This window comes from Heloderma suspectum, chromosome 10, assembly GCF_057233095.1.
Source record: "Heloderma suspectum isolate Gila_16-S chromosome 10, 16-S_ref, whole genome shotgun sequence".
Classification (NCBI taxonomy): Eukaryota; Metazoa; Chordata; class Lepidosauria; order Squamata; family Helodermatidae; genus Heloderma; species Heloderma suspectum.
Window position 1 is genome coordinate 18,279,458 of NC_139467.1, and position 71,914 is coordinate 18,351,371.

Genomic DNA, 71,914 nt, shown 5'->3' on the forward strand with positions numbered 1-71,914 from the left:
CAATATCAAGTTTATTATGGCCCACCTGGGGAAGGATTCAACCAAATTCCATTTCTTCAGACTCCACAGGCCATCTTCATCACAACTCTCCAGCCCACCAATGACCCTGATTACCTGGCCTACTCCATCTTTACCATGCTGTGCTGTTTCCCACTCCTGGGTGTTGCTGCCTTGATTTATTCTATACAGGTAAGCCTGTGTGTGTGTGTGTGTGTGTGTGTGTGTGTAGAGGGGGGGGGAGAGAAAGAGAGGGAGAGGGAGAGAGGTAGTGCTGGCATAGTATAGGTGGAAAGGGAACTGATCCCCACTATCTTTTGTGATAGTCCCCTTTGCAAATGTTTATAGAAGACTCAATTATTCAAGCTAAAATTGTGAGGAGAGTCAGGACATCTGGATTTCATTAAGGGCCCTTCCCCCCACCCCACCCCATAATTCAATGGCTTGTGTGATATGCTAGGGGGGCAGAGCACTGTTATGGGAAGGGGGGCAATAAATGTAAAAGAACAAGAGGACACAAAGTAGGTGGTGGTTGCAGGGACAGTAGGATGGGGGATTTGTTAGGCTGCACATTAGTCATAGGAAATAACTTCATATGACCATGTTAGGACTCTTGCAGGAAAAACAAGGAAGAGTCTGGTGGTAGCTTAACAGATGAATAGATTTACTGAGACAGCCATTTTCATGGACTAGAACCACCGGTAGAGTTTTATCTGGGCTACAGCATGCCACCATTGAAGTGTGGAATGCTATCGGATATTATTTTGCCTAGGTTTTGCTCAGAGTCCCAACTCATAGTCTGACCTATGAATGTCTTCCTCACATTTCCCCTGTTGGTAGAGGTGCTCTGGTGGGTGACTTCCTTTAAGAAATCAAGAAGAGCCCTGCTGGATCAGACCAAGGGTCCATCCAATTCACCATTCTGTTCACAGAATGGCCAACCAGCTGCCCAAGGGAAAACCACAGACAGGACATAAGTGCAACAGCAGCTTTCCGTCCATGTTCCCCAGTAACTGGTGTATATAGGCAGACTGCCTCTGATACTCAAGTTAGCACATAGCCATCAGGACTAGTAGCCACTGACAGCTTTCTCCTCCAGGAATTTGTCCAGTCCCCTTTTAAAACCACCCAAATTGGTGGCCATCATGGCATCCTGTGGAAGTTGAATTCCATAGTTTAACTGTGCGCTGTGTGAGGAAGTACTTCCTTTTATCTGTCCTGAATCAGCTTCGTGGGATGACCCTGTCCTCTAGTATTATGAGTGAGGGAGAAAAATGTCTCCCTATCCACTTTCTCCACAACATGCATAATTATGTACACCTCTATCATGTCTCCCCCTACTTGTCTTTTTTCTAAGCTAAACAGTCCCAGCTGTTGCAACCTTTCCTCATAGGGGAGATGCTCCAGCCCCTTGATAGTTTTCATTGCTTTTTTCTGCCCTTTTTTCCAACTCTATAATATCTTTGTTAGGTGTGGTGACCAGAACTGTACATAGTATTCCAAGTGCGGTCGCACCATAGATTTGTATAAGGGCGGTATGATCTTGGCAGTTTTATTTTCAATTTCTTTCCTAATTACAACATGAAATTTGCCTTTTTCACAACACTGGGTCAATATTTTCATTGAGCTGTCCACCACAACCCCAAGGTCTCTTTCTTGGCCAGTCACTGCTAGATTAAATCCCATCAGTTTATACTTGAAGTTGGGATTTATTTATTTATTTATTGCCCCAATGTGTATCCCTTTGACCATCTGTTGCTGCCTTGTCTCTGAGACATCCCTGTCACAAACAATAATCCCTGACTACTACTCTATTTTTTAAATTAAAAAGAAAACATGAAAACATGAGTTGCTCTGTACGTGTTTTGCTCTCAGAACCTCCAAAATCAGTACCAAAATCTGCCATCAAATATGTGTTGAGTGCCAACTCTCTATGACTCAGGAGGCTCTCTAATATTAATAATAATAATCCAATAATATTAATCCAAAGTCTGCTCAAGCAGTGTCACAACCATCACTCCCTGTTTGCCAGAGAGGGGCCATAGCTCAGTGGTAGAGCCCTTGCTTTGCATGCAGAAGGTCCCAGGTTCAATCCCCAGTGTTTCCAGCTAAGGCTGGAAAAACTTCTGCCTGAAACCTTGGGGAGCTGCTGCCAATCAGCATTGACAATACAGAGCAAGATGGAGCAAATGGTCTGACTCAGTATAATGCAACTTCCTATGTTCCTATATTTCTATTCCATATTCTCCTGGCTGGCCCAGGAGCACCTTTGATCTTAATAAATCTAGACACAGTAGGTAGAGTCAAGGATAAGGCATCATGAGAGACCTCTGCAAGGACGTTACTGCAAGTGGGAGGGTGGATGAACTGGTTGACCATTTCCCAAGTGGTAACTTACTGCAGCACTTGATCACATTATCCCTTGGCAAGATGATCATCTGGAACATTCTGTCAAGCAGTGAGGAGTATTGTACCGCTTCTGTCATGACTCCAGAATCCAGCAGTGACCTGGACATGGAATCAGAGGCTGAAGAACCAGTGGTGCCAACAGAGGAGGCCCTGGCCTAATCACCACTGTGGAACCAGACAGCTCAAGATACAGGAGACCCCCAAGCCTGGATCAATATCTGTGGACCTTGAGCCAAGCTCCAGCACTGGGCCAGCACACCCTTCTTCAAGAGCGCCACATTCCATGGAGCCAATGCACCAATGCCAGCATCGTGCCCGGCTCAAGCTCTTGGAGAGATGGAGATGTGCTAGGTTCTAGGTCAGAGGCATGTTCCTTTAAAGATTCCATTTTGCGGGACTGCATGAAGTCTGGGAGGGGGCCTCTGGACTGACTGGAGCAAGTTGTTCACTAGGAGTTCCAGCTGCCTTGCTGCCTTGCACTGAGCCTTGTGGGCTCCTGCTCCAGCCAGAACGTGACACCTTCCTTGCATCTTTGGATCAGGGGCTGGTTCTATACTTGGCACAATGTTGCAGGTGACAAAACATGCTGGCCACTTGGAGAGGAGTGAGAGAGCCCTTACTTAGCCCTGGTTTACCTGACATGCCTTGAACAGCCCCGCTCCTCCAAACAGAGATGTAATTTTGAATAGAGCCTACATACATCAAACCAGTAGGCTAAAATATATGTACACTTGCCTTTCTCTCTTTATACGTTTTATTTACCTTTTTTTTCCTTCCCCACCCCCATCCAGCTTTCCACTTCTCCCTCTCTCTTTCTCCTTTTAACACAATGTAAACAACACATGTGACAAGGGCAGAGGGGAGATTATAACAACCACAGCAAAGTGGGTTGGAAAGTGTGAAGTACTTTATGGAGAGTCCCTGTTCTGCATCCCTGGACTGGACAATATGGTAATTGCTTATGGACAGAGAGTCAAATCATTGTCTGCAAAAACTCAGAGCCTCAACCAAATGGATGGTTTGAGCCTCAATCAGAGCATGCAGTCCAAAGCCTGCCTATTGCTAGGCTCTTCTAAGTTCCAGTCCCAGGCCACATGGTTACTGGTAAGTGTCTGATAGCCTGAAACAAAAGGATCTTTTGTTAGACAATACAAGGCATCCCCATCTTCTGCATCCCAGGCATGTTTTCCAGTTGCGTTTTTTCCACTAATCCATCACTAAACTCTCTTTCTTCACAGACCCAAAAAGCCAACAATGCTGGGAACGGCACAGTTGCTCGGCAACACTCCAGGCATGCACTCATCTTGTCTCACACAGCCCTTGGGGTGGGGATAGTGGTCTTGGTTATGTATATCATCTTTGAGATTTATGCTCATCACTAGAAAAGTTTCCAGCCACCAAACAGCCCCTGAGGATGCTCTGCGCAAGGTTCATATTGAAAAAGATCTCCCCACCGACGTGCAAGTCAGGGACATCCTGGTCTGACATCATGCTCTTTGAATCATTCCATAAAGGCATGTGCTGCAGGCTAGTTCACACTTGTATGCACAGCACGTAATTTCTGTACACTTGGCTTGATGACCAGGAAAAGAATGTGTGAACCACAAAGCTTTGCAATTGAGGTGACATCAGGTGATCTGAACGTTCTTGCAAGTGATAGATTTGCAAGGACCCAACTCTATGATACACAAATATCCTGAACCCAAACAATAGAACAGGGACGAGCAAACATTGGCCCATTTGATGGTGGGGCAATGCTCATATCTAATGGCCCAATGATAAAATATCATGATTGCCCTTAAACTCATAAGATGAGCTTAGATCATCTCCTTCCAGGTGCATTTCTCCCCTGTCCATTCTCTTGCCCAGTTTTCCTTCCTATTCTATCATCCTTCCTTTCGCCTTCTCCTCTTCCTCTTGTTCTTCTAGATTGCTCCCTCTTCTGCCTTTCCTGCCTTGGCTCCCTTGGTCTGCTACCCATACTCTCCAACATTTTACAGATGAACAGGGGCCATTCTTGTAACACTCCTGTTCTCAGAGCACGAAATAGTTGCCCAAGCCATGCCAACTCCATTATACATTGCTGTATATGTGGTCTGCTCTACTCCTTTAGTCTGCAATAGCCTGTCCTGCAAATTTGCAGTGCTAGGACAGTGGTTGTACTTTCAGCGAAAAGATACGATAGGAAGACATCATTGTCCCACAGTTGTGATCAATGGTTCAAAATGAGTTTCATCTCCATTATGTAAAACTGGCAGGCTGTGCACTCCATGGTAGGGCATTTAAATGTTCATGCATGTAAGTTCTTATGTATGTGCTTTGGAGAAAGAGTAATCAATCCCTCCACACAAGGATGTCACATCTAGAGACCCTAGGGAGGCAGATGAAGAACGATAATGCCAGCAACTCACGCTAATCAAATGTTAATAAGGGATGCCCAAACAACAAAAATAAGGATTCTGGTGTACCAGGGACCAGAAAACTGGGCCTGTGTTATCATTAAAGAGGGTCTGTTAAAATGTATGTGTTTCTTTTCAGGCATTTGCCCATTTTTCATAGGCCATTCTGCCTGCCCTGATTCTCTCTAGGATCAGAGCAGTTCAACTAATCACCTGTCTCATCCTTCTGTGATCATTGAGGCACCTTGAACAGGCACCATCAACAGTTTCATTGCCATGACAAAATTATTTATTGCTTTTCAGTATAGGTACTATAAATCATAAACATTTCTCTCTCTCCTTCTCTTTCTCTTTCTCTCTCTCTCACTCTTTCTTGATTCTAACTACTACTTAAGAACAGCCAAATTATGATTCCAGTTCTGAATATGCACTGATGTTTAAATGAACACAACAAAATATTAGGGCTGAATCATTAATGTATGATTCATGAGCAACATAAAAGTAGAGACATTCCTTGGATTTTCACCAGGGCTGTCCTCTGAACAATTTTAGTGGCCTTGTTAAAAATGAATGCTAAGAGAGGTGAGCCCCCAGCTGGTTTGGGATGAGGAATTTATTGGAATGAACTCAAAGAAGAGGATATAAATTGCCCTTGAAGATAGCCACATGTCAATAGGCATTATTATTCATGCCAGTAAATTCCATATTCGGCACCAGCTTGGAATGCACCCTCTCATTGCTTTCCTTTTAATGTTTTGGTGCTATTTTCTTTCTCTGCCAACTGCCAGAAAGGAACAACTTGCTTCCATCATTGACTAAGTGAGGCTGCCCACCTCCATTCCCTCCTCTTAGAGGACCTCAGTGGGCTCTGCCATCTACGAGGTGGAGGCCAAAAGACAAAAACTGGGAAAACCTAGGATGAGGGGAGAAAGTACTGCATGAGTAATCTTGGCACCATGTGGACATCATATTATTTCTCTTCTTGAAGTTATCCCCTGAAATGTGATTGCATTATGAGAATCTATTGTAAGCAGCTTTGAGAGCCCCTTGGGGGAATAAAGTGGGATATACATATTCTAAATAAATATATATTATATGTTCATGGTGATATGTGTTTTCTGTATGATTTATTTGGGTTTCCACACCAGAAAATGAAAGCAGGATAAATGTTTTAGGAAAGTAAATGAAGAAATAAATCTGGTACCCCATTTCTTACTATGGTGAAGATGTAAGAAAAACAGCCTCAAGGTAGGGAAGAAATTTGTTTGGTAATTTCGCACTGTCGAACCAATACAAGAACCAATCAACTAGCTGTCCTTCAAAATTCACACTTCTCCAAATTTCGCAATGGAGCTCTCCAATCAAAAAAAGTATATAAAATGTGTATATTAGGGGAAGTAGACATGAAAATGTGTATTTTCATGAAAATAATGTTAAAATGCATTATATTAAGAAAATTGCCTGCAGAAAAAAGTACTGTGTACAAAAGTGCAATTATTAGGATGTGTACAAATTTTCATGCAAATGTAAAAAGAAATTCTCAAAGTTTGTGACAAATCAGAGTTGAGACTGGAAAAATTCTCAAAGTTCTGGGTAAGCCAAACTTATTGACTGATTGATTGATTGATTGATTGTATTTTTATCCCGCTCCTCAGCCAAAAAAGGCTCCCGGAGCAGCTTACAATCAATGAGCAAAGAAGACAGTCCCTGCCTGCAGGCTTACAATCTAAAAAAGACACAGCACACAAGGAAAAGGCAATGGAGAGGGGAGAAAAAAGAATTAGGTAGACTGTCAGCAGGGCTGGTGGGATGGCCCTGTTCCCCCCTCTCATCTCCCAAGGGAGGGGCAGTCCAACTGGAGCAGGCCCTGATGTTCCCTTTGCCTGCTGCCTCGCTCCTTCTTCATAAGACTGGAAAACTGAGAAACGGAGAAAAACCAAAAATGACCAATGACTCCATCCCTACATATTAATGTTTCCATTGGCCAAGGTCTCATATATTACACAGAATGTGTTCAGCAGACCAACCCATTTGTGTGTGGGGGGGGTTTCATTTAATTTCACTTTCACCCCCATGGCCTCTCAAAACCGGATTGGGTGTTCTTTAGGGGTGGACGAAAGTCCCTTACCTGTTGTCAAAGGACGTTCGCGGTGGGGGGGAGGCGCTTCGCTGCTCCCCCCGCGAAGTTCAGGCCGGGGGGGGAGGCTTCCCACCTCGCCCCAGCCGAAATTCAGGCCGGGGAGGAGGCTTCCCGCCTCGCCCGGCCGCGAACGCGAAAGTTTTTTTTTTAAAAAAAAAACGCCCCCTGATAGGCTACGTGACGATTCACGTAGCCTATCACGGCTAGATCTGCAAAGTCAGCCGTGATAGGCTACATCAATCATCATGTAGCCTATCACGGGTGACTTTAAAAAAAAAAGCGCGTACGCTAATGGCGGCCCCCATAGGGAGCTGCCATTCGCATTCCTTATTTAGTCGCTGTAGTCTACGTAAATGTTTACGTAGACTACGGCGAAAATAAGGGCAACGCAAATAGCTGACTTTGCAAATCTAGCCATGATAGGCTACGTGAATCGTCACGTAGCCAATCAGGGGGCGTTTTTTTTGTTTGTTTGTTTGCAATGGCGGCGGCGGCAGCCGGTCGAAAGACCGGCTGCCGCTCCCGCCCCGCTCGAACACCCGCCGAACCGCCGGCCGGACCCGCCACCAGGAGGGACACTTGGTGAAGGTAAGTCCCGTCCCGGGGGGGGTGCGGGGGGCGGGGGGGGTTCGGAGGATTTCTCCCCGAAACTTGTTCGGGGGGCCGAACACGTTGGCGCTCGGCCCCCCGAAGTTTCGGGGAGAAATTCTCCGCCATCCCTAGTGTTTTTGCTGTGCGCACATAATTCATCATCTAAGAGCTGCCAGCTCAAGTCTTTCATTGATCCAAACGAGGGCAGCAATCTTTAATCAATTAATCAGGTCATTTGATCAGTGAAACATCTTTCAATGGACTAAAAATGCCCCCAATTTATTTTTAGTATGAAAACATAACAAGCACTGTGAATAGGTTTTAAGTACCCCCATTCTCCTTCAGTCTCCCCTTTGTTATATGGCACATGAATGAATAATGAGAAAGAATGTGCCATCATAAGACCTTAATTAATTAACATTAATTAATTACGTGTTCCCAACATGGTCTTATTCCTTATGCATTAAACTGCTTCCATGTCTGTGGGTTCTGTTTGTATTTGAACACTGTTCATTTTGTGTATACGTATAGGACTCCATCCCAAAAATGTTTTCCACTAAGCATGCTGTGTTGTTGGTTCTATTTGTTGCTCCTCAGAGTGCACTACATTAGCTACAATGCCAGCTCCAGGTTTTGGACGACCCTTGGGCAAAAGACCCTCAATGGCCCTGCTCCTTCGGTGAGTCTACTTTCTACCCACCGTTGTCACCAACTGCTATTGTCCTGCCACCATCCTCTTTGTCATCATTGCTACCACTTGCTTGCTTGAGAGCCAGTGAGCAAGTAGGCCGTGGCGCCTACTCCTTCTCACCACTACCACCACCGTGGTCTGGGCCAGAACGAGAGCGAGGTGACGAAACAGTTTGCAAAGGTGAACAGGAGAGGCACGTCCAGGGGGCTCTTGTCAGTGGGCCTATGCTGGAGTATGGGCCCTCAGCAAGTGCCCAACCATGCCTACCCTTGACACCGCCCTTGATTGGATGTTCTATCAGCGATGTGTGCAGTGTTGCTAAAACTGTATTGCAGCTCGAATAATGTGTTCTTCCAGATCCCGGAACTCCTCCATCCACTCTAAGATTTTAAATTCACCCTCTAAATGGAACCCTTGCATTTCATATTTACCCAACGTAGGAGTGCAAGTTTAGCTGTGCTTTTATTTCCCCACCGTGGACACTTCACCCAGGCCCTGCTTTAAACAAGTCCCTAAAGACTTTTTCCCACAGGGGGAAACCCTGCTTCTGAGTTTTCTGCCCAACTTCTTGAATTGAACAGGACAGTCACTTTGTGAGTAAAAGCACACAAAGGTTGTTTAAAAGGCATTAAGACAAAAGTAAAGAATAGCTACCATGGTACTCTGTGACAAAGCTTAGAACAGCAAAAACAAGACATACGTTAACCATTGCAGCTTTCTGTTAGTAGAGGTAATGCCCTGGCAGGAGCAAACTCCCCCTACCTTACATTCCCTTATATACCCTATTCGATGTATCAGACTTGGGGATCATGTGCTCTGAAATCTGATTGGCTTCTGTACCTATGATATCCCAGCTGAGCTGTACTAAAAAGGACACTGTATGGCCATTGAAATGTGTCGTTTCATTCCAAATGCCAATAGGAAAACACTGGAAGGTTTTGGGGATCATCTTCGAATCAAAATACCTAAAAGAAGAGATAAACATATATTTTTCCTGAATCAAAATACCTACAAATGGAGTAATTTTAGGGAACAACTCCTAGGATCCCCAAGACAGCAGTTTGTCAAAGGATCATTTCAATATACAGAGAAATCAGAATGCAATAAACAGATGGAGACTGCAGCCTTACATAATTTTCAGTAAGCGCCAGCTTCAAAAGGCGTAGGCATGTGTGTGGGGGGGGATTCCTAAACTGCCTAGGATTATTTCCATGCTTACACATCACCCCCCACCCCCCAGCTACCTCCCCTTGCAACTGGCCTGGACTTCTGAATAGCCATACAAATACATTGGAATGGTACCAGAAACCCCACAGGAAACAGAGGGAGCCCCAAACTGCTCCTGTGTAACAGGTAGGACCCCCAGACATCCAAATACTCCTGATGTGATGCATGCTACATAGGAATGGTACTGCCATAATATTCAGTTGTCCCTCAGTATAGCCATAAGAATACATTGGACTGAGATGAGCAGCCCCACAGAAAAGATCAGGAGCCCCAAAATTGTTCACATGTGATACAGTTAGTACCCCCGACCATCCCAAGATGGGATGCATGCTCCATGGGAATAGCCCCAACATCTTCATGGCCATAATATTTATGTGTCATTCTGAATGGCCATAGAAATGCATTGGACTGAGCTGACCAGCCCCGCAGGAAAAAGAAGAGCCCCCAAACCACTCACAAGTGCCACAGGGGGGTTCCCAAATATTGCAAAAGTCACTATTTGATGGATGCTCCACCAGAGTGTCTCCTACATCCACATGGCCTCAATATTAAGATGCCCTTCAGAACGGCCAAAGGATTGCATAGGACTGAGATGAGCAGCGCACAGGAAACAGCAGGAGTCCCAAAACTGCTCAAGTCCCCAGGAGTCACTATTTGAGACATGCTCCATAGGAATGTCCCCTCCTTCTGCATGGCCATAATATTAGGTGTCCTTCGGAATGGCCATAGGAATGCAGTGGATTGAGACAAGCAGCCCTACAGAAAACAGCAGGAGCCCCAAAATGTATGTATGTATCTATGTATTTTTATTCCTATACCACCCAATAGCCAAAGCTCTCTGGGCGGTTCACAAAAATTAAAACCACAAAGCGCAGCATAAAACAATATCAAATATGAATGCTTAAAACCACATATAACAGTACAACTAGAATAAAACCTAGCAGCAATGCAGAGATTTAAAATACAGATTTGAAACAACAGAGCTAAAAGACTAGGGAGCTAAAATGCTAAAATACTGGGAGAATAAAAGGGTCTTCACCTGGCACTAGAAGGAGTACAACCTAGGCATCAGGCGAACCTCTCTAGGGAGTTCATTCCACAGCTGGGGTGCCACAGCAGAAAAGGCCCCCTTCCTGGTAGCCACCCACCTCACTTCCTTTGGCAGGGGCTCATGGAGTGCTGAAGAGAGATAGAGTTAGAATCCCAAGCATGGAGTGCTGAAGAGTGATAGAGTTAGGACCCCAAGCATGGAGTGCTGAAGAGAGGTAGAGTTAGGACCCCAAGCATGGAGTGCTGAAGAGAGATAGAGTTAGGACCCCAAGCATGGAGTGCTGAACAGTGATAGAGTTAGACCCCAAGCATGGAGTGCTGAAGAGTGATAGAGTTAGGACCCCAAGCATGGAGTGCTGAAGAGAGATAGAGTTAGAACCCCAAGCATGGAGTGCTGAAGAGAGATAGAGTTAGAACCCCAAGCATGGAGTGCTGAAGAGAGATAGAGTTAGAACCCCAAGCATGGAGTGCTGAAGAGTGATAGAGTTAGGACCCCAAGCATGGAGTGCTGAAGAGTGATAGAGTTAGAACCCCAAGCATGGAGTGCTGAAGAGAGATAGAGTTAGGACCCCAAGCATGGAGTGCTGAAGAGTGATAGAGTTAGGACCCCAAGCATGGAGTGCTGAAGAGTGATAGAGTTAGGACCCCAAGCATGGAGTGCTGAAGAGTGATAGAGTTAGGACCCCAAGCATGGAGTGCTGAAGAGTGATAGAGTTAGGACCCCAAGCATGGAGTGCAGAAGAGAGATAGAGTTAGAACCCCAAGCATGGAGTGCAGAAGAGAGATAGAGTTAGGACCCCAAGCATGGAGTGCAGAAGAGAGATAGAGTTAGGACCCCAAGCATGGAGTGCAGAAGAGAGATAGAGTTAGGACCCCAAGCATGGAGTGCAGAAGAGAGATAGAGTTAGGACCCCAAGCATGGAGTGCAGAAGAGAGATAGAGTTAGGACCCCAAGCATGGAGTGCTGAAGAGAGATAGAGTTAGGACCCGAAGCATGGAGTGCAGAAGAGAGGTAGAGTTAGGACCCCAAGCATGGAGTGCTGAAGAGAGATAGAGTTAGGACCCCAAGCATGGAGTGCAGAAGAGAGATAGAGTTAGAACCCCAAGCATGGAGTGCTGAAGAGAGATAGAGTTAGGACCCCAAGCATGGAGTGCAGAAGAGAGATAGAGTTAGAACCCCAAGCATGGAGTGCAGAAGAGAGATAGAGTTAGAACCCCAAGCATGGAGTGCAGAAGAGAGATAGAGTTAGGACCCCAAGCATGGAGTGCAGAAGAGAGATAGAGTTAGAACCCCAAGCATGGAGTGCTGAAGAGAGATAGAGTTAGGACCCCAAGCAGCCTAAGAGTCTCTATTGGATGCATGTTCCATAGTAATGCCCCCGCCCAGTGCATTGGAGTGAGATGAGCAGCCCCACAGGAAAGAGTAGGAGTCCCAATACTACTCACAGCTGAGACTTGGAATACCCCCCCAAAGGCCCAAAGAAACCCAATGCCATTCTCTCTCCCTAGAACCAACCCCTCCTTGTGCATGTCCATAATATTAAGATGTCCTTCCATATGGCAATAGGAATATATTCGGCTGAGACAAGCAGCCCCACAAAAAGGAGTAGGAGCCCCAAAACCAATCATGGGTGACAGACAGAGTACCTCAAAAGGCCCCAAGAATCCTGATGCTACTCCATCTCCAAAGCAATGTCCCCATCCTTGCGCATGGCAATCACATTCAGATGTCCTTTGGAATGGCCATAGGAATGCATTGGACTGAAACAGCAGCCCCAGAGGGAAAAAGAGGAGCCCCAAAACTTTTCACAGGCAATAAGGTGAATACCCCCAAACTCCCGAAGAGTTTGAAGCATGCTCCTTAAGGATGGTCTGTCCTTCCGCATGGCCATAGGAACGCATTGGACTGAGACATTCGAGTATGCATCGAACAGAAACTCTGAGGATGCTTGGAATCATAGAATCATAGAATAGTAGGGTTGGAAGGGGCCTACAAGGCCACCGAGTCCAACCCCCTGCTCAATGCAGGAGTCCAAGTCAGAGCATCCCTGACAGATGGCTGTCCAGCCTCGTCTTGAAGGCCTCCAGTGTGGGAGAGCCCACCGCCTCCTCAGGTAATTGGTTCCATTGTCGTATTGCTCTTACAGTCAGGAAGCTTGGAATAGTAACTGCCATTGTGAGCAGTTTGGGGGCTCCTGTTGGGCTGCTCGTCTCAGTCCAATGCATTCCTATGGCCATTCCGAAGGACATCCAGATATTATGGCCATGCGCAAGGAGGGGCCATTGCTATGGAGCAGGGATGGCATCAAGGCTCTTGGGGCCTTTGGAGGTACTCCCTCTGTTGCCTGTGAGCAGTAGTGGGTCTCCTGCTCCTTCCTGCGGGGCTGTTTATCTCAATCCAATGCATTCCTACGGCCATTCCGAAGGACACCTGAATATTATGGCCATGCACAAGAAGGGGCCATTCCTGTGGAGCATGCATCACATCTGGGCTCTTGGGATGTTTGGGGGGTATTAACTGTATCACATGTGAGCACTCTTGGGGCTCCTGCTCTTTTCTGTGGGGCTGCTCATCTCAATCCAATGCATTCCTATTGCCATCCCAAAGGACACTGGAATTTTATGGCCATGCTGCTAAAGAAGGGGCCATTTCTATGAAGCAATGGGAATGGCACCTCCTTTGGCATGGCCTTAATATTGCATCACATCAGGAGCACTCAGATGTTTGGGGATTAGGGATGTACGAATCCCTTACCTCTGGGTCCGGCGGGGGGGGGGGCTGCATTTAGGGTAATCTACCAGCTTACCTAATCTACCAGGGCTGCGGTGGCTTAGTGGTTAAGACGCTGAACTGCAGACTGGAAGGTCGGCAGGTCAGCAGTTCGAGACCCGAGTGCTGCGTGACGGAGTGAGCTCCCATCTTCAGTCCCAGCTCCTGCCAACCTAGCAGTTCGAAAGCAAGAAATTGCAAGTAGATAAATAGGTACCGCCTCGGTGGGAAAGGTAACAGCGTTCCATGCACCTCGGTGTTCAGTCATGCCAGCCACATGACCACGGAAGCGTCTTCGGACAGCGCTGGCTCTTTGGCTTAGAAATGGGGATGAGCACCGCACCCTAGAGTCGGACACGACTGGTTGGGGACACCTTTACCTTTACCTTTACCAGCTTTACAGCCACAAATGGTGCCCACTATGCCATTTGCATCCAGTGACTCACTTACCCTACCCCAGCGATACGGCACGGTGATGGCAGCTGGCCATATAGCCAGCAGAGCAGAGCCGGCGGCTGGCTCTGCAGGATTGCCACAACAAAGGAACCGACCCGCACAGATTCCGGGGGGAGGCAGAGCAGAGATGAGTGCTCCATTCTGCCACGGGCCCCAATGGGGCCGGATTCTTGGAATCCGGTCTCGTTGAGGTCCGTGGCAGAATTCTCCCCCATCCCCATTGGGGATACTACCTCTGTCATGCTTCAGCAGTTTGAGGGTTCCCTCTGTTTCCTGTGGGGATCCTGGTATCATTCTAATGTATTCCTATGGCCATTCAGAAGTCCAGGCCAGTTGTAATGGGAGATTGCTGGGGGAAGGTGTGAGGGAAGCATGTGTAAGCATGAAAATAATCCCAGGCAGTTTTGGGGAAACCTCCCCCTCACCCACATGTCTAATCCTTTTAGAACTGGTGCTTATAGAACATTATGCAAGACTGCAGTCACCTTCTGTTTATTCCATTCTGACTTTTCTCTGTATTTGGAGATAAAACTGCTGTGTTGGGGGTCATAAGAGCTGTTCCCTAAAACCACTCCATTAGTAAGTATTTTGATTCAGAGTTGTTTCCTATGAAAAATAAATGTATATCTCTTTTAGATATTTTGATTTGACAATGATCCCTAAAATCATCCAGCGCTTTTCTACAGCCATTCGGAATGAATCAATCCATTTCAATGGCCATACAGTATCCTTCTGTTTAGTTCAGTGCTTCCGGCCTATTCCCGTCTACCCACACCTTTCAATGAAGTCATTTGTTTGTCCCAAAGTTTCAGTAAGCTCACTCCCCCCACGAGGATGTCCTTTTGACTTCTAGGCCACAACCCTGCGTCATTTCTCCTCTTTGCAACTATTTCCTAACTACCAAGTCAACAAATGTCTAGTTCTTATCATTGCCTAGATTCCTCTTCCTATGACCTTCCATGGCTTCTTGACCAAATGCTTCCTATAGCTGTGCTGTGAGGCTTTATGAAATGCCTTCCAAGCTATACTATGATCATATGCAAGCAATATCATTAACAGGCTGATTAAAATGTGTTTAGTAGACAATGTATGCTTGAATATAAGCTTTTATGTCTCTCTATTTTCCTTCAAACACTTGCATCTGAAACAAAGAGGGTATGCTTTTTCCCCTTTAAGAAATACCTCTTTGCTCTTATGCAAAGTTTAACTGGATGATTAGTTAAACTTTGTTTCTGGAGCAGATGATAAAGCAATCCATCTGTAAGCGCCTTGAAAACAATGCAGTGATTACTCGAAGCCAACATGGATTTGTCAAGAACAAGTCCTGCCAGACAAATCTGATCTCATTTTTTGATCAAGTCACCTCCCTTGTGGACCGTGAGAATGCTGTAGACATAATATACCTCGACTTCAGCAAAGCTTTCAACAAAGTGCCCCATGATATCCTGATGAGCAAACTAGCTCAAAGTGGGCTAGATGAAACAATGATCCGGTGGATCCACAGTTGGCTACAGAATCGGAGTCAAAGAGTGCTTATCAATGGGACCTTCTCAAACGGGGGAGAGGTAACGAGTGGGGTACCGCAGGGCTCAGTCCTGGGTCCAGTGCTCTTCCACATTTTTATTAATGACTTGGAGGAGGAGGTGCAGGGAATGCTGATCAGATTTGCAGATGACACACAATTGGGCGGGATAGCTAATACTTTGGAAGACAGAAACAAAATTCAAAGTGATCTGGATAGACTGGAGCGCTGGGCAGAAAACAACAGAATGACATTTAATAGGGATAAATGCCAAGTTCTGCACCTAGGAAAAAAAAACCAAATGCACAGTTACAAGATGGGGGATACGTGGCTCAACAACACTACAAGTGAGAAGGATCTTGGAACTGTTGTCCATCACAAGCTGAATATGAGCCAAAAATGTGATGAGGCTGCAAAAAAGGCCAATGCTCTTTTGGGCTGCATTAATAGAAGCATTGCTTCCAAATCCTGGGAAGTATTAGTTCCCCTCTACTCAGCACTGGTTAGGCCTCCTCTGGAGTACTGTGTCCAGTTCTGGGCACCACACTTTAAGAAGGATGCAGACAAACTGGAGAGGGTTCAGAGGAGGGCAACAAAGATGATCAGGGGATTGGAAACAAAGCCCTATGAAGACAAAGAACTGGGCGTGTTTAGCCTTGAGAAGAGAAGACTGAGGGGAGATAGGATAGCACTGTTCAAGTACTTGAAAGGTTGTCACAGAGAGGAAGGCTAGGATCTCTTCTCGGTCATCCCGGAGTGCAGGACACGGAATAATGGGCTCAAGTTACAGGAAGCCAGATTCTGGCTGAACATCAGGAAAAACTTCCTGACTGTTAGAACAATATGACAATGGAACCCATGACCTAGGGAGGTGGTGGGCTCTCCCACACTGGAGGCGTTCAAGACGAGGCTGGACAGCCGTCTGTCAGGGATGCTCTGACTTGGATTCCTGCATTGAGTAGGGGGGTGGACTCGATGGCCTTGTAGGCCCCTTCCAACCCTACTATTCTATGATTTTATGATTAATCAATTATATCTCATATCATGCATCATTTCATTAGAAGTTCATGGAGAAAAAACTCTACAAAAGAAGTACAACCAATATATTCGATGGTGTCTGTATGTTTCCCCCACAGGGCAAATAGCAACTCCAAAAGGGCAATTCAGAGCAGGGAATGGTGCAGAGCAGAGAGGGTTAATGCCTTACCCTAATGCTCTGACCCAGATCTGAATTGGGAAGCCCACTGGTTGCTATTAATGTGAGGGGGGGTCAAGCATGGGACATCCAATTATATGTAGTTCTTCCAAGGTCATGTCTATAAATCTGCCCCTAAGACTTCACATGAAAAGCCAGTGAGGGAACAATCAGATATAAAATGAGGGTTAACAAACGAATGTTGTAAGCAGTGGTTTAGTGTTACATTTTGAAGTGCAGGCTCTCATCGGTTGGCTTCACACATCACACTAAACCATGCTCAGTGGTTGAGTGTGAGTTGTTGTTGAACTGGCAGTGGTTGTTGTAACATGGCTTATCGTGTTGTCTGAATGCAGCATCTTTTCTGCAGGGTGGGTGGCTAGCCATGCAGCATGGCTGATTTTTCTCTAATGAGCCACCTTGACAACCCGTAGTTTGTTGCTGGGTTGTTCAGGGTGGTTAACAAGCCACACTGCTCAGTTAAGAAGCCACCCTACGAAAAACACACTGCATTCAGACAACACACTAACCCACCCTGTGGGAAATGCGCTGTGTTCAGACAACACAACAACTCACAGTTCAGCAACAACCCACGGTTCAACAATTACTTACACTCAACCCCTGAGTGTGGGTTAGTGTGTTGTGTGAACCCAGCCATCATGAGAGTCCCCATAGCCACACCCTCAAGGAGATTCCAAAAATGTAGGCAGCTGGATTGATCTATATCAACAAGTCCCTTCTAGCAGTTTTCATCTCCACCAGGAGTGGATGTTTTGTAAAGCTAATGGGTCAATATTGCCCATCCCAGACAAAGCCACCCCAAAATTATTTACATTACAATGTTTACATTGCTCTCATGCCCTGCTTGTGGTTGACAGCTGATTGGCCGCTGTGTGAAAAGAATGCTTCTTATGTTCTTAGTTTGTTGCAAACTTGTTGCCCACACCGCAGCATGATCAGTCAATGTTTACCACTCCACCTACTTCTTTCCCCCAGACACAATCTTGTCTCTTCATTAAGAAGATATAAACCTCCAGTCTCAGAGGCAGTGAGCCTATGTACACCAGTTGCTGGGGAACATGAGTGGGACGGTGCTGTTGCACTCGTGTCCTGCTTGTGTGGTTCCTACAGGCAGCTGGTCAGCCACTGTGTGAACAGATTGCTGGACTAGATGGACCCTTGGTCTGATCCAGCAGGGCTCTTCTGATATTTTTATGTTCTTAACGGATGAGCTCACAGAAATGTATGTTTGTGGGGAACATCCATTCCCCCTGCCCCAGTCCTGTGAGAACTGCAGCTAAGCTCAGAGGGAACAGGGAAGCCTGGGGGGACTGGCTGGAAGATGCTGTCATTTTCCCTGCAAATCAAAAAGTTCCAGTGCTTCAGCCGTGCAAGCTATGGCTCCACCACACCATGCTTTAAGTAGAAAAAGAGTTCTGATAGGTCCTGTTTTCTTGATCCTGTAGCATTAGCCCCCCCCCCCCACACACACACACACACACGTATCCCAGATACCATGATTGCCAAATAAATACATACAAATCCAGGGTGCACTGATCAGTGGGTTGATGACCCTGGATGGATGGTACTGCAGTGAATTGGGGGGGGGGGGATAGTAAAAGGTCTGATGAGATCAAAGGGCTTTCCAGCCCAGAATGTTCTTCCCAAAAGTGGCCAGTCAGAAATTTGGCAAACAAGATAGGACAGGAATAGCCCTCTCCCAATGTTGCCCACACTGCAACTGGCTTTTTATAGTATCCTGCCTGTGATCATGGAGGTTTCATTTAGTCATTGCAGCTAATTGCACTTGACAAGGCTTATCCTCCAAGACTCCCAAAGACTAGTAACAACAAATATTAACCTCAAATGTCACCTCTTTCTTTTGGGAGACAGACACCATTTGGAGCACGGCCAGCCCAAGATGTTTTGCTGCCTGAGGCAAAGGGCAAGCTGTTGCCATCTGCTGCCCCTCCCCCCCCCAACACTAAATTCCACCCAGGGTGGCTACTTATGGATCACCCAAAAAGGGGACAAAGGAGGACACAGATTTGCATGCGCTAATTTATATGTACAGATATAAATGTACTACCAAGCCAGGTTTAAGGTATTAGTACTAGTGTACAAAGCCCTAAACAACTTGGGACCAGGACACTTGAGAAAGTGCCTCCTTCCTTACTAACTTGCCTGGTCACTGAGGTCATCAGTGGCCCGGTTGGAGTCCACCAGGAAAAGAGCCTTCAGTGTGGTGGCCCCCATCCTGTGGAACTCTATGCCTTGCAGCTCAGGCAGGCGCCAACGTTGTGTTCCTTCTGGCACCTGAAGACATTGTTATTTTGAAAGGCCTTCCTTGAGTGACCAGCCGCCGTTTATTAAATTCGCCCTTATTGGAACGTGCCTTTTTAAAAATGTTTTAACTGTTTTAACATGGTGTTTTATTCTCTTATCTTTGCTATTCACCACTCCGTAATCTTTTGATGTGGAAAGGAAAGGTTCCTGTTGAGCAAGCACCGAGTCATTACTGACCCCTAGAGAGATGCCATTTTTCCTCGGCATTTTCCTGGCAGACTGTATAGTGGGGTGGTTTGCCATTGCCTTCCCCAGTCGTGACTACCTTTCCCCCAGCAAGCTGGGTACTCATTTTACCGACCTCGGAAGGATGGAGGGCTGAGTCAACCTGAGCCGGCTACCTGAAAACCAGTTTCCACTGGGATCGAACTCAGGTTGTGGGGAGAGTTTCGATTGCATTACTACCGCCTACCACTCTGCGCCACACAAGGCTCTTTGATGTGGAGTAGTATATAAATATTGTAAATAAAAATTTAAATACATAAATAAATTTAGAAATACAGTACATCTCACCATAGTGTGGAAGAGTATGATCAGGTGAGTTATATGCCCGCGTGCTGTCTAGGTGCTAACTGTTGATCAGCAAAAGTTCTTCTAGTTCAGTTTTTTAAAACTGAAAATGAACAGGACAGCTCTTCAAATAGAGGGTGCCTTCAAATACAGTAAAAGGCCAAATTCCCAGGAATCCAACCTCTGGATTCCATAGCAGACCAGCACACCCTTACCTGGTGTGCCTGCCATAGTTCGCAGGGTGGCTTTCCTGTCATGTCTAAAAGGCATGATAGGATAATGGTGGCCACCATTATCCTATCACAGGATAATTATGGCCATAAATTGCATAGTTTACAGTATTTGCAGCTGTAAAGCACTTCCTTCTATGAAAATTGCATCATAAAACACTGCCCCATGAAATCCACAGGGCTCTAAGCAGCCCGAATTTCCCCACAGCAGACCCCTCCCCCCCGGACCAGATGTTGGGGGATTCACCCATCCCTAATATGGGTGCTGAATTTCAGCACTGTGCTGAATTTTTCAATTTATTTATTTTCGACCATTCGTTGTGAAGGAGGACTGAAAAGAAATTGCCCCTGAAAACTTTGGGAAGGGGTGGGAATTTTGGAGAAATTTCTCAGGGTACAGTACTTCACTTACTATAAGGAGATAGCTGAGGGGGAGGTGTGCTCTTTCTTTCACCGCGCAGCTTCCTTTCCTGCAGAGTGTCTGAAAGCTGAGAGAGGTGTTTTGGGGTTTGCTTTGATGTTATTAAAAGACCTTTTAACAACAGCAACAAGGAGAAAAATAAGAACTCCTTGCTCAGCTTTCAGGCATTCAGCAGGCAGCAGTGCTGGAAAGCCACAAGGAAGGAAGTCCTGGTTAAGTCCTCTCAGGGGCTTTCCAAGAAGCTCAAGCATCCAGAGAGGCTGCAAGGACAGGGGGAAATGGTAAAGAAAGAGCACACACAACCCTCTGTCACCTCCTCACAGTAAGGTAAGCACTGAAGCCCAGCACCCTGAGAAATTTCTCCAAAATCCTCAATATCCCAATAAAAGAGGCAGAAAAATGACTACCTCTTTCACAGGGAAATGAAAAGGTTGCGAAAGGGCAGATGGGGTTTCAGCACAACACATAGATAGATAGATAGATAGATAGATAGATAGATAGATAGATAGATAGACAGACAGACAGACAGACAGACAGACAGAATCTGCCTTCCTTCTTCTTTAAAATATGACTGCAAGATGGCAAGACATACCTTTGTGTCCTTCAAAGCTGCTTTACCAAGAGGTGGACTATGTATCCATCAAGCCCAATATTGTCTACTCCAGGCATGCAGAATGTCTTTCAGACCCAGAGCCAAATGCCATTTTGGAGAAGCTCTCAAGGCCCACATTCCAGTGGTGGGTGGAGTGAAAGGCAAAAGCAGGCAGAATTGAAGGCAAAAGACATGGAGCCAAATGGCCAATAATACCAGCATTCTTTAGCTTAAAGCTCTTACTGGCAGCAACTACATCTTCAGAGAAGCATTTCAACCTTTAAGAATGCAGAGAAAACTGCACAAAAGCTGGGAAACCAGGAAAATGATTCATGGGAGGGGGAAGTGGGTGGGGCCAAGGAAGAGGGCGTGGCCATCTGGGGAACCACAGAGGGCTTGACTAGGGTCCCAGGAGGGGCCAATGTGGCCGCCAGCCATCCCTCTTCTATTCTGACTGATAGCTGCTCTCCAGGGTGTCAGGTAGAGGTAGGGATGTTAGAGAAATCCGCCGCAGATTCAAATGAGGCCGGATTCTTTGGAATCCAGCCTCAAGAATCCATGGCAGATCGGCCCCACTTACCTCCTCTCCTGGAGGATTCTGTGTGGGACAGCATGGCTGCTTGTTGCAATGGGAGCCCTTCACCTCCACACCAATGGCCATTTTTTAAAAAAAAAATGGCGATTGGCAGGATGTCCCCATAGACTTATATGCAAAATAGAGCCGTGAATCTTGTGTATAAGTCTATGTGTCCATAGGCTTATATGCAAGATTCACGGCTCTGTTTTGCTTATAAGTCTATGTGGACATCCTGCCGATCGCCTTTAAAAAAAAAATGGTGATCGGCATGGAGGTGAAGGGCTCCGGTTGATTCAGGTAAGCAGCCCACGGCTCTGTGGAATCCTCACGGAGCGGAGCCGCTCCGCAAGGATTCCGGGGGGGGGGGAATGGATCGCCTCCCCCCCCCATGGATTCCCCACTGAAATGGACTGTGGGGAATCTGTACACCCCTCGGTAGAGGTCCTTCCCATCACCTGGCACCTGGAGATGCCAAAGATTGTCCTGAAACATTTGACACATGGAACAAGTGCTACAACCTCTTCAGACTTACTGGGGCAACAAATTTATTTTGTACTCAGTTATGTGAATGATTTTTCCCAGTTGAGTTCATTAGTGAGATGGGGGGGGGCTTTCCCTGTAGCAAAGGGCTCCGCTTACCAGCCGAACTCACCTGAAGAAATTAGAATGGATTACAAAGCAGTCCACATTTAAGCATCTTGATAACAAGGCAGTGATTTGTAGACGCTAGCAATGAATTTGTCCAGAATAAATCCTGCCAGACTAATCTTACCTAGGTTTGGTTCCTCCTTTGGAAGTTTTATATTATTTGCATTTATTTAGAAATACATAAATTGAGCATAGGTGGTGGAGCCAGGCAGTGTGGTGTAATGGTTAGTGTATTGGACTGGGACTCAGGAGATCCATGTTCTAGACCCCACTTGGCCATGAAGCTCACTGGGTGATTTTGGGCCAGTCACTGACTCTCAACCTAACCTACCTCACAGGGTTGTTGTGAAGATGGGATGGAGGGGAGAAGGATCCCGTGCGCCCCCTTGGAGGAAAAATGGTGGGATCTAAATGTAATAATAAATACAATAAATACTCCAACAGACAGCCAAAGTCAAGTGCTTCCTCATCGGATCTCTAGCAGGGCAGCTATGGAATGGTAGAGGGTAGTGTGTGTGTGTGTGTGTGTGTGTGTGCATGTGTGTGTGTGTGTGTGTGCGCGCACGTCCGTCCCCTCAGCAAGGATGAGGAAAGTGAAACCCTTTCTGGAGTTCCACCACACAGTACAAATCTGTCAGTCTGGGTTATTCATTGCCTAATTCTTCATTCTACCCAGTTATTCTTCTGAGCTGTGAGACACAGTGAACTTGTACCATCCAACTGTTAGAGCAATAGCTACGAGTCCCTTAAGAAGAGACGCTGAGTGGCCTCCATTGCAAAAGCAAGCATCCAGCCAAAAGAAGATTCAGAGTGGTTGGCCAGAGACCACTGAAGAAGGAAGGCTAAGGGACTAAAGGTGCAAGCAAGGAGAGAAAGCAGGACGCCCTGAAGCTAAGCAGGGTGGTCAAAGACGAACGCGGAGAACTGAGAAAGGAGGGGAAACCCTACTTGCCGAACTGCAAAGAGGAAAGCGACGAGGAGAGCAGACCTGCACTATGAGCAACCCAAAATATGCAAAGATCAAAGACATTGGGCCTGCCACTCAGAATCTGCCCCCCTATGAAGATCCTGATCCGCTGAAAACTTCTGCTGGACCAGCACGCCCCATGGGCTATGGGGCACCTCCCCTTATGCCCCCCGAGTACCAGCCTTATTATAGCCCACCTGGAGCAGGATCCAACCAAGGACCAGTCCTTCAGCCTCCACAGACCATCGTCATCACACGTGTCCAGCCCACCAAAGAACCTGATCACTTGGCCTACTCCATCTTTACCATGCTTTGCTGCTGCCTACCCCTGGGCATTGCTGCTTTGGTTTACTCTGTACAGGTGAGCCTTTGTGTGTGTGTGTGTGTGTGTGTGTGTGTGTGTGTGTGTGTGTGTGTTTTGGGGGGAAGACTGATACAGTGCTAGAATATCAGGGAGTAGAGGGGCCTGGCCACATTGCCTTTTCTGAGGGCCCCCTTAGTGACTGTTTTTAGAAGACTTCAGAGTGTGGAATGATAACAGCTAAAACTAGAGTGGGGGGAATCAGGGCTTCTGGATTTCACTAAGGGCCCTTTCGCCTCATGATTCAAGCCCTGGGGTGGTGGGCTACTGGTGGGGAAGGGGACTCAGCACGTTGATATATGGTGGCCACTTAAGCATCACCAAAAGAGAGGACACACATTGCCATAACATCTGCACATGTTAATTTCTATGTGTAAATGCAACTTTAGAACTAGTAACTATAATTGCAATAGAAATACCATACATCTCACCATAGTGGGGAAAACTGATCCGGTGAGCTGTGTGTCTGCTGTTCACGTGCTAACTAACTGTGGATGTGCAACTTCAAGGACACAGCTGCTCTCCTTTCTTAGGGTCCCTTGACTTTAAACCAGAGTTGGTCTGGACAGCCCATCAGATAGAGGGCACCTTCGAATAAGAGGACTGTGCCCTGACAACTCTTCAAATAGAAGACTGTCCTCTGTAAAGTAGATCACCTGGCCACCCTACAAGCGTTACAGGGAAATGGAGCAAATAAAGGGGGAAAGGATGATTGAGCATGAAGCACCCGGTGTTTGTAGAGAGAGCAGGATACTAGCTATAGGGTACTGCGTGTGTTCTTCAGTGTGACGGGATGAGGAACGCTTGAAGGCTGGAATGCGAAGATAATGAAAGGCAGGAGCTACTGGACAGTGAAATGTTCAGGAAGAAGCTGTTGGTATTTGTCAGTTAAATCTGGAGCTGAGCTGAAATTTCTCGGGGCATTTTTTAGAGAAAACTGCTGAGATGCTTCTTTTCTTCAACCCCACCCCAGAAATAGAAGGCCACTCAGCAGAATTTTCTCAGAATATTCTCCGTTTCTTTTTTGTGGTGGCTGCCATTTCCCTCCCCTACACACACACACACACACACACACAGTGCCTCAGCACATTGCTAGGTCCGGGGCACTGTGGAGGACACAAAATGGTGACTGAGCTGCCAACACAGCTGGAGGCCATTTCTGCCCAGCTCTAACTAAAGCACCGAGGGCGCAATCCTATGCATGTTTAGGCAGAAAAAAAGTCCTACAACTCCCAGCATTCCCCGGCCAGCATTTAAAACTTTAAAACAATAGTATAAAATAAAAATAAAACCTAAAGGAAAACCTAGCAGCAGCACAAAGATTTAAAATACAGTAACAGATTTAAAACCACGGAAACTGAAAGGCTAAAATGCCTGGGAAAATAAGGTCTTCACCTGGCACTGAGAAGAGCAGCACTTAGGTTCCAGGTGAGCCATTCTGGGAAGCTCATTCCATTCCACAACCATGGTGCAGCATCAGAAAAGGCCCTCTTCTTAATTGCCACCCACATCACTTCCTTTGGTAGGGGCTCCCAGAGAAGAACCGCTGAAGATGATCTTAGGGTCCAGGCAGGTATATTTGGGAGGAGATGTTCCTTCAGGTAACCTGGCCCCAAGCTATTTAGGGATTTGAATGTTAATACCAGCACTCCGGGAGAGAGCGGAGGACAGGAAGGCCTGGCGTGCTATGGTCCATGGGGTCACGAGGAGTCGTACACGACTTAATGACTGAACAACAACAACCAGCACTTTGAATCGAGCCCAGAAATGGGCTCGCAGCCAAGGCAAATGGAAAAGTACTGGCATAATATGATCACATTGGCCAGTCCCTGTTAACAATCACGCCGCCCTATTTTGGCCCAGCTGAAGTTTCCGGACCATTTTCAAGGGCAGCCTCACATATAACGCATTGCAGTAATCTAGATGAGAGGTTATCAGAGCATGGATAACTGTAGCCAGGCTATCTCTGTCCAATAAGGCCATAGTTGATATATCAGCCTAAGTTGATAAAAGGGGCCCCATGCCACTGAGTCCACCTGTGCCTCTAGTGACAATGCTGGAGCCAAGAGAACCCCCAAACTACAAACCTAAACTATGAACCTAGTGACAATGCTGGAGCCAAGAGAACCCCCAAACTACGAACCCAAACTACAAACCTAGTGACAATGCTGGAGCCAAGAAAACCCCCAAACTACGAACCAAACTATGAACCTAGTGACAATGAGGGAGCCAAGAGAACCCCCAAACTATGACCCTAAACTACGAACCTAGTGACAATGCTGGAGCCAAGAGAACCCCCAAACTACAAACCCAAACTACAGACCTAGTGACAATGCTGGAGCCAAGAAAACCCCCAGACTACGAATCCAAACTACAAACCTAGTGACAATGCTGGAGCCAAGAGAACACCCAAACTACGAACCCAAACTACAAACCTAGTGACAATGCTGGAGCCAAGAGAACCCCCAAACTACGAACCTAAACTACAAACCTAGTGACAATGCTGGAGCCAAGAAAACCCCCAAACTATGAACCTAAACTACGAACCTAGTGACAATGCTGGAGCCAAGAGAACACCCAAACTACGAACCTAAACTATGAACCTAGTGACAATGCTGGAGCCAAGAGAAACCCCAAACTATGAACCCAAACTATGAACCTGGTCCTTTAGGAGGAGTGCAACCCCATCCAGAACAGGTTAAACATCACTCAGCTGGGCAAACGAACCAGCCACTAATGGTACTTCTGTCTTGAGTCTCAGTTTATTTGCCCTCATCCAGTCCATTTCCATTCCCAGGCACTGATTCAGAACAGCCACTGCCTCGCCTAGATTTGATGAAAAAGAATGACAGAGCTGGGTGTCATCTGCATATTGATGACACCTCAGCCCACACCTCTGGATAACCTCCCCTAGTGGTTTCATGTAGATGTTGAACAACATGGGGAATAGAACAGAGCCCTGTGGAACCCCATAGCATATCTGTCAAGGCACAGAGCAATAATCCCCCAGTACTACCTTCTGGAATTAGCCATCCAAGAAGGAGTGGAAGCACAACAGTACAGTGCCTCCAACTCCCAACCCAGATGACCTATTCAGAAGGATACCATGGTTGATGGTATCGAAAGCCACTGAAAGACCCAAGAGAATTAAAAGGGTCACACTCCCCCTGTTCTTTTCTCCATGACCAAGGCAATTTCCATTCCCAAGCCAGCCCTAAAGCCCAATTAAAATGGGTCTAGATAATCAGTTTAATTCAAAGGTGCCTGGAGTTGACTGGCAACCACCTGCTCAAGCACCTTGCCCAGGAAGGGGATGTTAGCTACTGGCCTATAGTTGTTAACATTATCTGGATCCCGGTTAGGCTTTTTCAGGAGTGGCCTAATTACAGACTCCTGTAACCGCTGTCTATTCTCTTTGAGAAATCATGGAGGACCGGGGAAGTGCCAGATGACTGGAGGAGGGCTAACGTTGTCCCTATCTTCAAAAAGGGTAAAAAGGAGGAACCTGGGAAGTACAGACCAGTCAGTCTGACATCAATCCCTGGGAAAATTCTGGAGCAGATCATAAAGCAATCCATCTGGAAGCACCTTGACAACAATGCCGTGATTACTCGAAGCCAACATGGATTTGTCAAAAACAAGTCCTGCCAGACAAATCTGATCTCATTTTTTGATCAAGTCACCTCCCTTGTAGACCGTGGGAATGCTGTAGACATCATATACCTCGACTTCAGCAAAGCTTTCGACAAAGTGCCCCATGATATCCTGATGAGCAAACTTGCTCGAAGTGGGCTAGATGAAACAACGATCCGGTGGATCCACAGTTGGCTACAGAATCGGACTCAAAGAGTGCTTATCAATGGGACCTTCTCAAACTGGGGAGAGGTAACGAGTGGGGTACCGCAGGGCTCAGTCCTGGGCCCAGTGCTCTTCAATATTTTTATTAATGACTTGGAGGAGGAGGTGCAGGGAATGCTGATCAAATTTGCAGATGACACAAAATTGGGAGGGATAGCTAATACTTTGGAAGACAGAAACAAAATTCAAAGTGATCTGGATAGACTGGAGTGCTGGGCAGAAAACAACAGAATGGCATTTAATAGGGACAAATGCCAAGTTCTGCACCTAGGAAAAAGAAACCAAATGCACAGTTACAAGATGGGGGATACGTGGCTCAACCACACTACGAGCGAGAAGGATCTTGGAATTGTCGTCGATCACAAGCTGAATATGAGCCAACAATGTGATGTGGCTGCAAAAAAGGCAAATGCTATTTTGGGCTGCATTCATAGAAGCATCGCTTCCAAATCCCGGGAAGTACTAGTTCCCCTCTACTCAGCACTGGTTAGGCCTCATCTGGAGTACTGTGTCCAGTTCTGGGCACCACACTTTAAGAAGGATGCAGACAAGCTGGAGAGGGTTCAAAGGAGGGCAACAAAGATGATCAGGGGACTGGAAACAAAGCCCTATGAAGAGAGACTGAAAGAACTGGGCATGTTTAGCCTTGAGAAGAGAAGACTGAGGGGAGATATGATAGCACTCTTCAAGTACTTGAAAGGTTGTCACAGAGAAGAAGGCCAGGATCTCTTCTTGATCATCCCAGAGTGCAGGACACGGAATAATGGGCTCAAGTTACAGGAAGCCAGATTCCGACTGAACATCAGGAAAAACTTCCTGAGTGTCAGAGCAATACGGCAATGGAACCAATTACCTGGGGAGGTGGTGGGCTCTCCCACACTGGAGGCCTTCAAGACGAGGCTGGACAGCCATTTGTCAGGGATGCTCTGACTTGGATTCCTGCATTGAGCAGGGGGTTGGACTCGATGGCCTTGTAGGCCCCTTCCAACCCTACTATTCTATGATTCTATGATTCTATGATTCCTTTAAAGAGGCCGGTACCCCCTCCTTCCCTCCCTCTCTCAAGGAGGAAATTACAACCTCCTGCCACTCCCTCTCTCAAGGAGGAAATTGCAACCTCCTGGTGGTGGATATGCCTCGCCCTGTTAGAAAACACAGAGATGGTTGACTTGATTTGGTCAAGCACTTTATCCTTGGGCCTCAACAACTGAAATTCACTCCAGTAAAAGGGAATGAACAACACAACACAAGTGGGTGGTGGTTGCAGGAAGAGGAGGATATGAGGGTTGGTGTGGTGTAATATGTGTCAAGATTCCCTTAGCCCCCACTTCACTTCAGTGCCCAAACATACACAGACAAGAGGCTTCAGTCTACAGCTTTTAATCCATTACTTCACAGGTTCATACAGATGCAAATTCTCAGAGAAACTCTCCGACTACAAGAAATGCCTTCAGGGGATCCAAATGGAATTTGAAGAGGGAGGCGGTCTTGCTAGCCTAACTTAAGGGGGGGAGGTCCCTCTCTTGTCATGAGGCCTCTAAGCACAGCTTCTCACGCAAGGCCAATCGGGTAGACCATCTAAGTTCCACCCCTGCCTTCTCTCTCTTTGCTCTGCGCCTCCGCTTGGCATCTATGAGGTCAACGCTGCCGCTCACGGGGGGGGTGGGGGGTGAGGAGGGACCCTCAAGCTCAGCCATGTGGATGTTTATAACCTGAAAAGCAAGCCTACTCCTATCTGGAGTAGCGTGGGAAAACACCTCCCCCATGTCTGACGGTTCTCCCTCAGAATCTGAACTGATATCCCACTCCCTGCGCTCAGAAACACCCCTGACAATATGTGAGTCTATTCCACAGAACCCTTGAAGGACAAGTCATTACAGTTGGTGAAATTGTTGGTTAACTCACAAGCTGTAACTATTGGAATAACCTTGTTAGTCTGTTACAAACAAAAGATTTGTGTAACAGCCTAAAGGCAAACACATGTGACATTTTTGAAAGCCTGTCATGCTTCATAGATAGTCCCCATTCTGCATGACCGGGATGGGTGAGGGACTAATATGCAAATTGCTGACAGAGAGATCACTTGCCATTAGTCAGATCTACGGTCAGGGCCAGAAATATTGGAACAAGGATAACTGTTTTGGCATTTGGCCTCCCTACACCACCACATTGAAGTTGAAAGGAAACACACCCAGATGGGAACGAAGTCAGGACTTTCAGCTGTAATTCAAGGGGTTTGACAAAAGTGGGGCACTAACCATTCAGGAAGGCCAGCCAGTGGCATACACACACCCATCATTGGTGGCTCATAAGTAATGGAACAAATGGCTGGCAAGCAGCTGCATAGCCAGGTGTGGCCTGTTTCCTGGGTGCTTCATGACCAATCAAGCAGACAAAAGGCCTGGAGGTGGTTCTGAGTGTTACATTTGCATGGGGTAGCTGTTCACTGGAACTCCCAACATGAGGTCCAAAGAGGTGTCCATGCAAGAGAAGGAGGCCATCATTAGGCTGAGGAAACAACATAAACCCATCAAAGAAATAGCAAAAACAGTGGGAGTGGCCAACACAACAGTCTGGAACATCCTGAAAAAGAAGGAATTAACTGGCAAGCTCAGCAACAGCAAAAGGCCTGGCAGACCACGGAAGACAACTAAAGTAGATGACCGCAGAATTCTGCTCATGGTGAAGAGGAACCCTTTCACAACATCTACCAGGTCAAGAATGCTCTTGTGGAGGTAGGCATGTCACTGTCAACATCTACAGTCAAGAGACGGCTTTATGAATGTAAATACAGAGGCTTCACAACAAGGTGCAAACCACTGGTAACGCTCAAGAACAGAGAGGCCAGATTAGCCTTTGCCAGCAAACACCTAAAAACGCCTGCTCAGTTCTGGAATAAGATTTTTGGACTCATGAAACCAAGATTAACTTGTACCAGAATGATGGGAAGAGAAAAGTATGGAGAAGGAAAGGAACAGCCCATGATCCAAAGCATACACATCATCTGTCAAATATGGTGGAGGCAGTGTTATGGCATGGGCATGTGTGGCTGCCAATGGAACCGCGTCACTGGTGTTTATTGATGACCTGACTGCTGATAAAAGCAGCAGGATGAATTCTGAAGTGTATAGGGCTATACTTTCTGCTCAGATTCAGCCGAATGCTGCCAAACTGATAGGACGCCGCTTCATATTACAGATGGATAATGACCCGAAATATACAGCAAAAGCTACCCAAGTGTTTCTGAAGGCAAAGAAGTGGGATGTTCTTCAATGGCCAAGTCCGTCACCTGATCTCAGCCCAATAGAGCATGCTTTTCACTTACTGAAGACAAGACTGAAGGCAAAAAGACCCACAAACAAGCAGCAGCTGAAGGCAGCTGCAGTAAAGGCCTGGCAAAGCATCTCGAGGAAGGAAACTCAGCATTTGGTCATGTCCATGGGTTCTAGACTTCAGGCAGTCATTGACTGCAAAGGATTTTCATCCAGGTATTAAAGGCAATCCTTAAGTTTGAAATGATGTTGGTTTGTTCTATAACTTATGAGCCACCACCAATGGGTGTGTGTGTATGCCACTGGCTGTACTTCCTGAATGGGTAGTGACCCATTTTTGTCTAGGGGTGTACGAAACCCCGCTTACCTGGCTCCGCTGGGTTCCGCAGGTGGGGGGAGGCAATCCGTTCCTCCCCCCCGGAATCCTGCCCGGCTGGCTCCACTCCGCGGCCAGGCCACGGAGCCGCTGGTCGGGCCAACCCGCAGCGGGGCCTCCAGCCGCTGCCGGGCTAGTGCGGATGCAAATGGTGTCCTGTGTAGGGGACACCATTTGCAGCCCTATGCCGGCCCGTGATAGGCTACGTAAATATTTACGTAGCCTATCACGGCTAAAGCAGGGATGCAAATGGCATCCCCTACGCCATTTGCATTCCCGCTTTAGCCGTGATAGGCTACGTAAATATTTACGTAGCCTATCACGGCAAAAAAAAAGGGAACACAAATGGCGGCAGCTACGGCCGCCGCCATTTGCATTCCCTTTTTTAGCTGTGATAGGCTACGTAAATATTTACATAGCCTATCACAGCCTCCGCAGGGACACAAATGGTGTCCCTGCGTTAGCCGTGATAGGCTACGTAAGTATTTACGTAGCCTATCACAGCTAAAAAAGGGAATGCAAATGGTGGTTGCAGACGCGGCCGCCATTCGAGAAGCACCGGAACAGCCAACCAAGGTAGGCTCCGTTCCGGGCCCATTTCACCGGGGGGGGGCAAGGGGCTTCGTTCCGCCACAGATTTGGGGGGGCTGAATGTGCTGGCATTCGGCCTCACCAGGATCCGTGGCGGAATTCTCCGCCGTGCCTACTTTTGTCAAACCCCTTGAATTACAGCAGAAAGTCCTGACTTCGCTCCCATCTGGGTGTGTTTCCTTTCAACTTCAATATGGTGGTGTACAGAGGCCAACTGCCAAAACAGTTATCCTTGCTCCAATATTTCTGGCCCTGACTGTATGTTTACAAAAGAAAAGAAAAAAAAAAAGAAAAAAAAAGAGGGAACCATCCAAACTGAGAGTTTGAGACTCAGCCAGATCATACAGAGCAAGGCTTGAGCACGGCTATGCTCTGGTGGGTTTCAGTCTCAGATCATGTGATCACTGGTAAGTGCCTGACAGCCCAAAACAGAAGGATGCCTTGCTAGCCCACACAGGGAACAACCCACTTCTGCATGCTAGAGTTGATCCCCAGTTGCCTTTTTTGTCACCAATTCACCTTTTATCTCTTTATCTCTAGACCCAAGAAGCCAACCGCATTGGAAACAGTGTAACTGCTCGGCGAAACTCCAGGCTGGCCCTCATCTTGGCCCACACAGCACTCGGAGTGGGTCTGGGCTTCCTGATTCTTTACATCGTCTTTTTGGTGATCAGTTCTAACCAGACAATCTACAAGCCTCTGAATGACCCCTGAGAATGTACTACACTGACATGATGTTCATATCTGAATCAGAACTCCCCACCTGGCCACTCACCCCACCCCAGTGATGCACAAGTCAGAGAAGTCTTGGTTTGAGGTCATCCTCTTGGAATCAGTCCATCAAGGGAGCTGCTATGGGTTGGTTCACATGTGCGTACAGATCATGTGATTTCCCCACACTTGACCTGATGCCCAGAAACAGCACTTGCAGGGACATCAAGTGATCTTAAAGTTGTACCTCCCCATAGATTTACAGTGGCTTATCCACATTAAACAGTGAACATCATGTGTGACCTGGCTCTCCCATGAGCAAATATCCCAAACCAAAACCATAGAATGAGGACAGGCAAACAGATAGGCACCACGGTCACCTGTGAACTACTGACCCATTTGATGGTGGGTCAACACCCATATTAATGACCCCAGTATTACCAAGGATAAAACATCACAAACCATTCCCTTAGAACAGCCTTCCCCAACCTGATGTCCTCCACTTGTGTTGGACCACAACATCCAGCATCCCCCAGGCTGGCTGGGGGATGCTGGGAGTTATAGCCCAATACATCAGGAGGGCACCAGTTTGAGGAATGTTGCCTTAGAATCATGAGATGGGTGTAGTACAAATCACCACTTTCCAGGTGCACCTCTGCCTTCTGCCCATTCTCTTGCCCAGATGCCCTTCCTACTGTATATTCTACATTATCAGCTCTAGTATATTCTTTCCTTTGGACTTCTCCTCTACCTCTTGTACCTCTGGACTATTTTCTTTTCAGACCCATCTGTCTAGGCTCCCCAGCTTCCCTTGGTCTGCTGCCCATATCCTCCAACATTTCACAGATGAAAACAGAGGTATAACACCCCTAGTTTCATACCCTAAATTGCTGCCCAAGCCTTCCAATGGACTCCTATGTCCCTCTGTGATCGTTTGGGCAATACAGCCAATCACCACTAGCCATTTCATCACAACCACAAATTCTTTAATGTTTGGTTTTAACTGTGACTGTTTTTCAAAAACAGACAAACAAACAAAATATGAATCCAATTCTGAATTTGCGCTGCTGTTAAATGAACATGATGAAGCAGCAACGTACAGCTTAGGAGCAATGTAACATTCCTTGGATTTTCACCACAACTGTCCTCCACAAATGTTGAGTGGCAATGTTGTAAATGAATTGAATGTTTCAGTTTTAGCATCATTTAGTTGCTTGTGGCTGCCAGTCGGTAACAAATTTAGCCTCACGGTACACCAAACCCTATACAATTTAAAACAAAGGCACAGAACCGGTTATATAGTAGACAATGTCAAATGAACATGAGCTAATAAATGACTGCCATCAGATGATAGCCCAGTCTATAAAACCATAATATAAGACGTTTCCCATAGCACCTAACTACATGTTGTGCGTTTAACCAACTGTGTATATTTCACTTGATACATGTAATGAAGATGGCTTTTCAATGTTATCGAGCCAGGAGAAGCCATCAGCTTAATTAAAGATTGTTGCAATAACTCCTTCCTCAAATTTCTTTTCCATTTAATCTTCAGCTACCAAAATGGGGATCTTGTGACAGGGCAGCCATCATGTACCCGGGGGCACCAGATGTGTGTGGATTACAACCCCCATCATCCCAAGCCAGATGGCTGTGGATGATGGGAGTTGTAGCCCACATACATCTGGAGGGCCCCAGTTGGGGGAAGACTCTGATGGGGAGGGTGCCTACATCTTGGAGAGATGAGAGGCATGGCAAGGTTGTTCAGAGAGAGAGAGTGCAAGAAGAGAAGAGGAGGATGCACTACCATTTCGCTCCTGTCCCTGCCTTCATATGCTTGGAGTGGACGTTTGAACTAGGGATGTGTGAACCCACCCCCATCTGGGTTCTCTGGCCGCCCGCCCAGCCCTTGCCCCCACTCACTGGTCCCTGGAACACACTCGAGCCCTTCCCACACTCAGCAAGGAGCTCGCACTCACCCCGGCAGCCTCGTCGAGCTCTGAGGGCACCATTTTTTGACCAATTTTTGCAAATGCACATATTTGTGTATGTGCAAAAATGCGCATTTTCAGGCATATGTAAATATGTGGATTTTTGCGATCGCCATTTTATTTCTCAAAAAATGGTGCATGCGGAGTTCAATGAGGCCGCCAGGGTGAGTGAAGGCCATTCACCGAGCACAAACAGGGGGCGAGCAGGGGCTTGGAAAGCGGGGCTCGGGGGTGCGGGCAGGGGTGGCTCTGCTGGATTCCCAGATGGAATCAGGCACCCACCACATCCCTAGTTTGAATAGGCAACGACAACGAGAAAAAGCAGGGCCGGGAAGCTCCAGGCAGGACAGATATCAGCCCCCAACATCCTTAAGCAGCTGCCAGAGCCTACACATGCCGGCAGGACACACCAGGGCTGCTACTTATCTAGGATGGACACTTAGGCAGCACCAAAATAGAGGAAATCCATCACCCAAAAGGGGGGAGGCATTAATTTACATAACATTTTGATATGCTCATGTATATGTATAAGTACAAATTATATAATTTAAATAGAAATACCATACATCACACCATAGTGGGGAAGACTGACCAGGGGAACTGTATGCCTGCTCAGTCTGCCGTCCCTGTTGAACGGAAACTTTAAGGCCCCTACTGCTCTTCCTCCTTATGGTTCTTTGACTTTAAACCATACTTGGACTGGACGGCCCGTCAAATAAAGGATTTCTTTAAAAAAAAAAAGGATTGTGCTCTGACAGATCTTCAAATCAAGGGCTGTCCTCTGTAAAGTAGGACACCTGCCCACCCTATAATGCCTATCGAGCCCCACCATGCTGTCAAGTGTCATTACCTGGCAGTGCTGGGGCGCTTTCCATTGGAGCTGAGCAGCTGTTCCACTCGATTCATTGCCAGGTGGCCGCCATCTTTATTTTCCCAGAATGCCATGCAATGCAATGGAGGCCCAACAGCAGTGGAGATAGCACTGTGGGGAGAGTGGCCTGTTGGGGGAACCATGCAAATGCATGACCCAAGCTTGGTACCAGCCCTGCCACCAGGGGGCAGCAGGGGGCCCCCTATGGAGGTGCAGTCCTTGGCAGGTCCATAAAGATGTCAACAATGCCTGACACCAGCCCTTGCTCTGCCTCTTTGTCAGCATATTCTCCATGTGTTCATATGATCCTTGAATACAGGGAACATTAGGAAATGGCTTTAATAAACAGAGATGGAATGCCAAGAGAGGAGAACATCCCGCTGCTGTGGAGTACGGAACTTATTAGAGTGAACTGAAACAAGAGGATATAAATGGGCCCTGACACATATCAATTGTGCAAAACATCTTTATTCACTCCAGTACTTCCCTAACTCTGCACTGGCTTGGAATTCACCCGCCCCGCCCCCATTTACTTCTCCAACAGTCCCTAATAGTGGAAGTGGAGAGAGCTATGCAAAGTGATCCTTGGTGGTCTTGAGAACATCAGAAGCTGCCTTATACCAAGCCCAGTACTGGGTCCATCTAGCCCAGTACTGTTGACACTGACTGGCAGCAATGGCTCTCCAGGGGTTCCGGCAGGCGTTTTTCTAGCCCTACCTGTACATGCTGGAGATCGAACCTGGGATGTGCAGGCAAAGCCTCTGAGCTACTGCCCCTCCCCAAAGTGTTGTGCTCATCCCACTTCTCTGAGCTGTGAGACATTCCAGGGGTGCAGCGCTTACTCAGGTTTGGTCACATTTGGAAGGAGGTTGCTAGAATCTTAGGGATCACTACAGAACATAAGTTATTGGGCAGATTAGAAATGCCATCAATAAGTTCAATAAATAAATCTAGTCAGCCTTCTGTAATATTTGCATTTGTGTACACAAAACAGGTTGAACATAGCTGGAGACACACGGCTTAAACCAGCCTTCCCCAACCTGGTGCCCTCCAGATGTTTTATACTACACCTCCCCGCATTCCTGTTGGCCATGCTGGCTGGGGCTGATGGGAGTTGATGTCCACCACATCTGGAGGGTATCAGATTAAGGAAGACAGCCAAATCCACTACTCCAGACAGCCAAATCCACTACTCCAACATCACATCACTGGGAAGACAACCAGCACCTAAACTTTAAACTGGTTTCAAACCTGTTTGTAGTGATTATGGCTACCAAATACAGGAATTCTGGGAATTGTAGCTCTAGGAAGAGGGGCCGCTTGGGCAGGGGTCTCTAGCAAAGAATTCTCAGTACCCTCATGAAACTGCAGGATCCCTTTAGATAAACTGGTTTGAAACCAGTTTAAAGTTGTAATGTAGATTGGCTCAAAGATACTTACAGAGCCCAAACTCAGTTCTCTGTGTGCCTCTTCATCTCACACTCAAACTGCAGTCTGCCCTTTGTTTTGTTCACTGAAATTTAAATTACAACAATCCAGCAGGGGGGGGGGATAAGAGGTGGGGGTATACCCCTTTCAGTTATTTCCTACCCATTCAGGAGGTAACAGCTAACAGTAATCATCCAGTCTCCCTAAAACATGGAAGGTACTTGGCAACTTTCCCTGGACTATTGATGCAATTTACTGCAGTGCCTCTGGATCCATTTACTTTCTCCTGCCTACATTTCTAACCCTACAAAAGTATCAAGCTAAGGTGTTAGAACAGGGGTGAGCAATCTTTGGCCCTGCAGATGTTGTTGCACTCCAAACCCCATCAGCCCCAGCATGGCCAATAGAGATAATGGGAGTTGCTCACCTCTGTGTTAGAACCATGTCCCAGTTTTCAGCTCTGAAACAGTGGTGGGTATGTATCCATCCAGCAGGCCACAGCAAGAATTGGGAAAGAGAAACCCTTACCAGAGTTCCCACATCCATTATCTGTTTGCCTGGATTATTGATCACCTACTTCCCCATGCTACCCACTCTTTTTTTCCACTCAGATGTGATGCACAATGGTTTTGTTCAAGAGCCAGAGCAATACTTAAGAGTCCCTTATCAGAGAAGCAGAACAGAGTGGGCTGTTCTGTAAGGCAAGCTTCCAGCCAAAAGAAGATTCAGAGTGATCAGCTGGGGACCACAGTAGGAGGAAGGCAAACTGTGGGGAAAGGACTGAAGGTGAAAGAGCAGGACACCCCACAGCTAATCGGGGTGGCCAAAAAGGAGGAACATGGAGAACTGAGCAAGGAGGAGAAACGGCACTTGCAGAACTTCTAAGAGCAGGGGAAGGGAGGAGAGCAGACCTGCGATATGAACAACCCAAACTATGAGAAGATCGAAGGCAATGAACCTTCCACTCAGAATCCACCCCCCTACTCTGAAATCCATCCTTATGAAGAACCTGATCCGTTGAAATCTACTGCTGGACCAGCACTCCCTATGTACTATGGGACAACTCCCCCTATACCACCTGAGCACCAACCTTACTACGGCCCACCTGGAGCAGAATCCAGCCAAGGTCCTGTCCTTCAGCCTTCACAGGCTGCCTTCGTCTCACCTGTCCAGCCCACCAATGCACCCGATTATGTGGCCTACTCCATCTTTACCATGCTTTGCTGTTGCCTACCCCTGGGTATTGCTGCCTTGGTTTACTCTATACAGGTATGTGCGGGGGGGAGGGGAGAGCAGTGAGAGATGCAGTGCTAGAATATGAGGGGCAGAAGGTGCATGATCTTCATATTTTGAGAAGGCCTGGCCCCCTCAGTGATTCTTCTTACAAGGCTGGGCAATGATTAGCTGACATTGGGGGAGACACAGGGGTTCTGCATTTCATCAACAGCCCTTTCCACCCCCCACCACCAATAATTCAAGTACTAGTGTGATGTGCAGAGGTGTGGGGTGGGGACCAATAAGGGAGAAAGAATGATAAAGCACCAAGTGGGTGGTGGTTGCACAGAGACCAAGATATGCGGCTTGCTGAGGCAAATATCTTTTCCCAGCAGACGGTAACTTCCAGAGCAGTGGCTGCATAAAGTCTGTTGCAGCAAAAACAAGAGTCTCGTGGATTTATGGCAGCAGCTGTGTTCATGGATTAGAAGCCATGTCAGTGTTTTATCTGAGCTATGCCATGCCATCACTGAACTCTGGAATCTGAGTATTGCTTTGGATATTACTTCTGCCTGTGTTCTGCTGAGTGTGTGTGTGGAGGGGGGCATTTGCTGCAAGTCAGTGTGTGGATGAATCAATCACAGGAATATTTACCAAAGGATAACTTACCACACTAGTAATGCCTGCCACCACTTGGCAAAGTGAACATCTGGAATATCCTGTCAAGTAGCACAGAGAATTGCACCCCTTCCTTGCACCTTTGATCAGGGGCTGCTTCTCCCCCCGAGACAATGTTACAGACATCCAGCATGCCACAGACAGCCTGTTAAGCTCCCTCTTCGTACACGGATGTCTGCATTCACAGACATATGAAGAGAGCAAGAGAGAGAAGAGGTCCGATTGGACTATGTTTCTCCCTCGTTCTAGCTCATCATGGGGAGAGGGGGGAGAGGGCGCCTCCCACACCTCCCAGCTGCAACAATCCTGTCTCTATTGACCCTGCACCTCCACATGAGCTGTGACCTAATGTTAGAATGTGGCCTCTGTGCACACAGAGCCCAGTGAGCATAGGCTATAATCGGGCAGTCAATTTACCAAATGAAATCTGAGAATGAGCTGTGTGCCGACGTTGGATTTTATGTGGATGGGCTGCACTCAAATGTCAGGTCGCTTTGTGAAGGGTCAGAGATGTTGTAGGTGGGGCAGATGTGCCAGCAGAACGAGGAAGGAGGGTGCATTCTTGCTCCCCTCCATGTGATAGGCCAGGTAAGAGGAGAAATGCCATCCCAGTGCTGTGAGTATTTGTAAAAAGAGGCGGGAAGGGTGGGGGGGAAGGAATGAGGGAGGGAGGGGATGTCACAGAAATGGGAGACTAATCGTCTAAACTACCTAAGCTATCAAATGTTTCAGCAATGCTGATTTATTCAACGTTTTGTTCCTTGAAACACAGGGCAGGGGGAGAGATGTGTGAATAGTCTCATTATATAATTTTCACAAAGTGACACTGGACTTAGTTGTTATCTGTTGCTGTTTTTTGTTTGAGAGAGACAATAACGCCCTTGTCTAGCTTCCCAGCTGGTGTGTCCTCTCAGCCTTCCATGACAGTAGGGCAGGAGCGTTCTTGCTGGCTTCCATGCAATTGGCCGGTTAAGGAGAGAAACACCATCTAATGTAACCCAAAGCTGTGAATATTTGTGACAACAGAGGGGGAAGGTATGGAGGCAGTGGGAATGGGTTTGATAACTGATTCCCCAGCACAAGTACAGTAGCACTCCATATTTTGAGACCTGGGACCCACCTTGTTCCTGCAACATGCATTCTAGTTTTCTTTTCTTTTTGACTGTATACAACAGGAATGGGCAACATTGGGGGGCGCAATTTTTGCCCTTCCCCATGTGGTGCACTTCCCCCACCCCCACAGCACTGAAAAAATAAATTAAAAAAATTAAAAATGGTGTCCAGAGTGGCTACAGAGTACCAAAAGAGTCAAAATCAGCTTGTTCACAAGCTGATTTTGATGCTTCGGGTGCTCCATAGTAGCTATGGTTTGAAGCGGCCACTCCCGGTGCCTTTTTTTTTCTTTTTTACAATTTTGGGGCAGCAGGGGCTGCAGCGGGAGCCGCATGCAGCCCATGGGCCACATGTTGCCCACTCCTGGTATACATTCATCTTTCTCACTGTGTACATTTTCCCTCCCTCCCTCCCTCCCTCCCTCCTTCCCTCCTTCCTTCCATCCATCTATCTCATTTCCTTATTTTCTTTCTCATTCCTCCAGCTCTTTCCCTTTCCCTTTTTTCTTCCTTTTTCCATTTAAACCAATGTAAGCAATATATGTGACAAGGGAGATGGGGAAATTACATACGCACCCCTTCAGCATATCCAGGCAGATAAAGGAATAATATGCAAATTGAGAAAGGGAAGTTGTCATCTATGGTCACATGTGGGTCTGAAGAAACCCAGGGGACTATCCAAACTGATGTTGGAACTTTACCCAGAGTATACAGTCCAAAACCCATCTAGCTAGTTTCTAGGAGCAGACAAAATGATTCTTTGTTAGCCGACACAAAGGCCCACCCCAGTTTGAAGTGCTCTATTGTATTTTTTCACTGATCTATGACTTCTTTCCCTTTCTGCCTAGACCCAAGATGCCAACTACGTTGGAAATAGCACCACTGCTCAGGAATACTCCAGGCTGGCACTCATCTTGGCCAATATGGCACTCGGGGTGGGGCTCGCATGTTGGATTGTGTATATCACCATACTTGTGTGGTGAACTCTTCTAACCAGACAAACAATCAGCCGGGGGATGGGGGGAGAGAAACACCTAAGGATGCATTAATCCTAAGAGGCCTCCCCACTGATGCACATCAGAGAAATCTTGGGTTGACATCATGCCCTTTGACTCTCATCCAGTCCAAGGATGTGCTGCAGGCTGGTTCACGTGTGCATGCACATCACACGATTAATGTACACTTGACTGATGACCAACAATCAAACGTGTGAACTGCACAGCGTTTCATTTGAGCTGACGTCAGAAGATCAGAAAGTTCAACCTAGTGAAAGATTTGCAATAAACTGTCCACATCAACAGATAAACATCATGTGTGGTCAAGCCCTATGACTCCCAAATATCCCAAACCAAAATGATAGAATGGGGACAGACAACTTGACTGGATCCAAAGGTCACATGGATTTACCCTTAAAGATGGCCTAAAAATCATTTTAAATAAATAAAAAAATGGCCTTTTGATAACTGGGCAATGCCTACATTATTTGACTTAGTAGTGCCAATGATAAAAACATCATGACCTATCCCCTTAAAACAAGTGTGCAATACCTCATACCTGCTGGCCAAATCTGGGCCTCTTGGGGTCCAAATTCAGCCTTCTGGGATTCCCCAGATGGCCAAGTCCCCTTTTTCAGCTTTTGCATGATTTGTTTCCCATTCTACAATGTCGAAATGCCTCTCCTAAGGCTTAGTTAAGGCAGTAAGAGTTTTAAGCTAAAGTATGCTGGTATTTTTGGCCCCGCTCACCCCTGGAATGCAGCCCCCAAGAGCTCCTCCCAAATGGAATTTGTTCCTCTGACTGAAAGAGGTTCAACACCCCTGTCTTAAAATCAGGACATGGGTTTAGATCACCTCCTTCCAGGTGCATCTTTCCCCTTTGCCTATTCTTTCACTCAGTTTTCCTTCCTATCCTAACATTGCATCCTCTTTTTCCTCAGGACTGCTCCCTTTTCCAACCCTCCTGCCTATGCTTCCCAGCTTTCTTTGATCTCCTGCCCATACTCTCCCATATTTCACAGATGAAAACAGGGGCATGTTTACAACATCCTTATTCTCACACCCTGAATCCCAGCTGCCGCCGCCACCTTCCCCAACCTGGTGCTCTCCAGATATGTTGGACTGCATGGGGTATGATTTCTTTATTTGTAGCATTTATATCCCGCCTTTCCTTCATGGAGCTCAAGGTGGCTTACGTGGTCCTTGTCCTCTCCATTTTATCCTCACAACAACCCTGTGAGGAAGGTTAGGCTGAGAATCAATGACTGGCCCAAAATCACCCAGTGAGCTTCATTGATGATTGGAGACTAGAACCCAGGTCTCCTGAGTCCCAGTCCAGCACTAACCACTACACCACACTGGTTCTTGTAGTCCATGTGGACTACTACTCCACATGTGGAGGTCACCAGGTTGGTGAAGACTGCTCTATTTCGTCTGCTGTATTCATTTACTCTGCACTAGCCTGTCTGGAATGTTTTAATTTCCTATTTGAGCAAAATAAATGAATAAATACCCATCATTGCAATTTTTTAAATGTATATTTTATATATGTTTTCCGTGAACTGCTTTGGATTTCCACATTGGGAAAAGGAAGTGGGATTAATGTTTTAGAACTAAAATAAAGAAATATATCTCGTCAAACCTGGGGGGGGTTGGTTATGGGGGGGTTACTATTGTGAGGATTAAAGATTCACTAACCTAAAATTTTTCACAACATATGCATGGTTTAATAGACTAAGGGAGTAACCCTATGCATGTTTAGGCAGAGAAAAAGTCCTACATTTCCCAGCATGTCCCAGCCAGCCATCCTGCCCTCAGAGGTGTGTCTAAACCATCACCTTTGCCTTTTTTTCATCGCATTTCAGTTTGACACTCACTTTTCTTAGCTAGCTTGTATGCTATATGCATACACTTCATCTTCCAACCAGTGCCTGCTCAGGTTTTTAATTGTGCAGATCCCTTTTTGATGCCCCCCCCCCCCAACTTATAGGCTGGCTATGGGCCTGGTCTTCCTGCAGTCTTCAGGTGGAAGTGAGACCTGAACCATTCTGGTCAGATAAGGGAAGGCTTTGATGATGGAATAAGCAGTCTGTTTGGGAGTCAGTCCATCAAGGAGTCCTTTTTTAAACATTTAAATGTAACATATGCATCACCAAAATAGAGGGAATACTTCAGCAAAAAGAGAGAGAAAAAACAAAAAAGGACACAGACTGAATGTCACCTTGTTCTTAATAAACATTACTGGAGTGGATTTATTTATTTATTTATTTGTTCGTTTGTTTGTTTGTTTGTGATACTTCTATACCACTTAATAGACTAAAGTCCCTAAGCAGTTCATATATAAATATTAAAATCACATTTAAAATACAATATTAAAACCAATTCCAATCACAACAATAGTACAGAGCAATAGAAGGAGCAGTAAGATGGAGCAGCGTGATTCATTTAACTACAAGCCAGGGAAAGCCTGGGTGAACAAGTGCATGTTCAGGAAGTGTTTGAAACATGGCACATTTTCTGCCTCCCGAACTGCATGGGGGAGGGTTTTCCAAAGGGTGGGTGCCACTACCGAGAAGGCCCATCGAGGTATTACATGGTGACATTCCATTACTTTTAGAATGACCAGCAAGAATTATGTTAGATAGATAGTTCTTGGTGTGAGGTGTCCCTCTGTTCACTGCTCCTTTTATATTATTTTCAGCAAAGACAACATACAGAGATGCAAACTACTCCCTACGCTATCTTGCAATGCCGAGGTCATCCAAGCAATGCAGCCAGCAAACTCACCTAGTGGGGTTAGCAAGCCAATATAGCTGCCTTCCCCAACCTGGTACCCTCCAGATGTGTTGGACTACAGATCCCATTGTCCCCCGTGGCCAACAGCTGTGCTGGCTAGGAGTAGTGAAAGTTGTAGTCCAAGACATCTGGAGGACTCCAAGATGGGCAAGGCTGAAATATATAGTCATCGCAGCAGAATGTATGAACCCTAAGCAATGAGTTCACAAAACTGCAGCAACATGTCCTGTGACTCTGCTTATATTTCAATCTTAAGCAACATGTTAAGCCATTTATTCTCCCTTTGTAATATCCTGTTCTTCATCCCCATGTGTTCTATCTTCAGACCGTCTTTCAGTCCCTGCTAGGGTGTGGGCCCTTGGCAGGTGCCCAAGCATGCCTACCCTTGATGCCGTGTGTGTGTCTGTGTGTGCATGCATGATGTGTAGATAGATAGATAGATAGATAGATAGACAGACAGACAGACAATCATCAGCAGTTTTCATCCCCTGCTAGGAAATGGCTCAGCTCCTTATAAATAGATGATAGATGACAGACAGAGAGACAGAGAGACAATAGATGATGATAGATAGATTGACAGATAGATAGATAGATAGATAGATAGATAGATAGATAGATAGATAGATAGATATAATAGATGGATAGATATGATAGATAGATGATGATGATGATAGATAGATAGAGATAGATAGATGATAGATAGATAGATAGATAGATAGATAGATAGATAGATAGATAGACAGATGATAGATTAATCTAATGAATCTAATTCATCCCCTCCTAAGAAATGGCTCAGATGCTTATCAAATTTGCAGATGACATAAAACTGGGGAGGAGAAGTTGCTAATTCTTTAGAAGGAAGGGACAACATTCTAAATAACCCTGATAAATCTGACAACTGGGCAGATACTAAAAAGGAAATTCAGCACAAACATTTGCAAGGTACTACATTGTGGGGGGGGGGCAGGGAGGTTCAATGCACATTTGTCAAATGGGGGATATCTAGCTTGGCAGTACTATATATGGAAAGGATATCAGGATTGAAATTGATCACAAGCTAAATATGAGTCAGCACTATGATGCAGTAAATAAGACTAATGGGATTTTAGGATGCATTAGGAGAGCCATAGTTTCAGTGGAGGGCAATGAAGATGGTCAGTGATATGGAAAACTAATCCTATGTATAGGGATGTAAAGGATTGTATAAAATCCATTCTGTCTGTGTTTCGCAGGTTGTCAGGTGCCTTTCATTCCATTGTCAGCCTGTTGATGGAATTGATATGTGTTTTTCCAAATCTGTGCAAATTCACTTATGCCAAAATGCACAAATCTCCCCAAATTGTGCAAATCCCCCAAAATGCACATTTTCATGCTTTAATCTATGGGGAAAATGCTCATTTTCAGCTGGGTTTTTTTAATTTTTGCATATTTTTCTACTACAAAATTTGCACAAAACACCTGAAGGTTAAAAAAAAAAATGGTCAGCAAGTCCATAGAATCTGCCCAACAAGGGGAAAGCTGGTCTGTTGTGGAATCCATGGATCAGATTCATAAAAATCTGAACTCATTTGGTTCCATTGTGGATTGCACCAACACCCCTACCAATGAGGAAAGGCTAAAGGAACTGGGTATGTTCGGCCTGGAAAAGAGAAGACTGAAGTGATATAGCACTCTTCAAATACCCGTAGGCTGTCACACAGAAGAGGGCAAAGACTTGTTGTAGGATGATCATGTGTCCTTTTTTACAAAGAATAGTCCTCTATTTGAAGGGTTGCCACAGGACTGTCCTCTGTTGGAAGGGCTGTCCAGTCCAAGTCCGGTTTAAAGATAAAGAACCATCAGAAGGAAGAACTGGGCCTTAAAGTTGCCCATCAACACCAATGGGACAGCAGACTGAACAGGCAGGCACACAGGTCCCCTGGTCACAGTCTTCCGTATTATGGTGAGATGGACTGTATAAATTATAATTATTTCTAAATTTCCAGTCATGCATATAAATTAGCCTGTTTACATGTCATGCAAATCAGTCCCTTCGTTTGTCCTCTTTTTCAGGTGAGGCATTTCCTCTTTGGGGAGAGGGGGTGATTGTAAGTGGCCCTCTCTCTCTCTCTCAGTCTCTGCTGCCCCAGAGGGCAGGACTAGATCTAATGGGTTTGTGTCACAAGAGGGAAGCTTTTGGTTGAACATTAGGAGAAACATCTTGACAGTAAAAGCCAGTGGAGGCTGGTAGCTCCAATGTCAGTGGGGCGGTGAAGCCGCTCCAGGTTTCAGTCAGAACCAGTCAGACCTTGGATAGTTCCTTTAGAGTTCTGACCAGTTCTGACTGAAACCCTGAGTGGATTCACTGCCCCACTGACACTGGAGCCACCAGCCTCCCCTGGTAAAAGCAGCTTGAATGGAACCATCTACCTGTGGGATGGATGGTTCTTCAAGAAGAGGCTGGACAGTCAACTGTTGGGAATGCTCTAGCTATGGATTTCCATTATGGGGGCAGGAGCTGGACTGGTTGGCTTCCTAGGCTTCCTGCAAGTCTTATGATTCCATGAAGCAGTTTGCTGTGCCAGCATTTTTTACAGTGTGGTCCTGGCACTCTCCAGTTTGGACTGTAAGATGATAGGTAGGAAGAATGGATAGGCGGTGGTTGGTCCTGTCTTATGTGGAGCCGGAGGACTAGTGTCCGACATACCTTAGAGAGATTTGGGGGCCTTTTGTTCAATTTTATGATTCTACATAGTGAAGACTACATCTAAAATTATTGATCGTCCTTACATAGGTACATACACAAACACACACACAAATGAAAGACATGAGACAATATGTGAGCTAAATGAAACAACATTCTTAACTAAAAACAAAGGGTAAAATCCGACGTAAGTCCTACTTAGAGTAGACCCATTGAAATGAATGGGATTTAAGTTAATCATGACTAACTGAAGTCCCATTCATTTCAATGGGTCCGCTTTAAGAAGGGCCTATGTTGGATTTTACCCCAAGGCAGACATGCTGGTCCATGAGGGGGGAAAAATGCAAGAACTACACTAAGGCAATTCCTTTAGTAGGACCAACCATAATTCCACAAAAATGTGCAAGCTTTTGAGCACTCTAAAATTCTTCATCAGGTAAGGTGGTACTAAAAGTAAGGGATGGGGGAAGAAACAGAAAACCCCCCAAATTTGGCCAGATGTTGTGGCTAGTGCTGTGGTGAAAATTTCTCCCACTTTTTTTTTTCGACCATCCTCATTCAATTTGATAGAAAAGAACTTGCTTTCAAAAAGAAATTCAAAGGAGGAGAAATTTTGGAGAAATTCTCATGGGTTGGGTTTTGGGTCCTTGTGCTTACCTTACTTACGAGGTGGCCAAGAAGTGTGCGTGAGTGTCCTGTCTGTTATTGTACAGTAATCTCTGGCAGCCTGCAGCCTCCTCAGCTTCCCACACTTCAACTAAAGCCATCATGAGGGAGACATCGTGAGGCAATTCCTTCCATGGGGCTTTTTCAGTTCAGGAAGTGCAGGTGGCCTGGGAGGCAGCAGAGCAATGGAAAGATGTGTAACAGAGAGAGAAAACACACACAGCACCCTCGGCCACCTCGCAGGGATTAAGTACGCTCAAAAATGCCACCAAAAGAAATTCAAAATTCTGCCTCCAAAAAGTGGACGCCTCGACACAGTTGAGGCTGTTGCCACCCACAGAAGCAGTGCAATAAACCAAAAACCCTTAGGAAAAAAAGAAAGAAGCTGTGCTACACACTCTGCCAATGGTGAGCCCTATCTGTGAGAAACTGTAGGAGAATTTCTCCTCCCTTAGGAGAAATTCGGTGAAATTGTCGCCTCAGTTTCTCCGCCCATGAAGATGCTAGAGAATTTCGAGAGGCCATTTGTGCACAACTCTCATTGCAGCCAGGAGGCCTGCAGTTTAGATAGACTCCACCTTGAACTGGTCCCCATCTACACTGGGCTTTTACTCCAGGGCAGGTGCGAGTCAAGGTCCCTCATGATAGATGATGTTGTTGCAACTTCGCAGCCATCCATGGTTTTCACCTGGAAAAAGCAGAGTTCCAAGGAGTCGTTTTACTGTGATTTGGGGTGGGGGGTTGCTGCAGGTTCTCCTGTGGTTGCGGGCCGTCTGTTCCTTCCCTGAACTGACTTCGCATCTTACAGTGGGCATATTGTAGGCATGCGTAGTGCCTGCATCACTCTGTGATGCCGCTTTGCTCCCCCATCCCTCTGCAGCTGCACAGTTACAGAGGCACAGAGGGACATTATCACTTATTTAATCACACTTACACACATTTTTGCAGCTTCATATCTTCGCAACGGTTGTGGAATCAGTACCTAAGGGCTGGGGGGGGGGGGTTGGGGGAGGAACAACATCGCTCCAGCCACCATTTCGGAGCGATGGCTAGGCACGTAGCACTCACACTTGTGAGTGCGAACCATCGCGAGAGTCTCGGGCTGGGGAACTGACAAACTGATGCTGCGGAAATGAAGGAACACAAAATACCCAATATTAACCTAAAACAGGGTCAGAAAGGCACAGCAGAGCCCCTCGAATATAAAACAGCCACTAAAGTTTCACACACCCCACACTCATGGGACTGCACAGCTGCGCATTTCAGTATAATGGCAAAAAAAAGGACATGGCAAGTCTCTTAGGGAAGTGCGCAGTACATTGCAAGTGTATCGCAGGACATGGTGATTCAAAGCCACATTGCTGCACAGTTGCGACAGGGTGGAGGGCTAAAGCGGTGCTATGTAGATGGGGCCCAGGAGATTTGCAGTCTGAATGAATTAGTCAGTGGTCAGCACTGCAGTTATCAAATTACATCTAGCAACGCATTTGGGGATATTTGGAGATATGGCTTCTGTATCCTGTGTTTGGTCTCTTGTATCAAAAAAACCCAACTAAGAACCTTGGAAGACTAACAGATTTATATTATCATAAGCTTTCATGGATGCACAGAGTGTTATCAGACTCTGTTCCATCACATCATGCATAGAGTGTTATCGAGAGTTTCAGTATTCAGTACATAATGGTGGTTGAGGGGAATTATAAACAGTGAGGTCAGAGGGAAATGGCTACTGTTAATAATGTGATAGCCACTGTCAATACGTTCTGCACTTAATTTCCTTCTGACCTTACTCTTGACAATTCCCCACCACCACATGTTCTGTATATATACAGGATCTGATCAGGACCTCCATGCACTTACACTAAGGCAATATTGGAGTCAATACCAGTTTCTGGGAGGCACAACAGAGACAGTGTCCTACTGCACTCATGTCCTACTTGTGTGCTTCCCATAGACATCTGACTGTCCATGTGAAGCAGAACATAGAACTAAATAAGCATTTGGTCTGATCCAGCGGGGCTTTCCTTGTGCTCTTGTGCATTTTTGCCTTCTGGTGACCTTTCATCTTGTTTGGAGATGCTTGAAGCAAGTATCTTCTGCCTGGTGTCCTTATGCTTGTAGAAAACTAAGGCAGCAATCCTAAACGCACTTACTCCTAGGAAAGTTCAGAGTCCATTAAACTCATTGGGGCTTTACTCAGAAGGATTGCACAGTAAGGCATTTAGGGTGTAATCCTATGCACGTTTAGACAGACAAAAGTCCTACAATTCCCAGCATTCCCCAGCCTCCATGGTTGGCTGGGGAATGCTGGGAGGTGTAGGACTTCTTTCTGTCTATACATGCATAGGATTGCACCTTTATAGGGTTGGATCCAGACACAGTCATACTTAAAGTGGTCTTATTGAAATCAATGGAACCTAATTTAGTAATGATACACTTGTCCCATTAATTGACTATGTCTGGATCCAACCCGTACTTTGGGTATTGCAATCCTGCATGTGCTTCCTTGAGAGTAAGTTCCACTAAACAAAGTGGATCTTGCTTCTGAGTAAGCATGTGTAGGATTACTCTGAAGATGTTATACATATGCCAAATAGTAAAATTTTACTATGCTACCTTACAAGTGTTGTGTTTTATTATGTCAAAGTGGTGCTGTAAGTTACAGTTTTTGAAGAAAGAATTCCATTCATTTCAGTTTCTTCATTGTTACATCAGTATCTTATATAAGCAAAGACAGTGCTGTGCTGAGACTGCTGATGCATTACCTTTCATTTTGGAGAGATACTATTACTCAAAAAGAGAATGAAAATCATTATAAGCTGAATAATTTGAGACAGTGGTGATGGGTGGGAAGTGAGTCTTAAAAGGTCATCCTTGGTATAAATATAAGTTAATATAATCCTGTTCCTATTTTCAGCTATGAAATAGTGGATGACATCATATGCGTGTGTGTGCCTATCTATCCGCACAGCAAAGTCACGAAAAGTGAAATTAGAGCCCTCTGCTGCTAGTAAATCGAGCCGCCCAACCTTGGACGAGTTGCCACACCCAGTACAATCTCTCTCTCTGCACTATTCGTTGGCTAATTCCTCCCTCTGTCTACTCATTCTTCTGAACTGCGAGGCACTGTGAAGTTCTGTCTGAGAGCCAGAGCAATATATCAGAGTGCCCTTAAACAGAGAAGCAGAGCGGAGCGGCCTCCATTACAGAACAAGCATCCAGCCAAAAGAAGAATCATCCACAGGAGGAGGGCACCCAAGGAGGAGGAAAGCAAATGCTGAGGGAAGTGTTGAAGGGCATTCGAGAGAAGGCACAGGGAGAGAGAGAGAGCAGGACCCGAAGCAGCTAAAAAGGAGGAACAGGGAGAACTGAAAAAAGAGAACTGCAAAGAGAAAACTGCAAAGAAAGCAAAAAGAGGGGAGAGGAGACTTGCACAATGAGCAGCCCAGACTACAAGAAGGTCGAAGACCAGGTGCCCAGCATTCAGAACCCACCTCCCTACTCTGAAAAACAGCCCTATGGAGAGCCTGATACATTTAAACCTTCTGCTGGACCACCACCACCTATGGGCTATGGGGCATCTCCCCCTATGCCAAACCAGTACCAACCTTATTATGAAGCACCTGGGGTAGGATCCAACCAAGGGCCAGTCCTTCAGCCTCCACAGGCCGTCTTCATCACACCTGTCCAGCCCATCAATGAACCTGATTACCTGGCCTACTCCATCTTTACCATGCTTTGCTGCTGTCTACCCCTGGGCATTGCTGCTTTGGTTTACTCTATACTGGTAAGTGTGTGTGTGTGTGTGTGTGTGTGGGGAGAGAGAGAGAGAGAGAGAGTTGCAATGCTAGAATAATATTAAAAGGTAAAGGTAAAGGTGTCCCCAACCAGTCGTGTCCGACTCTAGGGTGCGGTGCTCATCCCCGTTTCTAAGCCGAAGAGCCAGCGCTGTCCAAAGACGCTTCCATGGTCATGTGGCCGGCATGACTGAACACCGAGGTGCACGGAACGCTGTTACCTTTCCCGCCGAGGCAGTACCTATTTATCTACTTGCAATTTCTTGCTTTCAAACTGCTAGGTTGGCAGAAGCTGGGACTGAAGACGGGAGCTCACTCCGTCATGCAGCACTCGGGTCTCAAACTGCTGACCTGCCGACCTTCCAGTCTGCAGTTCAGCGTCTTAACCACTAAGCCACCGTGGCCCCTAATAATATTAGGACTGGCCTTTTACCTAGTGTGACAGGTCATTTACCCTTGAGCAATGCTTTTGGTAAATATGGGGAGGGGAGTTGTCTGGGCTTCTGGATTTCATTAAGCCCTCCCCACCCCATCCCATAATTCAAGTACTGATGCAATGTGCTATAGCTAGGGAGCACACTTTACAGAGAAGGGGACCAATAAAGCGGAAAGAATGATAATGCACAAAGTGCGTGGTGGTTGCAGAGAGAGCAGGATTTGAGGATCGATCGGGGATGGGGGCATGTTTACCCTTAGGCAATAAATAACTTTGGGAGAGACAGCCAGGGCTGTCTGTCACAGCAAAAACTGGAGAGAGTCTTGCAGAACCTTAAAGGTGAACCAACTTATTGGTTCAGCTATTTCATGGACTATCTGTTTTATGACCATGTCTGGGGTTTGCTCATAGAGTCATGCTTTTCCTCCCTTTCTCCCAGAATGTTTTCCATCTTGTGTTGTTATTGAATGTCAAGCATGTCTGATATTAATAATTCCATCTGTGCTTGTATGGTATCTGTGTTGTCTTAGACCTTATGAGATTGTTTTCAGCAATGTTGGCTGGTTTTGGCTTTGGTTTTCCATGTGGTATTTTAGTTTGTGTTTTATAACTTGTTAAGTTTACATCACTTAAAGAACTACGCTACTGAGGGAGGGATTAATAAATACATATAATAACTATTTACTAAAACTGGGAATGTGGATAAATCAACCATTTACCAACAGGTAACTTGCCACAGTAGTTGATCATGTTACCACTTGGCAAGATGGTTATGGGAAACATCCTGTTAAACATTGGGGAGAATCGTATTGCTTCCTTGTGTCTTTGGATCAGGGCCAGTTCTCCACTTAGCACAATGATACAAGCAGGTGATCTAGCCCATAATGTGGAAAGAAGCAAGAGGGCACATCTGCCACCCAGTCCCACACAGCCTCAGTGTCCCTGCCATGCCTCCAAATGCCCTGCACCTCCACATGGGAGATATAACAGTGACATACTGCCTACACATATCAGATCCCAGAAGCATAGGCTAAAATTATGTGTCAATTCCCCAAAATAAATCTGGGAATCAGCTCCATTGACTTAGGCCTACGTGCAGTGGATTTTATGTCCATGGGCTGTACTCCAGCATTGCATCTATCCATCCAGATGTGGTAATATTGGAGGTGGTGCAGATGCACTCTTGCGCCCCTCCATGCAATATAGGCCAGATCTAGGGAGAAAGACCATCTAATTTAGTCCAAAGTTGTGAATATTTGCAACAAGGGATGGGCAAGATGTAGGGTAAAATGGGATGTCCAGCACTATCATACAGTACAGTAATAAAAGTTTGGAGACCTGGGATCCTCTTTCTTCCTGCAACATACCATCTAGTTGTTTGTTTTTCATTTACTGTATATGTCCATCTTATCTATTCTCTGGCTTGGGACACACCCTTATCACCAACCTACAATATGGGGTCTACTTTTCCTCCCTCCTTCTCTCTCTCTCTCTTACTCTATGCATTCATCTTATCTTTCCGTATGTGTTTTATTTCCCTTTTCCTCTTTTTCTCACTCTGGCTGCTTCCAGATGAGGCTTTTATTGTGCAATCGCTCTGCCTCAAGCACGGCAATTTGCCAAACAACATCTTCCATTTGTAACCCATCTTTGTTTTCCCCTTACTGCTTCCATCTTTTTTCTTACCACACCACCACCACCACACACACACACACACACACACACTAAGGATGGAAAGATGGAATAGCTGCACAATGCCTTCTGATTGGTAGTGCTAGGAACTGTCCATCAAGAAGCATCAATTCTCATTCTCTCTCTCTCTCTCTCTCTCTCTCTCTCTCTCGCTCTCGCTCTCTCTCTCTCTCTCTCACACACACACTTTCTACATGGTCTCAGACCACATGGTTACTTGTAAGTGCCAGACAGCCCGAAACAAAAGAACTCTGTTAGCCAAAACATTAGCAGCTGTTTTGCAATTGCTTAGGACCACCTACTTCTGCATGCCAGAGATGTTCTCCAGTTGCATTTTTTTTTCATTAATCCATCACTTACTTCTCTTTCTCCCTAGACCCGAGAAGCCAACCACATGGGAAACCTCACATCTGCACAGCGAAACTCCCGGCTGGCACGCATCTTGGCCCACTCAGCAGTTGGGGTGGGGCTCGCCTGCCTGATTCTGTACATATCCTTGATGGTGGTTTTAACTACCACAGCCTCTCAGCAACTGTACAACCCCTGAGAATGCACTATGCCATGTTTATGTCCCAAGATTTTCAGTGGCCCAAGATTCTCAGTGGCCCATCCACATTAAATGATGGGTGTTATGTGTGATCCACTTCTATGATACACAGATATCCCAGTGAAATGAGGACACAGGCAAATTGATCTGCTCCAAGGGTGGAATAGGAAACATTGGCCCATCTGATGACTGGACAATGCCCCTGTTATCAGCTAGGTTGACATGATTGCACTAGTCTTGCCAATGGTAAAATACTGTGATCCGTCCCCTTAAAATCCTCAGATGGGTTTAGATCACCTCCTTCCTGGTACACCTCTCCTCTCTGCCCATTCTAATGTCCAGATGCCCTTCTTATTCTAAATCCCTTCGTCTGGCCTTCTCTTCCTCCAGTTCCTCTGGACTGTTCCCTTTTCCCTCTTGCCTAAGCTCCCTGACTTTCCTTGGTCTGCTGCCCATATTCTCCAACATTTCACAGATGAAAACAGAGGCATGTTTATAACACCCCTTTTTTCATGCTCCTATTTTCATACCAAGCCCTGCCCTCCTCTCCATGACACATTGCCCTGTACGTCATCTGCTGCCTTCCTTTAGTCTGCAACAGCCTGTGCTGCACGTTTTCACGGCTAAGAAGTTGGCTGTACTTTTGGTAAAATGGTACACCAGAAAAACATACTTGTTCTACAAGCTGTGGCCAATGGTTCAAAATGAGCCATGCCTCCATTGTGTGAAACAGCAGGCTGAGCACTACATGGCAGGGGCCTCTTGAGGTTCATGCGCATGTAGAGTTCTCATAGGCATGTAATAGATACAATATAGCCTTGGCCAATGCGGCATCCTCCAGATGCATTGGGCTCTGACTCTCGTTATCCCCAGCTGGCATACTGGCTGAGGATGATGGGAGTCCTCATCCAGCACATCTGGAGGAGGCAGCTGGGGGAAGGCAAAGATACAAGATGAATAGAATCTTCACTGCCTGCATTCAGAGAGTTTTCTCCTGGAGGCCCAAGGGAGTGAGTTGAAGAACGCTGCTGATGAAGTCATGCTGATGAAGTATTAACAAGGCATTCCCCAAAGGTAGAAATTGGACCACTAGCTTACCAGGAACCTCACTCTGGTTAATAGGGACAGTTGGATCAGATGTGCTTCCTCCTCAGGCATCTGCCTTCTCCTTCCCAAGGCTCTTCTGCCTGCACTGCTCCTCTGTTGGATCAGAGCAGTTCAGCCAATGGCCTGACCCACCCCTCTGTGATCACAGCAACAGCTCAGCCAAATCACTTTTACTAGTTTCATTGCCGCCGCCACCACATTCTTTAGGGTGCAATCCTATGCATGTTTAGACAGAAAAAAAGGCCTACAACTTCCAGCATTCCCCAGCCAGCCTTGCTGGCTGGGGAATGCTGGGAGTTGTAGCCTTTTCTCTGTCTAAACATGCATAGGATTGTGCCCTTAGTGCATTTCAATAGAGATACTATGAAATATAGAGATTAATATTTTTGCTGATGTATTTTTTATGTTTAATTTAAGGTTGCATTTTAATTGCTTTTTAGAAACAAACAAAATATGTGTCCTATTCTGAATCTAAAGTGACGTAAAATGAGCACAATTAAGTGGATATGAGACAGGAAGAATCAATGTCTGATTTCTTAGCAATGTAAAATAGGGATTTAGCTTGTATTTTCACCAGAGCTGTCCTCTGTAAATGATTAATGTTGTAAAGCACGGGTGGACAGACTTTAGACTTGCGGGATCTCTTTGTTTTTTACCAGCACTTCAACATCTAGAACAAGGTGCTAAATAGTGACTCACAGTTACAGACACACCCTCATAGCTAAGTACCAAGACTGAGCTCACCATTCAGTTCCTCAAAAATCAATTTCTGGTTTTCCCACCAGACCTCTCCATTTCAGCAGCCTAATTGACACTGCAATCCTATACAGACTTGCCTGGGAGTAAACCCCATTGAATACAGCGGGACTTGCCTTTGAGTAAACATGCAGGGGATTGCACTGTTGGGGGATGGAGGACGTCTTTTACTTGTTGGGATGGTTCAGCCTTGCCTAGCTACTGCAAATCACCAGGAGATCTATCAGTAGGTCCTAATCTACTTTCTGTCCACCCCAGCTGTAAATGAATTGAACGTTTTACTTTCAGCATAATTTAGTTACTCGTGACTGCTGATCATTGCAAAACGGGAACAAATGTGAGGCTTGCAATTCAGCAGAACATATACAATGTACAGATTAAAGAATAAAACCAAATATATTATGGACAGTATCCGGTGAACAAATTAATAACAGAATGATCAGATAATAACTGTGGCTTAAGATGGTCCCCATAGCAATGAACCCCATGTTGTGCATTTAATGAACTGTGTATATATCACTTCACACAGGGAATGAAGATGGTTTCCTAATGTTACTTAGCCAAGAGAAGCCATCAGTTTCATTAAAGTTCCTTTAAAGCCTTGAGATACTGCCGTAGTTACTTTTAAACTAACAGAATGCCTCTCATTTTGCTAGGCTGGGATAGGTAGGCAAACAGGGCAGTGACAGCATGCAGAGGGAGGAGTATGGCCAAGAAGCTCCAGGCAAGCCGCACATCAGTCCTACGGGCAGTGGCCAACTCCTGGCCTGATGGAGCTGCCCACTTTGACAGCCCTGCTGCTTATTGGGCCCCGATCACATTGCCCAGCAGTTTTACCCTGCAGCACTGGTACAATTCCTATTGGAACAAATCGGCACCTCTGGTTTGAATGGTGCCAGGTGGCAGCCGCCATTATTTTCCCATAATGCAGCACCACAGGGTCAGCAAGAGCAACAGAGGCACCACGTGGGGGAATTATGCTGAGGACCTACCGAAAGCATGCAAAGTGTCTAGTGGATGTTGTTCCATCTCCTCCCCTTTGCCACTGCTCACTTGCTCAGAGGGATCAAGGGTGAACAGTCACCTGAAGAACCAACAGGGCCCCCAGGCAGGCCTGACATCATCACCCGGCATGCTTGCAGACATCTGCTGGGACCAAAGCACCCTGGCAAGGCCCACCAGGCTACCACTCACTTACCCAGTGCCTATCAGCCCCCACCAGGCTGCTAAATGGTGTTACCTGACAGCCCCTCTTATTGGAACAGGGCAGCTACTTCTCTCCAGTCGGTGCTGAGCAGCATCCAGGGAAAAAGAGGCCCACTATGGCCCAGGCCCCGGATCTTTAACCTGGTGCCCCCCAATCTCTGGGGCTGGTCTGCCCACCAAGATATAATGCACTGGGTGGTGTGAGGGCCCTGGCTACTGATATCTGCCATGTTTATGTTCCTTTTTTTTCAGGGGGCTGCAGGGTGAGGGGGTGGGGAGCAGAGGACACAACACATCTGTGAAAGCCTGCTCTTCATTGGTACATTTGTTCAGGCTCCCTGATCGACTGCCATGGGGCTAATCAATGGTCACTACCTGCCCAAGTTGCAAGGTTTAAATTGTCGCAACATGCCGGCTCAGCAACAGTTCCTGAACCAATCGCAATAGCAGGATCAGTCTCATCCCAGTTTTTGTAGTTTTTGTTTAGAGAGGCTGTGTGGACACAGAAGCTAGCGGTGGGAGGGGCCAGTGTTGCTGCTGGTGGTGAAGCAGTGGGGGTAGGAGAGCAAGCAGATAACAGGCAACGGTTGTTCTCTCTTCCTCCTCAGCTGGGCCCAGCAGCAGGGAGAGCAAAACAACATGGGGCGCTCCTCTCTGTCCTGCTGCTTGGGTGTGGGGAAAAGTGAGCAAATGACTGGTGGCAGTTGCTCTGTCTTCCTCCTCATGTGGGGAAGCAGGGGAAGCAGCAAAGCAACATCATGTGGAACTCTCTGGGCCAAACTGCTTCAAATCACACATAGCAGAGAGTTTCACTTATCCAACTTAGGGGGTGGGGGGACCCCTGCATCTAAGAAGTAGACATGAACCTTGGCATACTGTGCCCCTTTTACTTTGGATTAGTTTAAGTGTGAGTCAATAGAATACTAGAGTTGGAAAAGGGGGTATGAAAAAGCTTGTTGAACTGCCTGCCTGCCTGCCTGCCTGCCTGCAAGCAGTCTGCACACGTTTGCATCAGGTAATCTGCACACACCACCACAGACCCAAGCAGAGAGTTCACTGTCTTGGAGGTAGATGACAGGTAGCTCTTGCTTGCTTTCAGGACAGAACAGAGAGAGCTCCCCCGTTATGACAGACAGACTAACCAGGCTCTCCAGAGAGAGGATGGACCAGAAGCTCAGGTCAGCATATAAATAAATGTGTACAGAAACACACACACACACACACACACACATGCACACACACACCATATATATATCACCTTCCCAATGATGAGGTGGGTCTCTAGCATCTCTAGCACCCCTCTACTCAGCACTGGTTAGGCCTCATCTGGAGTACTGTGTCCAGTTCTGGGCACCACACTTTAAGAAGGATGCAGACAAACTGGAGAGGGTTCAGAGGAGGGCAACAAGGATGATCAGGGGACTGGAAACAAAGCCCTATGAAGAGAGACTGAAAGAACTGGGCATGTTTAGCCTTGAGAAGAGAAGACTGAGGGGAGATAGGATAGCGCTCTTCAAGTACTTGAAAGGTTGTCACAGAGAGGAAGGCTAGGATCTCTTCTCGATCATCCCAGAGTGCAGGACACGGAATAATGGGCTGAAGTGAAAGAAAGCCAGATTCAGGCTGAACATCAGGAAAAACTTCCTGACTGTTAGAGCAATACGACAATGGAACCAATTACCTAGGGAGGTGTATTGGCCCTGGGAGCGTAGCCAAGTCATTGCTTAAGTTCATTATTGGTACAATTCCCTTGCTAGTAAGCCTCTGAGCATGCGAAGTTGAGTCAAAGGGCCGATAGTGCAGCCTAGCACATTCCATACTAATGAGTGAATCAAGATGTGCCTGAGAAGTAAAATGTGTTTATGCTGAGCTGTGCTGAGAACCAAGCCCGGTTTGTCTATGCTGGGAATGAACGCTAGATGATGCTTGCTGTTGTCATGCTGCCTCATTGCTAACATGTATGGTATAAGACCCATTGTACCCCATGGCTCTGGGTTCAGAGAAGCTGTCTGATCCAACCATTGGGTACGCCTGTGTGCTGTAAGTTGCTCAATAAATTACTCCTTGTAAGTTAACCTGGGTTTGATTTATCACTATCTTGGCACCTCTAAATTAAGAGATTGAAGCCCACGGCCGGGGCAATACAGGAGGTGGTGGGCTCTCCCACCCTGGAGGCATTCAAGACAAGGCTGGACAGCCATCTGTCAGGGATGCTTTGACTTAGATTCCTGCATTGAGCAGGGGGTTGGACTCAATGGTCTTATAGGCCCCTTCCAACCCTACTACTCTATGATTCTATGAAACATCTAGAGAGATTCTAGCCTATTCCTGTCATGTAAGAGGGGCTTAGAAAGCTCCAAGGGATTGCAGGACCCTGATTTAACTGTCTGAAGGAGGATAAATAGCTCTTACTTGTTATCAAGACAGAACAGAGAGGGCTCTTCTATTATGTCAGATAGACCAGGCTCTCCAGAGATGAACCAGTCTAGGCTCTCCAGAGGCAAAAAGACAGGCCAGGTTAGAATACTGCAGCTTACCATGGTGTATATAATTTGAATTAGAAATTAATTTGTTTCCTTCTATAAAAGGGAGGGTTTGCCTTCTTCGCAGGCCCAGCAAGTTCCAGTTGCTCAGCCCCTTTGCCTCAAAAGTCCCCAGTGTAAGTACCTACCTGCCAACTGGCAACTGTCAGCAAGTGAAGGTTTGCTTCCAGTGCCATCTCCAGGTGTTTGAGGGCCCATGGGCAACATATTCTGAATCCTCCCCTCCCTCAGGCAGCCTGCTTTCTCACTGCCATTGTCACTGCTCCTCCCCTTTCTCATCATTGCTACCACTTGCTTGCTTGCAAGCAGGCAGTGCCATCTATTGCTTCTCACCAGCACTCTTGCCTGGGCCAGAGTGAGATGCAAGTAAACAAGTAGGTTGCAATTAGGGGTGTCAGTGGAATCTAGGTGGAGGGTGGAGATCAACGAGCTTTTGTCAGCTCAGCCCCTGGGTCTCCGTTCTGACTCCCGACTTGGTCTGCAGCAAGTTGGGCCACCTGGTGGATTTTCTATCTTGCTGTAATTATTAGTTGGTTAAATAGCCATTTGCGCAAATAACACGGGCAAAGCACAGATCTGGGGCACCATTTGTTCAAATTACAGAAATTGCAGCTGCAATTTGCACAAATAGTTATTTATGCAATCTTTTTTTAAAAAAAAAAAACTGAAAAAGTTCCCAGATTTCTGGGAAATCTTCTGGAAAATCTTCTGGGAAATCTGGGAAAAGTTCCCACAGCTCAGTTCACAAATACAAGCTGAGTCACGGGCGGGGCACCACAGAAATCCAGCAAGCTCCCAGAGGGCTAGATTCGCCATGACCAACATCCCTAGTTGCAGTGGTGCAGAGGAGAAGCAACTCCAGGGGGTTCTTGTCAGCGGGGTGTGGACCATTAACAGGTGCCCAACCATGCCTACCCTTGCCACTGGGCCTGTGTGTGTTTATATATCACATTGATCTGGAGAAGCATAGCATGACTACATAGCATCTCTATAAGAACATAAGAGCCCTGCTGGATCAGACCAAGGGTCCATCTAGTCCAGTATTCTCTTCACACAGTGGCCAACCAGCTGTTGACCAGGAAACCACAAGTAGGACACAAGTGAAACAGCACCTTCCCGCCCATGTTCCCCAGCAACTGATGTACATAAGCACACTGCCTCTGATACTGGTGGTAGCAGTGTAGGCTGTAGTAGGCTGTAGCCTCACAGCCACAGCATGCCATTTTAAATGAACTTTTTTCTTTCTTAATTTTGAGTAGCAGCGAGCTGAACTGATCAGATGCTGCCTTTGTGGTGGACACAGCCAATGAGGGCACAGCAGCGATTGGGGGCCCCAGAAAAGCAAGTCCTCAAAGCTAGTGATGCCCCTCTGTGAGTAGCTCCCGATGCAGTTGAATGAAAGCCAGACAGAATATTTGAGATTATAACACAGAATATGCCTATATGAATCTAAGATGTGATGTTGGGATGAACCTAGGAAGCATAGTTCCTAGCAAGACTTCTGAATCTAAAATGTCTATCATATGTTACACAGGGAAGACTGAATAAAAATATTATGGCTGGATCATGTAGTGCATCTCCTTGAGAAGGTCAGTGCTTTTATTGCCCAGTATTATAGAATGTATCTCTCCTTCTAGGTTATCTAGAATGCTGCTTGTTGTATTCAAGATCAAAACATAGGGAAAACGCAAAAGTGCCTTTCTGCAGGGTTGGTGTTTTGTTCTTGATTTTCTAACTCTTCACCATCCACTCCCAGTCGCATATTCAATGAAGTACATATAAGCACAGAACAAAACAGTGGAGGCTGGTAGCTCCAATGTCAGTGGGGCGGCAAATCCACTCCGGGTTTCAGTCAGAACCTGTCAGAACTCTAAAGGAGCTATCTAAAGGAGCTATCTAAGGTACTGCACCCTACCCTTAAAATGGATTCAGCACCTTGGATCGCTCCTTTAGAGTTCTGACTGGTTCTGACTGAAACCGGGAGTGGATTCACCACCCACTGACATCAGAGCCACTAGCCTCCATTGGAACAAAATCCTATTCCTTTAGCGTGCGGGATAATGATACCTGACCTTCCTTGTAAAAATACATTTTTCAGTAAGTATCAAAGCGGTCTGTTTGTACTTGCGCTCGTTTTAGGACAAGGTGGTACCACTTCCTATTAAGACAAGGAATGTTAGTGATGACCTTTGACTGTTCAACAAACTAGTGGGAGTGCTGTTTACCTTAAAGGCGTATCATGTATTACATGATACATGTAGGTGGCACCCGGATCAGTATTTTTTCTCCTTTCATCTGATTTCACTTTGAACCACACCCTCTCAGAACTAGCTTGTGTGTGTTAGCCATGCTGCCAGCTCAGGATTTTTAGTTGTACAGATGCCAACTTAGGAGGCAATATTTTGATCACTTAGTCAGGCAGATGAATCAATAAAACATTTTGGATTAACTAAAACGTCCCCCCTCCACTGCCCCCAATCAATCATGTAGCAGGGTGATTCTTGTTGTTCTTAACGTGTGTATTTTTAGGACAAAAACTGACAAAAATGGTGGGTAGCAGGCAGCATCTGCATTTAGTTTTAAATGTATTGATTTTCTTACAGTCCTCTACAGCCCAATAGCCGAGGCTCTCTGAGCCATTCACAAAACAACACTTAAAACCATAAAAAACAATAACATAGTAAAACACAATATAGAAGAGGCATTACTACTTCTTATATGCATGATGGAATGCCTCTTCTAAGATGATGCTTGATGTAACACTTGCATATAAAAACAAACAGAATATGCTTTCCCCCCCTTCAGAAATACTGTCTTATGTAGGTTTAATGGGATAATTATCTATTAAAATTCATATGAGGAATTATTTTATTATAAACTTAGAGCAAAAGGCGGGGGGGGGGAGAGAAATAGATCCCAGGTATCTATTCACACTTCCAGCTGCCTTGAGTGCCATTGTTTGGTAGAATGGTGGGTATAAATCAAACAAACAAACAAATACATGCAGTAAATATCCTCCTTCCTTCACCTTTAGATCAATGCCTTGGGAGAAGATAGGTAGGTTGGAAAGCAGAGTGTATTTTGTGCAAGGGCTTTGCCCAAGAATTTGTTGTTAGGCTCAGCTCTAGGATATGTGCAGTAATAATTAATTAATTAATTAATTAATTAAGAATTAAGTGCCAACGCCTCTGCAAAGTCCCTTCCTTCGTTACCCAAACCTGAAGCCTTCCTCTGACACACATACATACACACACACACACATACACACACACACACCTATGGCTAAAGAACAAGGATTCCACAGCAAACGGCATCTTCCATTCAAGCACTTGCCCCAAGCTTGTCTGGTACCTCTTTGGGCCCCAAATGAAGTTCCCTAAGAGAGGATGTTCTCCCCAGCTCCACTAGGGATGTTAGAAAAAATCCATTTGGGGGTGCAGTTCAATGGGTCTTCCCAGGCTCAGCTCCCTAGGCTTTTGTTTCAGTTCCTGCTTCAGTGCCTGAATCGACTTGCAGCAAGCCAGGCCAGTTCACAGATTTTCCAGGAGTTGGGGCGGGGGGGAGGTTCTGCAATTTGCACAAATGTATGAGCAACTGTGCAAATTATGGCCAGATTTGCGCAGTTTGTGCTAATTCAGCTGTAACTTGCACAAATAGCTCAGAAATGTGCGCAAATTGTAGAACCTTCTGAAAATAAATGCATGAAAAAGTTCCCAGACTTTGCGCAACAGACAGCAGCTTGACTCACAGACATAAAGCACATTGTACTCCATCGCACCAAAAAAGAACCGGATTTCCCAACGATGGACAGCCCTAAGCCCCACCGACTCAGGTTTGTAGGGTGGCCATGTGTCTTACTTGATGGAGGACAGTCTTATATTTGAATGGCTGTCAGAAGACAGCCCTTTAGTCTATTTGAAGGGCTACCCTATCCAAGTCCACTTTAAAGATTTTTTAAAAAAAACTAAAAAGGGAAAGCAGGGGCCTTGAAGTTGTCCACTGAACACTTAGCACCTGGACAGCAGGCTGAGAAGCAGGCACACAGATCACCTGGTCACAGTCTTCCACACTTAGGGATGTACGAATTACTTACCAGCCATTCCGGAGGGGTGGGGGTCCGTGGGGTGGGAGGCATCCCTCCCCCCAGAATCCTCACTGGCCAACTCCATGGCGATTCCGCAGAGCCGCCGGACGGCTCCGAAGCCCCAGAGATATGGCCACCATTGCCGTATCGCTGGCTGGACTGACATACTGCCGACGCAAATGGGGTCTGGCGTAGTGGATGCCATTTGCGTCCCTACTCTTTGACGTGATAGACTATGTAAATCTTTACGTAGCCTATCACGCGAAGGAACAGGGATGCAAATATGCCATTTGCGTCCTATTACGTCAAAGAGCAGGGATGAAAATGGCATAGCAGATGCCATTTGCATCCACAGTCCGTCAATCCAGCCAGCGATACGGCAATGGCAGCCGTATCGCTGGGGCTTTGGAGCCGGCAGCAGGCAGGATCCGGCCAGCGAGGACTTCGCGGGGAGGTGGAGGTAAGAGATCCAATCCTTCATGGACTTCGGGGGGCCTGATTCAATAGAATCCGGCCTCTTTGGGGTCCGTGGAGGATTTTGCCAACATCCCTATCCACACTATAGTGAGTTGTATTAGGGATGTACAAATTGTGTGAAATCCATTCTGTCTGTGTTTCACAGATTTTCAGGTGCCTTTCTTCCATTGTCCGCTCATCAGCGGAATTGGATTATTTTTGTTTCCGAATCTGCGCATATATGCATTTCAATTCAAACATGTAAAAATGTGCAAATTCCCCAAAAATTCACATTTCCACACTTTAGCCTATGGGGGAAATGTGCATTTGAGGCCAAATTTGGCAGAGTGGCTCTCTAGCTTTCTAAAAGATGTGATAGTCTTATGGTGGCTGCCATTAGCCTATTGCAGGAAAATTACAGCTGTAAATGGCATATTTTATGTGATTTGCAGATGTAAAGCACGTACTTCTACATACATGGCAGCTGTTTACGGCTGCATTTATGTAAAAGTAAGTGCTTTACAGCTGCAAATGGCATACAATACATTATTTATGGCTGTAATTTTACTACAATAAGCTAATGGCGGCCACCATTAGCATACCACATTTTCTAGACAGTTGGAGAGCTGCCCCATGGGAACTCTTGTGAACACAGAGGTGTGTGCAGCCAGTCTGTTGCAGACTCCAGAGGTCAGATTCTTTGGAATCCAGCCTCATTCGAGTCCACAGTGGATTTCTCCAGCATCCCTACGTGCCACCATCATGGCTACAGGAACAAAGCAGAGTTTGCTTCCACTACTGTGATGCTAATGACATTGACTTGGAAATGAGCACCATATTATTGTAGGAAAGGATAATATATTTTAAAAGTCAAAACAATAAATTGGCCATCTGCAACCATGTATGTACATGCCCAGCCAGCTGTCCCTTGACGCTAATTGTTCTTTAAAAATAAGAAAGGATGCTGCATCAGAGTTCTGACCTCACAGAGCAGGGTTGTAGCACCTCAGGCTCTGTGGGCCAAATCTGGCCCTCCTGGAATCCCAATTTGGCCCTCCAGGGTTTCCCAGATGGCCACACCCTCTTTCCCTAGCCCCACCCCCATGCCCCAACCACTGATAATGTGATGGTTTCCTGGCTTTTATGCAGGTCCTTCCCATTCTGAAAAATGGGCAGAATGCCTCTCCTAAAGCTTAGTGACAGTGAGGGCTTTAAGCTAAAATATGCTAGTATTTCTGGAATTTTGTCCCTGTCCCATTTGCCTTTGGGCCCACCCACCACTGGAATGCAGCCCCCAAAAGCTTCTCCAAAATGTAATTCAGCCCACAGGCTAAAAGAGGTTCAACGCCCTTGTCATAGAGGAATCCACAACAGAAACCTCGATGGTAGCTGGGAGGGAACAGGAGGGGTGCTCCAAAATCAGGAACAACCCCTCTGATGGTGGAGCTTCATCTATGACCTCAGAGGGGGGTTTCCCTATCAGTCCTATGGCTCCAGGGACACTTTCCCAGGACCAATGGATTGCTCTCCAAGTCACATATACATGGGGCCTGTAATATCCTGCAAGAAGCACTAACTCCCATGGTTTCTGCGGTCGAAGTCCCTGATTATTACGGTACTTTCTCCCTCCAAACAACTGAGCTCCCTCCTCCCTACACATAAAGACATCTGGGACTGTTAGTTCCTAGGAGAGCATGTCACATTGGGAAGCACTAAGGACAAGCCCTTATTAAACTGCACAAGCACACTCTTTGCATTCTAGAGAAGTACCCGGGTCAGCTACTCACTGTTCAGGATGTTGGTTGTTCTGCTCTGACATTGCTTCTGACTGGCTCTAGCAAATCTCATAGGATCTAAATAATAAGTACACTGATACAGGAAACTATGTTTCCCTAAATAACTCCAAGCATGAACTACAACTGACCCTCACTTTTTCCCATCATGGTAATGGGGTTGTAGCAGCCTGGGCCAGCTCTGCCTACCCCACCCCACACACACACACACACACACACACACACACACAAGAAATTCAGGCCCCAGTAAAGTGAACCCTGCCACCTCTCCCTGCTTGGGCCCTTCACTCAGTTATGACCTTTCCAAAGATGTTGCATTGTGCATTCTACAATTCTCTATGATTCTACTTTGTTGTTGTTGTTGTTGTTCAGTCGTTAAGTCATGTCCGACTCTTCGTGACCCCATGGACCATAGCACGCCAGGCCTAAATCACAAATTCTTGAACACTGCAGAGTGTGTATGTGAGAGAGACAGAGACAGAGGCCTCCAATTGTCCCTATTTATCTGGGACAGCCCCTATTTCCTGGAGCTTGTCCCCTGAAAATTATTTTCCCTTTTCAAAACTTTGAGAGGCATTATGTTCCTTTCCACTGTGTACACAAACTGACCATAAAAACAAAACTCATGCAATAAGTTTGTTGTTGTTGTTCAGTCGTTCAGTCGTGTCCAACTCTTCGTGACCCCATGGACCATAGCACGCCAGGCCTTCCTGTCCTGCGCTCTCTCCCGGAGCGTGCTCAAGTTCATATTCATTGCATCCGTGATGCTATCTAGCCATCTCATCCTCTGCCGTCCCCTTCTCCTTTTGCCTTCAGCCTTTCCCAGCATCAGGGTCTTTTCCAGAGAGTTTTCTCTTCGCATTAGGTGGCCAAAATATTGGAGCTTCAGCTTCAGTATCTGTCCTTCCAATGAGCACTTAGGGTTGATTTCCTTTAGGATTGACTGATTTGACCTCTTTGCAGTCCAGGGGACTCATAAGAGTCTTCTCCAGCCATGATAGTGTGGTCACTGAACTCAAGCTGGACATCCTAGAGAGTGAAGTCAAGTGGGCCTTAGGAAGCATTAGTAACAACAAAGCTAGTGGAGATGACAGTATTCCAGCTGAGCTATTTAAAATCCTAAAAGATGATGCTGTTAAAGTGCTGCATTCAATATGCCAACAAATTTGGAACACTCAACAATGGCCGCAAGACTGGAAAAGGTCAGTTTACATTCCAATCCCAAAGAAGGGCAACGCCAAAGAGTGTTCAAATTACCGCACAATTGCGCTCATTTCACATGCCAGCAAGGTGATGCTCAAAATCCTACAAGCTAGGCTTCAGCAGTATGCGAACCGAGAACTACCAGAAGTACAAGCTGGGTTTCGAAGAGGCAGAGGAACTAGAGATCAAATCGCCAACATTCGCTGCATCATGGAGAAAGCAAGAGAATTCCAGAAAAACGTCTATTTCTGCTTCATTGACTATGCTAAAGCCTTTGATAGTGTGGATCACAACAAACTGTGGCAAATTCTTAAAGTGATGGGAGTACCGGACCATCTTACCTGTCTCCTGAGAAACCTGTACGAGGGTCAAGAAGCAACAGTAAGAACCAGACATGGAACAACCGAGTGGTTCAAAATTGGGAAAGGAGTACAACAAGGCTGCATATTGTCACCCTGCTTATTTAACTTATATCATGAGAAATGCTGGGTTGGATGAATCAGAGGTCGGAATTAAGATTGCTGGGAGAATTATCAACAACCTCCGATATGCAGACGATACCACCCTAATGGCAGAAAGCGAAGAGGATCTCAAGAGCCTCTTGTTGAGGGTGAAAGAGGAGAGTGCAAAAGCTGGTTTGAAACTCAACATTAAAAAAACTAAGATCATGGCATCTGGCCCCATCACTTCCTGGCATATAGAAGGGGAAGAAATGGAAGCAGTGACAGATTTTACTTTCTTGGGCTCCAAGATCACCGCAGACGGTGACTGTAGCCATGAAATTAAAAGACACTTGCTCCTTGGGAGGAAAGCTATGGCCAACCTAGACAGCATAGTAAGAAGCAGAGACATCACCTTGCCGACAAAGGTCCATCTAATCAAAGCTATGGTTTTCCCAGTAGTAATGTATGGCTGTGAGAGCTGGACTATAAGGAAGGCTGAGCGCCGAAGAAACAAATTCAACTTCCTTGGAATCACTCATAGCTGAGCTATGCCTGATTGGTTTATTTACTCCAGAGTATTTTTAATTTATTTTTTATTGTAAGATATCAACAAAAGAAAAGAAAAGGGGGGGTAAAGGAAGAAAAAATGTGGCTACATAGATTGGAATAAATCAATTTCAGTGCACACATATGAAGTGTGTGTGTGTGTGTGTGTGTGAAAATTCAGATTTCTAAGAACGAGAAAGGGGCAACTACTGGGCCAACAATTAGCTGATTTAGACAAGTCTTTATTTAAGAGATGTTGTGGCATCCAATAAACATGAAGCAAACATTTTTGCTAAATAAGATGCAACCTGAGATCCACAGATGCATCAGATACAGACACCAAGTTGATGATCCATTGATTAGGGACAATGGGACAATCCAGTTCCCTATTCCATTCCTGCTTAAGACACTGAATATCATATTAATTCACCAGTAATAAGTACTTATAGACAAAGATCGTAGGGCAATTTGTGTGACTGGCCTCAATAAGTGCTTCCAATAGCAGGGGAGATGCTGAAACTCTAAAAGCAGCAGGACCAAATTTGTTGTTGTTGTTGTTCAGTCGTTCAGTCGTGTCCGACTCTTCATGACCCCATGGACCATAGCACGCCAGGCCTTCCTGTCCTGCGCTCTCTCCCGGAGCGTGCTCAAGTTCATATTCATTGCATCCGTGATGCTATCTAGCCATCACATCCTCTGCCGTCCCCTTCTCCTTTTGCCTTCAGTCTTTCCCAGCATCAGGGTCTTTTCCAGGGAGTTTTCTCTTCGCATTAGGTGGCCAAAATATTGGAGCTTCAGCTTCATTATCTGTCCTTCCAATGAGCACTCAGGGTTGATTTCCTTTAGGATGGACTGATTTGACCTCCTTGCAGTCCAGGGGACTCGTAAGAGTCTTCTCCAGCACCACAGTTCGAAAGCATCAATTCTTCGGCGCTCAGCCTTCCTTATAGTCCAGCTCTCACAGCCATACATTACTACTGGGAAAACCATAGCTTTGATTAGACGGACCTTTGTTGGCAAGGTGATGTCTCTGCTTCTTACTATGCTGTCTAGGTTGGCCATAGCTTTCCTCCCAAGGAGCAAGCGTCTTTTAATTTCATGGCTACAATCACCGTCTGCGGTGATCTTGGAACCCAAGAAAGTAAAATCTGTCACTGCTTCCATTTCTTCCCCTTCTATATGCCAGGAAGTGATGGGGCCAGATGCCATGATCTTAGTTTTTTTAATGTTGAGTTTCAAACCAGCTTTTGCACTCTCCTCTTTCACCCTCAACAAGAGGCTCTTGAGATCCTCTTCGCTTTCTGCCATTAGGGTGGTATCGTCTGCATATCGGAGGTTGTTGATAATTCTCCCAGCAATCTTAATTCCGACCTCTGATTCATCCAACCCGGCATTTCTCATGATGTACTCTGCATATAAGTTAAATAAGCAGGGTGACAATATGCAGCCTTGTCGTACTCCTTTCCCAATTTTGAACCAATCGGTTGTTCCATGTCTGGTTCTTACTGTTGCTTCTTGACCCTCGTACAGGTTTCTCAGGAGACAGGTAAGGTGGTCTGGTACTCCCATCACTTTAAGAATTTGCCACAGTTTGTTGTGATCCACACAATCAAAGGCTTTAGCGTAGTCAATGAAGCAGAAATAGACGTTTTTCTGGAATTCTCTTGCTTTCTCCATGATGCAGCGAATGTTGGCGATTTGATCTCTAGTTCCTCTGCCTCTTCTAAACCCAGCTTGTACTTCCGGTAGTTCTCGGTTCGCATACTGCTGAAGCCTAGCTTGTAGGATTTTGAGCATCACCTTGCTGGCATGTGAAATGAGCGCAATTGTGCGGTAGTTTGAACACTCTTTGGCGTTGCCCTTCTTTGGAATTGGAATGTAAACTGACCTTTTCCAGTCTTGTGGCCACTGTTGAGTGTTCCAGATTTGTTGGCATATTGAATGCAGCACTTTAACAGCATCATCTTTTAGGATTTTAAATAGCTCAGCTGGAATACTGTCATCTCCGCTAGCTTTGTTGTTACTAATGCTTCCTAAGGCCCACTTGACTTCACTCTCTAGGATGTCCGGCTCAAGTTCAGTGACCGCACTATCATGGCTATCAGGAACATTCAGATCTTTCCTGTATAGTTCTTCTGTGTATTCTTGCCACCTCTTCTTAATCTCATCTGCTTCTGTTAGGTCCCTGCCTTCTTTGTCCTTTATCATGCCCGTCTTTGCACAAAACATTCCCTTGAGATCTCCGATTTTCTTGAAGAGATCTCTAGTCTTTCCCATTCTGTTGTTTTCCTCGATTTCTTTGCATTGTTCATTTAAGAAGGCCTTCTTGTCTCTCCTTGCTATTCTCTGGAACTCTGCATTCAGTTGGGTATATCTTCCCCTTTCTCCCTTGCTTTTCGCTTCCCTTCTTTCGTGAGCTACTTGTAAAGCCTCATCAGACAGCCACTTTGCTTTCTTGCATTTCTTTTTCTTTGGGATGGATTTCATTGCTGCCTCCTGAACAATGTTACGGACCTCCGTCCATAGTTCCTCAGGCACTCTGTCTATCAGGTCTAATCCCTGAAATCTATTCCTCACCTCCACTGTATATTCATCAGGGATATGATTTAGGTCATACCTGAACGGTTTAGTGGTTTTCCCGACGTTCTTCAATTTAAGCCGAAATTTTGCAAGAAGTAGCTCATGATCTGAGCCACAGTCAGCTCCAGGTCTTGTTTTTACTGACTGTATGGAGCTTCTCCATCTTTGGCTGCAAAGGACATAATCAATCTGATTTCGATATTGACCATCTGGTGATGTCCATGTGTAGAGTCGCCTCTTGTGCTGTTGGAAAAGAGTGTTTGCTATGATCAGCATGTTCTCTTGGCAAAACTCTATTAGCTTTTGTCCTGCTTCATTTTGTACACCAAGGCCATGCCTGCCTGTTATCCCCGTGATTTCTTGACTTCCTACTTTAGCATTCCAATCCCCTATGATGAAGAGGACATCTTTTTTTGGTGTTAGTTCTAGAAGGTGTTGTAGGTCTTCATAGAACCGATCAACCTCAGCTTCTTCGGCCTCAGTGGTTGGGGCATAGACTTGAATTACTGTGATGTTGAATGGTTTGCCTTGGATTCGTACTGAGATCATTCTATCATTTTTAAGATTGTACCCCAGTACTGCTTTTCCCACCCTTTTGTTGACTATGAGTGCTACTCCATTTCTTCTAAGGGATTCTTGCCCACAATAGTAGATATGATAGTCACCTGAATTAAATTCGCCCATGCCTGTCCATTTTAGTTCGCTGATTCCCAAGATGTCGATGTTCAATCTTGCCATCTCATGTTTGACCACCTCCAGCTTCCCTTGATTCATTGATCTGACATTCCAGGTTCCTAAACAATATTGTTCTTTACAGCATCGGATTTTCTTTTCACCACCAGACACATCCACAGCTGAGTGTCCTTTCGGCTTTGGCCCAGCCGCTTCACTCTTTCTGGCGCTACTTGGAAATACCCTCTGCTCTTCCCCAGTAGCATATTGGACACCTTCCGACCTGAGGGGCTCATCTTCCAGCATCATCTCGTTTAGCCTTGTGATACATTCCATGGGGTTTTCTTGGCAAGAATACTGGAGTGGGTTGCCATTTCCTTCTCCAGTGGACCACATTTTGTCAGAACTCTCTGCCATGACCTGTCCGTCTTGGGTGGCCCTTCACGGCATAGCTTATGGCTTCATTGAGTTACGCAAGCCCCTTCGCCACAACAAGGCAGTAATCCATGAAGGGGAGGACCAAATTTACATGCTAACAAATACTAACAAACCTAGATACTATGTTGCTGTTGCAAGTATTGCCATTCAGCCATAGCTGGCAAATCATATTTATCCCGCAAAATAGAGAATGATAAAAACTCATCAGCAGCGCCCACCAGTTGATCCCAAGCCTTTTTTTGTTTAAGCCTTATCCATCATTGTCCACCACAAAAACATTTTCTTACCAATTTTTAAATCTGGATTTCCCCATAGGATCAATTTAGTATGAGAAAATGGATTGAGATGTAATTGAGGTGACATTATACGCCACACATCTCTAACAGGAACCCTATGTGTTCTAGTATGCCTAAAACCTAATGCCATCCATTTAGAGAGAGTGTCCAGACAAGAAGATTCCCAAACAGACCAGGATAGAGAATCTGATCGAAATGGAAAAGAAGAAAATTTAGTACAAGTCAACAAATAAGCCTGATAAAAAGAAAGATCCAGAAAATGAAATCTTGTCTGCTTGTTCTAGAAGAAGTATTAAGGCATTATCTGGTGGATTCATTAACCTTTTGGTGACAAAAGATGAAGTTGTCAACCTTATTAATGAATTAAAAGTTAATACATCACCAGGCTTGGATGGTTTCCATCACAGAGTTTTTACTTTTTAGAGAACTCAAATATGACATTACTGATCTTCTAACAAAAATATGTACCATTAATCTAAGATCAGTCTCTGTGCCAGAGGACTGGAGAATGGCCAATGTAACATCAATGTTTAAAAAGGGATCTGGGGGGATCCAGGAAATTATAGGTCAGTTAGCTTAATGCCTGTTCTAGGTAAATTGGTTGAAATCATTGTTAAAGATAAAATTAGTAAGCATATAAAAGGACAGGTCCTGCTGAAAAAGAATCAACATGGCTTCTGCAAAAGTAAGTCCTGCCTCACTAGCAAACCTTCAAGTATAACCTGATGGGATCGGAGATAGCAGTGACTGACCAAGAAAGAAATCTTGGGGTTGTGGTGGACAGCTCATTGAAGATGTCAACCCAGTGTGCAGCTGCTGTGAAAGATGCAAATTCCATGATAGGCAAAATTAGGAAAAGAATTGAAAATAAAACTGCCAAGATCATATTGCCTATTGTGTGGCCACTTTTGAATGCTGTGTACAGTTCTGGTCACTGCACCAAAAAAAGGGGATATTGTAAAGCTGTAAAAAATCAC

At 46.0% G+C, this 71,914-nt stretch overlaps 3 protein-coding genes across 3 annotated transcripts; all 3 read left to right on the forward strand.

Annotated features, from left to right (window-relative positions):
* The first annotated feature begins 22,466 nt into the window (after positions 1–22,466).
* Positions 22,467–34,692, forward strand: LOC146337856 (uncharacterized). The gene is made up of 2 exons (XM_084815359.1): positions 22,467–23,099; positions 31,737–34,692. The coding sequence occupies exons 1-2, from the start codon at positions 22,767–22,769 to the stop codon at positions 31,908–31,910; spliced, it is 507 nt and encodes a 168-aa protein (XP_084671485.1). The 5' UTR covers positions 22,467–22,766; the 3' UTR covers positions 31,911–34,692.
* Positions 34,693–36,804: 2,112 nt separating this feature from the next.
* Positions 36,805–44,295, forward strand: LOC146337857 (uncharacterized). Its single transcript, XM_084815360.1, has 2 exons — positions 36,805–37,466; positions 40,051–44,295. The coding sequence occupies exons 1-2, from the start codon at positions 37,116–37,118 to the stop codon at positions 40,183–40,185; spliced, it is 486 nt and encodes a 161-aa protein (XP_084671486.1). The 5' UTR covers positions 36,805–37,115; the 3' UTR covers positions 40,186–44,295.
* Positions 44,296–49,355: 5,060 nt separating this feature from the next.
* On the forward strand, positions 49,356–55,282 carry LOC146337858 (proline-rich transmembrane protein 1-like). The gene is made up of 2 exons (XM_084815358.1): positions 49,356–50,129; positions 52,644–55,282. Exons 1-2 carry the CDS (start codon positions 49,779–49,781, stop codon positions 52,812–52,814), a joined length of 522 nt encoding a protein of 173 aa, XP_084671484.1. The 5' UTR covers positions 49,356–49,778; the 3' UTR covers positions 52,815–55,282.
* The last annotated feature ends 16,632 nt before the right edge of the window (positions 55,283–71,914 follow it).

Excerpts from the sequence above, each read along its gene's own strand:
- LOC146337856 (XM_084815359.1), top strand. The coding sequence starts at position 22,767 with ATGAGCAACCCAAAATATGCAAAGATCAAAGACATTGGGCCTGCCACT. Across the intron at positions 23,100-31,736 it reads CTTTGGTTTACTCTGTACAG|ACCCAAGAAGCCAACCGCAT; the intron begins GTGAGCCTTTGT and ends CTTTATCTCTAG.
- LOC146337857 (XM_084815360.1), top strand. The coding sequence starts at position 37,116 with ATGAACAACCCAAACTATGAGAAGATCGAAGGCAATGAACCTTCCACT. Across the intron at positions 37,467-40,050 it reads CCTTGGTTTACTCTATACAG|ACCCAAGATGCCAACTACGT; the intron begins GTATGTGCGGGG and ends CTTTCTGCCTAG.
- LOC146337858 (XM_084815358.1), top strand. The coding sequence starts at position 49,779 with ATGAGCAGCCCAGACTACAAGAAGGTCGAAGACCAGGTGCCCAGCATT. Across the intron at positions 50,130-52,643 it reads CTTTGGTTTACTCTATACTG|ACCCGAGAAGCCAACCACAT; the intron begins GTAAGTGTGTGT and ends CTTTCTCCCTAG.